General features: G+C 40.6%; 1 protein-coding gene and 1 pseudogene across 1 annotated transcript; one reads left to right on the forward strand and one right to left on the reverse strand.

Annotated features, from left to right (window-relative positions):
- Positions 1 to 1,424: 1,424 nt before the first annotated feature.
- Positions 1,425 to 45,564, reverse strand: LOC124594390 (protein takeout-like). Its single transcript, XM_047132759.1, has 5 exons — positions 45,389 to 45,564; positions 31,014 to 31,147; positions 28,907 to 29,068; positions 4,488 to 4,665; positions 1,425 to 4,165 (listed from the first exon to the last, which is right to left on the reverse strand). Exons 1-4 carry the CDS (start codon positions 45,562 to 45,564, stop codon positions 4,508 to 4,510), a joined length of 630 nt encoding a protein of 209 aa, XP_046988715.1. The 3' UTR covers positions 1,425 to 4,165; positions 4,488 to 4,507.
- Positions 45,565 to 52,377: 6,813 nt separating this feature from the next.
- Positions 52,378 to 52,495, forward strand: LOC124597565 (annotated as a pseudogene).
- Positions 52,496 to 72,089: the final 19,594 nt, after the last annotated feature.

The following is a 72,089-nucleotide window of genomic DNA, read 5'->3' on the forward strand; positions in this document are numbered from 1 at the left end:
CATGTGGTTCATGCACGATGGAGCTCCCTGCACATTTCAGTCGAAGTGTTCGTACGCTTCTCAACAACAGATTCGGTGACCGATGGATTGGTAGAGGCGGACCAATTATATGGTCTCCACGCTCTCCTGACCTCAACCCTCTTGACTTTCATTTATGGGGACATTTGAAAGCTCTTGTCTACTCAACCCCGGTACCAAATGTAGAGACTCTTCATGCTCGTATTGTGGACGGCTGTGATACAATACGCCATTCTCCAGGGCTGCATCAGCACATCAGGGATTCCATGCGACTGAGTGTGGATGCATGTATCCTTGCTAACGGAGGACATTTTGAACATTTCCTGTAACAAAGTGTTTGAAGTCATGCTGGTACGTTCTGTTGCTGTGTGTTTCCATTCCATGATTAATGTGATTTGAAGATAAGTAATAAAATGAGCTCTAACGTGGAAAGTAATCGTTTCCGGACACATGTCCACATAACATATTTTCTTTCTTTGTGTGTGAGGAATGTTTCCTGAAAGTTTGGCTGTTCCTTTTTGTAACACCCTGTATATTTATTAATAATGTATATCATCTGGGTAAAGCATAATTCACGTAATGTGACATACTGTGAAATCAGCTTCCAGTTTATATTAATGTTCAAAAATGTTATTTAGTGTCACTGAAATATTTGGGTGTCATTTAAAAAAAGAAAAAAGAAACTCTTTGGACAGAGCTTCTGCACTCTAAGTAAATCCAGTAAACATGTAGCTAACTATTAAGCCAAAAATTATCCAAGCACCTGATGCTTCATTCTGTAATTGTCTGATGTGGATAGTCAGAGAGCACAGCACTACTGATACATTTTCAAAAAAATTTTGAGCTTCTCCTGCAAGAATAAATATTTATGTAGGAAAACTTAGAAGTTCTCATATGCATACTAGTGTTCTAGTAAATGAGCTCTACTACTATCTGCTGGTAAATTGCATGCCCCCTTTTGTCTAGTTAGAGCATCTTGCTGTAGACTTGTCCAGTCAGCAAGAAAAACAGCCATAATTTTTAGAGTGGTTTTGGCCATGACAGCTGATGTTGTTATTAGGAGAAATTAAGTGGCACTTCTTATCAGCCTGGAGTTTCTTATTTATTTCTTCAGCAGTATCAATAATTCTATAATATGATATATGAATCAAGACTGGTTTTTTTTGTACTTTTCTTAAGATGCAGATACAATACAGTGTTGAACAAGCATTGCAAAGGTAAAAATGTCAATGTATTTGTGAGATTAACAGTTCCCTTCTACAATGGGAATCAGGACACAGGTACTGTGTTTTACACTATTGTTTACATAATCTATGATTTATTAGACTTTAGCCAATGTTTCACAGGTTTGTTTACACTTTCTTGAAGGAAATTAAAGGGTACTGGTAAAGAAATTGTTTGAATAGTTTACTGATGACTGAATACTGTATTTATACTTTATTTTACCCTGTCATTTACATCAGTGTAACACTGCAGTTTTTATGAACTTTTCACATTTATCACATACTTCACATTATAAAAATAATACTCTCCATTCTTCTTCAGACTTATGGAGTATTCTACAGCAAAAATTTATTTATTCACACTTTTCTTGGCAACCAGTGTTCATTAAGTGTAAAAATGTGTTAATTTTTTTTTTATTATGGAAGTATATTGTAGTTTACACTAATTATACAGGGCGAATCACATAAGATCTAACAACCCTTTCATTTTGTGAATAATTCCAGATATCAACACAAGTATTCAGCAAATGATAGTGCACTAAGGTCATGTACTTTTGTTAAGTGATAAGAAGTTTTAACTCTTGTAGCAATCAATATATTGAAGCTAGTATGATTTTTTAAATAGAATGATATACTACTTTTTATTGCTATCTGAAAGTGCTTTTAAGGACACATACAGTGATATAATGATAGTTAATTTTGAGGTTGAAATGCTTTGCAAAAGAATCTGAGAAATATTTTAAAATTGAGAAGAAAGTTGGCTGGAATCAATTATTGAATTGTAAACACACTCATGTCAGGCTATGTTATTGGAGTAAGCCTTTTACTGTACGCTTGTTTGCATTGTACAACTAGCAGCAACCATTTCATCTACTGGCTGGTCATTTCTGCTTCAAAATTCCTTACATGCAGATATACACCAATAAGGAGAAGTTATACATATTACTTTTATACAGCATATGTTACTGAAATGCTGTTGAAATGGTACAGTGTTATAGGCACGTCTACACTGATCGTTTCTGTCTGTCACACCAGACAATTGCATGAATTTTTAGGTCATTAGTGCAAACAGGCAGCTTCAATGTTAATACAGTTAACAGAGTTAACACTGATAAGAGTGGTCAAGGACAAAGACTACAAATGACAGAAAACATGAAGAAGTTAGTCTGGCTGTGATGTTCATCAATGCACATAGTCCATGAGATGTGTTGCCAAAAAATTTGAGAAATGTGGGATCAGCCAGATGAGTGTCACTTGCATCTTCCATTGTCATAAAGTCCAGACCTACCATCTGTCATTACATCAGGCACTTGGAGGACACACAGAATTTTGCTGACTTACTCCACATCACATGGGAGGCAACACTAGGTTTTCCAACATATTCTCATTACAAACTTAGCAACATTTATGAACCACAGTAACATAAATTTATTTAAAATACACTACTAGGCAGCAGAAACTCCACTCTGGCCTCATTAGGTACAACACTAACAACCTTAGAGCATAAGCATAGGGTGCAGCATCTTGGGACCTTACTCAAGGATGTTAAACAGAAGTATGTATACACACTATCTTATGAACATTCTACCTGTTTTTCTAGAAGAGGTACAATTGGTGAAGCGACAGTGTCTGCAGTTTCAATGACACCTAACAGCTCACTCTTCCTGTGTTGCAATGCAAACACTGAATGGAATGTTTCCTGGCCATTGGACAGGATGGAACGCTGCAGTACAATCAGCAGCCAAGGCTCCTGGTTTTACTCCACTTGATTTCATTCTATGGGGAGCTTTGAAAGATGGAATTTACTAAGAAGCCCCAAATACACAAGATTATATGCAGTGTATATTCATCACAGCATGCAATGTTATATCATCAAATATACTTTCATATCTTCACCTATCTCTTGAACAGTGATTGCAGACGTGCCTTGCAGTTAATGGTAAACAATTTGAGGGCATGTTTAAGTAAAGTGTTCAACTATATTTCATTAATAAAAGTATTTATTTGTGGGTGACATGTTGTCAGTCATTCTACATAAAATGTTTAGTTTCTTTAAAGTGAGTTCCATCTAATTACATTTTTGAGTAGTACTTATAGAGACATTTGTCCAACAACAGGTGTGTTATCTTTGCATTCAGGTGTCTCCAGGCACTGTATCTACATGAGGTTTTATCTTGGTAACATAGGCCTGTCCTGCTGCTTATAATGATGGAGCCTGGCATGAGAGCTCTGCTCAGTGTTGTTTACACCACAATAGCTGGCTCTGACCACAATTCTCTCCCATTGTAGTACCTGTCATGGATTCTTTTGTGAATGGCTCAACATCTATATTAAGAAGCACTATATCAATGTAACTGTCTTTCCAAGAGCTACTCAATGCAGCTATAAATAGTATATATTTCCATCAAAAAACCATGCTTGTTTCAACACTTCAGTTGAGAGCAGAATTCAGAGAATTATCCATACAAAACATTATGTACCCCTCAGCATACTGTAAACAGCAGAAAACCTTGCTTCAATATCTGGAACCATTCATGAAATAAAAAAGTGTTACATCCTACATGACTCAATCTGTGTAACAGGTCAAGAGGACTGCCCTCCCCAAAAATGACAATTATTTACACACAAAGAAAGCCTGATTGTACCTTTTGCTCAGTACCCATTTACAAGTTAATTCACATCTTTTTTAATAAGCAAGTACATAAATTTTTGGGTAGGTTACCAAGTATCTTGTACATGCTCAGTCCTGGCATGAATTAAATTGCACAAGTAAAGAGCAAACTTGTAGCACCCTTGTTATTCTTAGGTTTGGTCAGCAAGACAATAGCCTGCTGATATTCAGTACATTGATTAATCTTGTCCAATAGGTGTGTGGATGCAGCAGACTGGAGTTCTGTTGCTTCACTGCATAGGTATACAACATCCTGTTGAAACAAAAACAAACTTGAACACCATGTTACTTTATGCTCCTAACAGACAGCAATGATATTGATGATAAGACACAAACATGAAGTATCCACATAACCATAAACTACTGATACTTTAAAAAATCTATGGCTACTGACATATTTGACCCAGTGAAACTTTAGTATATTAGCAGAAAGCAGCAGTTTTAAGTTCACACATTTCCATTTTTAAGCATTATCATCTCCTCATAGAAACGCGCATTGTTAGAGCTCTCAAATGAAATTAGATTTTTCTTTATTCTTTTATTTTTCAGTAGCGAAGTAATTAATCTATACTCACTCCATCACTGTGTGTTGTTGTTACACTTTATCAGGGAAAGCATCTTCATAGGATACAACATCAAAAATATTTTGTAGAATTTGTCGCATGACTTCTCCAATGGCCTCTGCTATCGTAGGTCCTACTTCCTTAGCGAGGTCTTGCCAGTTTTCATTCAGTACTCTATTTGTTGTTTCCCCTGCAAAAAACTGTGTATAAGCATTTACACCTTAGTGACAAATGAAACACAATAATAGGACTGTAATGCCATTGCATGTTTCCCTCACAGTAAACAACACAATATTTAGTTGAATCAAAACCTATTCAAGTGCACAGTGACTTACAGTTTTTTTTTTTTTATTTCTTTTATTTCATTTTAACAATTTCCATTCAAAATATGATGTGGTAAAAGTGCCCTTTTTAGAATATTTAACATGAGAACTTTATACATCATATATATGTATGCATGTACACCAGTTATATTTTATGTACAGAAGACAGCATAAAAGTGGCAGAAGGAAACGTTCTTTCCTTATCATCCCATCTGGTAAGTGTCCCCTGCCTGGGGTTTCGGTGACTTTTCTGAACTCTACCCCTTTTCCTTAACATTTCCAGTCCTTTTCCTTCACTCCTCTTCCTTCCCCTTCAACCGTTCTGCCAGAAGAAGGAGCTTGCATAGGTAAAACCTTTTTTATATGTGTGTTCTCTTGCTGCTGCTTGGTGAGTAGGTTTTTTATCCATCTAATTACAGAACTTAGCACAGTATAGTAGCACAGCACTTTGTAGTTCAGTGATCAGTGGTGTAGCTAATACTGATAAGCACCTGCATGACTGCAGCATTCTGATGGAATCCTACTTTTGACAATTATTTTTTTAATAGTGAATTAATTTCTTTTATCTATATAAAACATGAAATTTACAAAATGATCAATTCACAGTTCGTAACAAGATTTTTTTGGTCCTCAAAAGGTCACAGATTGTAATTTCTTGACCAAAGATATTCCTCTTCAATGATCATTATCATCCTGTAGAAAGTGAGTCTATAAGGTGAGTAATAAGTCTCTCATTTCTGTCATCTCCTACTGGATGATGTTTCAAAAGTTATCATGGGTTCTTAGCATGAGGTCAAGCCATTTTTCTCACAAGGTCCATTTTTTAATCGCCTATACTTGGTGCTGAAGGAGGTCAGTAGAGTAGAGATACTCAGTTTTGCAAACCACTCCTGTACAATAGCTGCCACGTGTATCAAAGACTGATCCTGCTGAAAATGAATGAATCACTCAAGGTTGTCACGCTGAAGATCATAACATTACCTATTATACAAGCATCCTGGACAGCATTAAGTCACACACACATCCTGCCACAGACACATGACCACTGTGAAATGACTCATATTTAGGGTCACAACAGACACTATGCAGCCTATATACTTATAGTGGACCATCATTTGTTGTGGAAAGTTTTGGTGTATCAGAAGATATTATCTTCCATCAACAATGATGGATATTTTTTCAATAAATGCTATTTGGTAGAGTCAACAATCACCTTGGAGCTACCCCGTGATGGTCGCATATTTGTTTTGCAGTCAAGCCTCCCAAAGCCAGTGGCAAGCTATTCTAACCAACTCAGGGAACACAATACTATGTTTCAACTGCATCAGGTTTAAAAACAGATTTTACCATGATTAGTTTACTAATTCACTATCCTGATTTTGGGTCATTATACACCAACGTAAGTTCACACATGCCTACTGGATTATGCAACATCACAATATAACTATATCCATCATTGCTCAGGTATGCCATACATGCCACAGGCTTTGATGCCACCTAATTCCTTTCCCCACCTATCCAATGACTTGGTCACAAATAGCCTGTTTACAAGGAGGTATAGCTCATAAATACAATGGCTGCACACAAAACAAGTTGGTTCAGACATCTGACCTTGAATCCTGTACTGTCATTGGCTATTATAGAACATACAAATTACAAAGACACATATAAGTCTAAATAATAAACATTTATTTCAGATACCTGTTGATGATAAGTAAGACAATGAGACTTGTAAACTGCGAGAAAATAATGCTACACAAGCTATGTCTCTATAAATAAAGAAATTCTCACTTTCTACTCTCCATGGAGCATCACTAAACAAAACAACTGCTGATCCCACATCAAGAGCGCCCCTGGTGGCTGGCCTTCAAACTCACTGACAGCTATGAAACGCAGCATGTAACTGTCTCTTTTGACATGTCAACCCTCTATGAGTAAGTGGAGTGTCATCCAAATAACTTGATGGAAAACAAACTCAATGTCTTCAGTCAGGCTATGAGTCTGTTTTGGATGGTAGCACTTTTGTTTGAGGCTGAGGCTGACTTTGAGGTATAACTGTAGGTGGCATTTCTGGAAATAAGTATGCCAGTTTTATCCTGTTGATTGAGATAGTAGTAGTTTTACCATTTAATACAGTAGGCAATATTTATTCTTCTCTTTTGCTCACTCAGTCTGTTCCTGTGTACAGAGTTTGTGGAGATGGTTTGACAGCATTTCTATGCAACATAACATGCAGTCATGTTTGCAAATCATGACGCATGAATGTAGGTGCTGTTTCATGTCAGGAGGCTTGATGTGGGTGAATGTGTGCAGTGTGGTTTCTCAAGTGACAACAAATGAAATCTGATGGGTTATGGTCTGGTAGCTGTGCAGATCTTGGATCAGTGAATTCGGCAGGTAGTCAGAGTGTTTCGCCACATACAAGCTCGACTGACAATGAGTCTACATCCATTTTTTATGTATTGCAAAGGCCATACAACACCATAGGTAATTCAGTTGGCAAGCTGGTAGTGTCAAACATTAATGTAGCCTTTAAACAATGGTACCAACATGCCAGTACTCACTGGGTGGTAACAGGCTGTCAGTGGTGGAGAGCACTGCAGAATTTGCTCAGATCATTGTCTTTGGTCCTGGGTAAAGTTCAGCAGACAACAAAAGTGAGCAAGGAAGACATAGGCTAGTTATTGTCTCCGCCGATATGTTATCAACTCATATAGCTTCTGACCAATGGTTAAAACAATCAGTGGCAGTCAACAGATAATGTTGAGCATTAGAAGGAGGAAGTGGACCTACAACATCAATGTGCACATGCATGAAGCACATTATCATATCTGGAAATTCTCCAATGAGTACATGGACATGACAGGCTATTTTACTGTGCTGACATTGAAGGCATGCACAAGGCCACTCACGAAAATCCTTCTGTGAGTCAGTCCAGACAAAATGAATTGACACCATGCAGTTTGATGTTCTAATGCTAGGGTAGCATCTGCAAAAAGTGGATGGCCGAAACAGGCAAGACCTTCCATTGGAAATGTCACTATACAGTTTTATGTCAGAACCAGGAACATCAAGAAGTTGTAATTGGAGGCTGGATGATATGTTATGGAGCAGCTTCTGAGTTCCTCATCAGATTTCTGTGCCTTTGTGAGCTCAATAAAATAAAAAATCTTGTCACACTGTTAACCCTTGACAGACAGTTGGCAACCGCATTGTTTATACCAGAAATACGACAGATATCAGTGCTGAATTGAGCAATAAATTCTGGATAGTTTTACTGCCATTGTGAATATTTGTTGTTGTTCTGTCTGAAGACATTAATAAGCAGCTTGTGATCAGTAATGGTCATAAATCCTCTGGCTTCTAACTGTAGCCATACAAACAGAAGCTTATGACCATAAGGACTCCATTTCCATTATGATGAGGAGAGATTACACGAGATGAAGGCATGTGATTGCCAAGTACTATCAATTTACTACTGCGGCACTGCACCAGTAGTTGCCTGATTAGCATCAACTACTAATTTGAGTGGTGCATCCAATGCAAGTCTGCCAGGAGTGCTGCATTTGCTAGGCTTTGCTTCACTGCATTATAAGCAGATCTCATCTCATCTGTCCAGTGGATGAGTGAATCCCCTTCAGCCTTGGGTCCAGTAAGTGTTGCAGTTAGTGATTCTTGCATTTTGGCTCAGTGGGGCAGATGTTACCAGTAAAAATTCAACGTTTTTAAGAAACAGTATAGCTTATTGATTATTTCTGGCTGTGGAATCTTTATGATAGCTTCCCTTTTCTCTAGTGGTGGCAGTGATCCTGCAGGCAAAATTACATGGCCCAAAGAGCTGATCTGAGGTTTACCAAAATCACGCTTAGCATTGTTTAACACCACACCATGCTGTTATAGGCAGGTGTTACTGATGCTGTTCCACTGTGGCTGAAAAGATGAGGATACTATCCAAGAATGCAAAGCAGAATAACAGGCTCAGGAGCACAGAGACAATGAACCCCTGCTGTGATAAGAGTGTCATTCTGCAAACCAAATATCATATAAAGACTTTTGAATAAGCTGAATAGACTAATTATTGCAATCATTGAAACGTCTTCAATCACCACAGGAATATGCATAAAAGCTCTTGGACACTGAAGTACGCTAAATAAAGTTGTACCACTCAGAGCATAATTATAATCCCTTAATAGAGGCATTGGATATTAGTCCAGAATTATCCTTGCATTCAACAAATGGTAAATCACCACACAGGCAACCCTTCTTGGTTACCAGATGGTAGGGAGAAGACCAAGTACTACAAAAAGGGCAAACAACACCTTCCCTGAGCATTGACCTAAACTCTGCCTTTGCAATTGTGAGATTGTTGGAGCTAAACATGTAGAATGAGATGAAACTGTGGAGGGCCATCAGAAGTTTTGATAAAATGCACAGAGTTGTAATATACCTCCCTCAGCATGCTAGGTGGTCAGGTTATGGCTGGAAACTGGTCAAGCAAATTGATGTATCAGCTTTCTGCTGCCTGCACTAGCTTGGCACCATGAATCCAACACCAGAAAGTCTGGTGATGTTGTCAAATAGCGATTCATTTGCTACATCAGGTAACAGATCATTAAACACCAGGAAGTTGGCCTCAATCGTAGGCTCCATGACATCCACAACAGTAAAATTCCAAACGAAGGCATCATGCAGCCTCAAGTTCATCTCAATATATTCTATACCATAAGTGGCTATTGACAATGTGTCAGTGGCAGAAAGGCAGAACAAAATTGGTAGCTGCAATTATACAAAAAAATCCATGGGAAAAAGCACAAATACAAGTCCATGTCCAAAAGGAATTTCCATCATATCATCCACTCACTAATATATAGATGTTTAAAGATGGTCTGACAGTCAGATGTTCCTGTGTCTGACTGTTGCTTTTATTGGGGTAGGTGCAAGATGAGGTGCACTTGCATGTCTGATCAAATTTCTGATGAAATCAACATACAGGTAACTGCTCTGTGCCACATAGTATTAACAAGTTTGTTCTAAAATTACTGCAGGATTTTCTGTGGTAAGGACCTCTATCCTTGTGGCAACTGCACTGAGCCAACATTTCATTTGTTACACTAGCCAAATCACTCACTTTGTCTGAGAGGGAATTGTAATCCAACTGCATCACTGTTGGCAATGAGACACTGTTGCATGGTGCCTTCAAAATGTTATTTGATGGGACATTCTTGCACCTTGAATCCTGTCAGCCAGATATGCAGCAGTGTCCAAGGGCATTTCTGTCTGAAATTCCATTATGGTTTTAACCTGAGCTTTAAGATGGCTACTTCAGGGTGTATAAAGTAATACGTTCAGTACAGTTTCAGAGTAAATTTTACTACACATGTGCCTCGAATATTGTGACAGCTTCCTATCGCTGATGACTTCTTGCAATAACATCTGATGCATATGCAGCTCGTGATGCAGACACCCAGTGAATCACCCCTGTCTTCACTTTACTTTATGAATACTGTGCAGCAGGTGCTGTGACAATGTCTTCAACTTGGCCACATTGTGGTGGTTGAGTTGACTGAGCACTAGAGCAAACATCATAGAATCTGTGGTTATTCCTGCAAAATGAAAACTAACAACCACCTATGCCAACCAGAGTGGCAGGTTATGAGGTCAAAATGGGGACAATCACACAGCAAGTTGTGACATTCTCAGAGTGTTAGTGCCCACAGAGTATTGCATTTTACTAATTTGAAAATCCTGTTATCAACTACCTTCTTCTGGTATCCTTCAGCTTATCATGTTAGGGTCATCAATGTTAGAATGGCTGTGGCAATATTCATCTGAACTACTTACATGTGTGTCTTCAGGTAATTCAGCCATAATAGCACGCATACTTTTGGAACCTGTATAACTCTTAATACAAAATATTTATTTACAGATACATGGTGATGATAAGCAATACTTGAGACTTATAAATTGCAATAAAATAATGCTACTCAAAAGGTGCCTCTATTGAGCGAAGAAGTTCTCACCATCTACTCCCATGGAGCATCGATACAAAGAACAATTGCTGAAGCCAATCAAAAGCATCTCTGGCAGATGGCCTGGAAACTCATTGACTAGTATGAAACATGGTATATGACTGTCTTTTGCTACACTTCTTTTGTATTTTTCAAGTGAGGTATTAAAAGTATTTAATATGAAGAGACTACGTTGGCTCTAATGGTAACAAATAGTCTTTACCCTTTTAGGGACTTCCATCGTGAAACTAGTATCACTAACAATAAGGCAGTTATAGCAGTAATTATTGATAAACTATAAAGGGAACTAAAACAAATAGAAGCGTTTATTTGTTCAGGAAACTATGTACAGAGGTATCAGCATTATACCTCAGCAAACAATATGAAACATTTAGCTCTGGACAATTCCATGTAGAAGAAATATGGCTCAAATTGAAAACAGTAGTTAATCATCCCATGTACCTACTACAACAGTTCATTGTGGGATGACCCCTCCATAGTATACAGTCACTGAAAAGAAACTTCTAAAGAAATAGACAATACAGCATATTAAGTGTGAAACAAAACACAGGAAAACAAACAGCTTCTGAATCAAATGCATATGGCTATGCAGAGAGGGATAGGCTTCAGTGACAGTTGTAGCAGAGTTTTAACAGAAGATGTCCCACAAAACCCAGATAAATTCTGGTCATATGTAAAGGCTGCTAGTGGCACCAAACCTAGTGTCCAGGAACTCAAGGATGACACACACTGAAGCTGAGAGTAGCAAAGCAAAAACAGGCATTTTGCACACCATTTTCAAACCTTTCTTTAAAAGGAAAGTAAAGGAGTACTAAAACTAAATTAAACTCCTCCTGCACAGGCCATGAAGGCCCAAAGGTACTGACCAGCTGCCGTGTCATCCTCAGCCCACAGGCATCGGTGGATGCGGATATGGAGGGGCATGTGGTCAGCACACTGCTCTCCTGGCCATATGTCAGTTTCTGAGACTGGAGCTGCTACTTTTCAATCAAGTAGCTCCTCAGTTTGCCTCAGAAGGGCTGAGTGCACCCTGCTTACCAACAGTGCTCGGCAGACCAGTTGGTCACCCATCTAAGTGCTAGCTCAGCCCAACAGCGTTTAACTTCGGCGATCTGACAGGAACTGGTGTTACCACTGCAGCAAGGCCATTGGCAAAGGAGTACTGCCCCAATGTAATTCTTACACTGCTGCAAAGATGTGTGACATAGATATTTGTTTTGGCAGTATCAAGGAACAGGTGAAATTACTAAGTTGGAACGAAGTTACAGGGCCCAGTGGAAACTCCCCCAGTTTCTATGAAGCATTTGCAGTTGAGTTAAGCCCTGCTTTAATTATAGTATACTGTAGATCTTTCAAACAAAAATCTATGTCCAATAGATGAAAGAAAGATCAGGTTACACCTGTCTACAACAAGGGTAGTATAAGTGGTCCACAATGGTCATTGACAGATGTAGAAGTAACTTCAGGTGTGCTCTAGGGAAATGTGTTGAGACCTGTGCTGTTCATGGTTTTTATTAATGACCTTGCAGACAATATTAATAGTAACCTCAGAATTTACAGAGATGATGCAGATATCTATGATGTACTTCTGCAAAAAGGTGGAAAAATATTAAGGCCGATCTTGATATGATATCAAAGTGGTAATAAGATTGGCAGTTTGCTTTAAATTTTCAGAAATGTAAGACTTTGCACTTTGCAAAGCAAAAAAAAAGGTTGTATCCTGTGATCACAATATCAGTGAGTATTTTAATTAGTCAACTCATACAAATGCTGGATGTTAAAATTTGTAGTAAATGAAATGGAATGATCGCATATGCTCTGTTCATGGGTGTTTGCAGAAATTTCTGCTGAGAAAGGCGTAAGGAGAAGGGAGCTGGGGAATGGGTGGAGGGGGGCAACTGCTGTTTAACTTACATTTGTTTAGCAACTTAGGAAGAGATAGATTATTACTTGCCTTAAATAAGACAGATTAAGTTACAGACAGGTGCAATTAAAAGACGCTTACATGAAGTTTTTGGCCACATCCTTCATCATCAATAGAGAAACACACACCGTTCATACACACAAGCAACCACACCTCATGCACACATGACTGCCAACTCTGCCAGCTCAGACCAGAATGCAATTCTGGAGGGCTCAAGGAAGGGATAGTAGTGTAGGGGATGGAGGAGAGATAAACACTGTCTGGTGGAGTGCACAGGAATGCCAACAGGCACAGTGTCAGGAAGTTGTGGGCAGGGAGGTGGGGAAGAAATGGGAGAAAAGGAAAGGAGGGGGGGGGGCAAAGTTGGGCTGGTGCATTAGCAGAGGGTGGCAAACGAAGAGGGTGGGATATGAGAAAGGAGAGGAGATGGAGGAGATGATAAGACAGAGGGGATGGAAACTGTTGAATGGAGGGTGGGGGGACAGTGTGTTACCAGAGGCTGAGGCCAGGATAATTAAGGAAGTGGAGAATGTGTTGTAAGGATAGCTCTCATTTGCATGATTCAGAAAATCTGGTGATGGATGGAAAGATCCAGATGGCTCGGGTAGTGAAGCAGCCATTAAAATCAAGCATGTTATGTTCAGGTGCATGTTGTGCCACAGGGTGGTCTAATTTGCTCCTGGCCACAGCTTGGTGGTGGCCATTCATCCTGGTAAACAGCTGGTTGGTAGTCATACCAATATAAAAAGATGAGTAAAGATCGCATCAGAGCTGGTAAATGACATTGAGGCCTCGCCCCTAATGGGGTAGAATAAACCTGTGACAGGACTAGATAGGAAGTCTTGGGTGGGTGGATTGGGCAGGTCTCACACCTGGGTCTTCCACAGTGATATGATCCTTGTGACAAAGGGTTGAAATTGGGTGTGATATGGAAATGGACAATAAAACACCACTTTAGGAGAGGTAGGAAAGATCTTGGGTAGCATGTTCCTCATTTCATGACATGACAAGTAATCAAAGACCCAGCAAAGGATGGAGTGTAGCTCAGTTGTTCCAGTCTGGGGTGGTACTGGCTGATGAAGGGGTCACTCCTGGTGGCTGGTTCTTAGGGGTAGTGAAATGATTGGGGGTGTGAGGACCTTACAGGATAGCTCCTTGTGTACTAGGTCTGGGGGAAAGTATCTGTCTGAGAAGGCCTTGGTGGGACTCTCAGCATACTGAGCAAGGTAGTTCTTGTCATTACAGGTACACCATCCCCAGGTGGCCTGGCTGTATGGGAGAGATGTTGGGAAAGGGACAACAGATGTTGAAATGCCGATACTGTTGGTCGCTTTAATATGGACAGAGGTGTAGATGGAGCCATCAGAGAGGAAGAGGTAAATGTCTAGGTAGGTGGCACACTGCATTCAGGAGGACCACATGAAGCAGATGGGAGAGAAGGTGTTAAGGTTGTGAAGGAACTAAGATAGGATGCCTTGGTCCTGAGTCCAGATCATGAAGATACCATCAATGAACCTGAATCAGACAATGGTTTCAGTATTTTGGGAGGCTAGGAATGTTTGCCATGGGAGGGTGCCATGTGGTTGCCCATGCTGTGCCATAGATTTGTTCATATACCTTCCCCTCAAAGGAGGGGTAGTTGTGAGTTAGAATAAAGTTAATAAGGTGTATGAGGAATGAGACAGTGGATCAGGAGTCTTAAAGACGTTGGTAAAAGTAGTGTTCAATAGGAGTGACACCATGGACAAGAGGGATGTTGGTGTACAGGGAGATGGTGTCAACAGTGATGAGTAAGGATACAGGAGATAAAGAGCTGGGGATGATGGGGAGTCAATTGAGGAAGTGGTTGTGTCTTTGATATTAGAGACTAGGTTATGAACAATTAGTTGGAGTTGTTGGTGAAGGAGGGCCGAACTTTTTTCAGTGGGGGCACTATAACCAGACACAATGGGATGTTGAGGATTGTTGTGTTTGTGGATTTTGGGTAGCATGTAGAAGGTGTGTGTGTGGGGTGTCAGAGGGACGAGGAGGGGAAAATATTCAGGGGAGAGTTTATGGGAAGGGTCTAAGGCTTTATGCAAGAACCAGATGTTGTGTTGAACTTCTGGGATGGGGTCACTCTAACAGAGTTTATTGAGGGAGGAGCCAAACAATTGGTGGAGGCCTTCTGCCAGGTAGTCACTGCAATTGATAACAACAGTGATGAAGCCTTTGATTGCAGGTAGGATGATTAGGTCAGAATTTCTTTTGAGGTTGTGTACAGCTATTCTTTCTGCTACTGAAAGGTTAGTGTTCTGAAGAAGGGACTTGGGGAAGGACAGTGAGCCTAAGTCAGAGGTAAGGAATTCCTGGAAGGTGACCAGCAGGTGGTAAGGTGGGAGGGGAGGAAGACCACAGTTGGATGGTGGTATGAACTGGAAAAGTGTGGTTCAATGTTGGAATGAGGTTGCTTTTGGTTGGAGGAACTGGCAACAAAGAAGTAGTTCCATTGTAGGAATCAGGAGTGAACCAAGCTGGAGAAGCTGGCAGTATGTGTGCATGAGGTGTGCTTGCTTGTGAAATTGAATGGTGTGTGTTTCTCTTTTGCTGATGAAGGCAGTAGCTGAAAGCTTTATGCATGTGTCTTTTAATTGTGCCTGAATGCAAGTTAATGTGTCTTCTTTACAGTAAGTAGCACCCTATCTTTTCCTGTATTGTAAATAAGAGGTGTAGTGGAATAAAACAAAATCACTTCTAGAAGTGTATGAGAATCACATAAGAAATAAAAGCTCTGTACTCCAGATTGCAGCGTGGGGAAAGTGGGCCCTCTTGCCCTCCTTTGGAGGTGCCTATGGCTCAGTTATAGGTAAAGTAAATAACAGACATCAGTTCATTGGTAGCAAACTGGAAAAACACACTCAGTTTACAAAGAAGATTGTTTACTAAACACCCTTACTACCCATGATAAAATATTACTTGTGTGTGGAGGATGTACCAAATAAGAGTAATGGTGGATACCAAATGTATATTTTTAAAAAGGGCAGAAAGGGCAGTATGTATGCTCATAGGTTTGTTTGACTCACAGGAGTGTGTTACAAAAATAATGAAAAGAAAAGGCAGACACTTGAAGAAAGATGTCAAAAAGCTGTGGAAGCTTACTTTCAAAGTTTCAAGAAACCATTGGGGAATTTAAGAATATACTACAGCCCCCTGTGCACAGTGGGGGCACAGAATAAATATTGGCAGAATGTATATCCAAAATTTTAAGATTGGAAGTGTTTCAGTAAAACCTCCAGCAAAGTCTGTAATGCAAAACTTAGTGGCAAAATGGCACAAAACAGGCACTTTCTGAAAGGAGTTCAAATACCAGAAAACTTTTGTCAAATGAAGGATAGTCTAGAACAAAGTCCCCTTCACTACTTTGAAGAGCCGTCACATACTCTCAAGACTGATGTTTGGTGCACAATATCTGGTGTACAGATCATAACATGATTATTTCATCAAAGTGTTAAGGGGATACAGAATCGGATTTTGGGTTAAAAAATCGAATTTTTTTTTATTGGCGTATTATATTCTGCCATGTTTCCTCTTTAAAATGACGTATCATACATAGCTCTACTACAATTATAACTATTTTATTTTTATATATTTGTGAGATCGGGTATTGCGCTTTAGTTATACACGTCTCTCGTGGCTGACCATGAACTTTTTGGCAGTACCTTTAAAGTGACATGAATTCAAATATCCCGGTTTCCAGCGACTATTTATACACTAGTTGCCCGAAAATGTTTCTCTCTGGTTTCCTCAAGTTACTCTTTGACTTTGTGGCGGGACTGTTTTGTAAACAGTGTGATATAAGAAAGTAGTTGTTGTTGAGTTATTTCGTATTTAGTGCTTCATTTTTCGCAGTGAAAATGCCTAGAGCTAAAGCAAAAGTATTTAAAAAGCGTGTGAACTGGCAAAAGAAAAGAAATAATGATTCATTAGCAAAGCAAAGCAGTTCATCATCATCACTGTTGGAAAATGTGAATCCACTTATTACTGATTTGCCGAACGAACTTACACCAAATGAAAACAGTGCTTCTCATAAAAAACTAAGAGATTTGGAAGAGAAATATAATTTACTTGATAGAGGGAATGAAGTTTTTGAACTCATTGATACGAATATATTGTGTGAAGCTCTTGAAAACAGTTTGTGCTGCAAAAAATGTCATGGAATCGTTTCTCTGAAAGTAGAATCCCATGTTGGCCTGGCTGCCCAGTTTAATTTAATATGCAGTGTTTGTAAATACAGCTGTAAGTTTCCAAGTTCGGTTTCAGTAACTGTAAATAATGGATACAAGAAAACTGAACTTTATAGTGTAAATATTAGGTTAGTTTATGGATTGCGAGCAATTGGTAAGGGCAAAGCAGCTGGTGATATGCTATGTGGTGTTCTAAATCTTCCAAGTGCACCTTCAAAGTTTGAAGCTTACAATTATGTACTAGGATCTGCAGTTGAAGATGTAGCACAGAAGTCAATGCAGGTTGCTGTGGAAGAAGCAGTGGAAGAAAATGACGGCAGTTGTGACCTCACAGTGGCGTTTGATGGCACGTGGCAGAAAAGGGGCCACACCTCCAACAATGGTGTTGTAACAGCAACTAGTGTTGATACTGGCAAGGTTATTGATGTTGCAATAATGTCTAAATACTGTAGGTGCACAGGCAGGCTGAAAAATGAACACAGTGATGACTGTATTGCTAATTATTATGGTAGTAGTGGTGGCATGGAGGTTGCTGGGGTGAAGAAAATTTTTCATCGCTCTTCACAGTGGTATAATGTTCGCTATGTCAAATATCTGGGAGATGGTGACTCTAAAGCATTCAAAGAAGTTTTGGAAAGCAAACCATATGGGAACAGTGTAAATATAAGCAAACTTGAATGTATAGGACATGTGCAGAAGAGAATGGGTGCCAGGCTGAGAAGGTTAAAATCAGTTATGAAAGGGAAAAAACTAGATGATGGGAAAACCTTGGATGGCAGAGGAAGATTGACTGATTCCATAATAGACCACATTCAGAACTGCTATGGCCTTGCAATCAGGCAAAATACAGGCAATCTTGAAGAAATGAGGAGAGCTATATGGGCTTTATATTTCCACACCGCATCCACGGATGAGCATCCACAACATGGTTTGTGCCCCAAAGGTGAAAACAGCTGGTGTAAATACAATAGGGGACTAACAACAGGAGAGAAATACATTCACCACCACAGTCTACCATCAGCCATCATGGCAGAAATAAAGCCCATTTTCAGAGATCTGGCTGACAGAAGTCTTCTGATGAAATGTCTTCACGGAAAAACGCAGAACCCCAACGAGTGCTTGAATAGTGTGATATGGCATCGTCTCCCAAAAACAGTGTTTGTCGGAATTAATACACTACATTTTGGTGTGTATGATGCTGTGGCAACCTTCAATCTTGGAAATATAACTAAATGCCAGGTCCTTCAAAAGTTGGGTATGTGTGTTGGTTCCCGTACGGTACGTGCTATGTTCTTTTTAGATCAGCACAGACTAAGGCATGCTGATAATATAATCAAGACATTAGTGAAAAAAGCAAGACAGGTGCAGAGGGGTGCCAAAAGAAGACTTGAAGATGATTATGAAGACTGTGAAGGGGGTATTAGCTACGGATCAGGAATGTTTTAATCTTCTTTCTCCGTTTCCCGTAAGTTTACTTTTTACTTCATCTAGGAACATTATCTCAGGTACTGGTCAACCTAGAAGTCTGAAATTTTTATGACGTAGTGACATAGGCCCCTATTACATACTGAAACAACGATTTTTTAATTACTTGATTTACAAAAGACTTAGGGGTGATAGTCTAGTAAAAAGCGATGGAAAAAATTTACTTAAAAATAAATGTACAATATCTCTGTAAGAAAATACTTTGACAATAAACTGTTGTTTCAGTATTGTTGTAACATATGAATGCACATACAGTAAAATTTTTACCTCTCTGTCTCCAGTAGTTTGTGAGAAAATGTTCCCTATAGTAGGCATATATTAACATTGCGGGGATAGGTGATTCCGTATCCCGCTAATAGTTATGACCAGATTCTGTTTAATTCAGGTGTGAATCAACTCATCTAAGATGAATGACTCTATGGATACTTTCAGCAAGACAGAGCTACAGCACACACCACCTCAGCAACCACGTCACAAGTGCATGAGGTTTTTCTTGAGGAGAGGACAATCATCAGATCTCTCTCCCTGAGACTTTTACTTGGAGAAAAAAAATTGAATGGTCAGGTGTATTCAAATAATCCTCACGTACTGGAAGAGCTGCATCAGAAGACTGAAAATTTTATTGTTGTTATCCTTCAGGCAGAGCTCCTATGCATATTTCACAGTTCAATAAATCGAGCACAGCATTGGCTCATCATGGATGGTGGCCACTTCTAGCATCTTCTCTGGTTTTCTTCAGCAAGTGTCAGTCTTGTGTCAGACTAATTATAAATATTTTCTGGGTCAGTTTTATTTTGTCCACTATATACTTCTCCCATAGGGACCACGAAGACAGGATTAGATTAATTACATTGTGCTTCAAGGCAATTTAGTAGCTACTCTTCCCATGCTCTGTACACAAATGCAGGGCAAATAAACTGTAAATATAGTCATATGACGTGGTTGTATGGTATGGATGTATGTGTAGATATCAATTAGAGCACTAAAAGCTCAAAAAACAGATAAATAGATAATTTATAAAATGAATGCACAATGAATTTTACTTTTTTACTTGATGGATTACCACTTCTTATTTTAATTATGTGGTCATTTTGGATTCTGGAAACTTTCCTGCTATAAAGAGTATTCTGGAAAGTTTTGGGATTGCAGCCACATAATATTGACTTCACCATGATATTTTGGCTGACAACCATTCATCCATCTTCAGCTGCATGTTTTGCACTGGAGATTGATAGTTCACACTGCTACCTTTATATAAAAAATTAGCATGAAAATGTATGCGCAAAGGCAGCCACTACATGAGTTAAAGTTCAGATGTCAAAAAGTAATAAAATTAGATGTCACATGATGAGTCATTGGTAACAAAATGTTTTGTTTGTGAAGAAAGTATAGAAATCACCAGGTCCTACTCCTGGAAAGCTACCATTGAGACTAATAAGGTCTTGCATTAAATGTATTTTCACTGTTAATAATTTAATCTGAGAAGGATCTCATCGAGACCAATATTTCCATGGCAGAATAATCCTTGGAGCCTCCTGTGGAGGTACAATGCTCAATTATTGCTGACTTACCGTGCAGCAAAAGGTGAGTGTGGCAATCATATTCAACACATCTTTCAAACACAGTGCGTGTTGTCTGATCGATGTAGGCTTTACCACTCTGGCCAGGTATTCTGTAGATTCCAGCCTTCTGCAGTCCCAGATCATCCTTTGCCAAACTGAGAAGAGCACAAGTCTTTGTAGATGGGAGGAAGATTACTTTGGCATGGTGTTTCCTTAACATTCTGCCAAATTTTGACAAAATATTGCTGACATATGGGAAGAAGGTCCTGAACTTGAACTGTTCCTTCTGCTCTTGATCTTGTGGATGGTCACATTTCTTCTTCTTTAAAGCTGTGCTGATCTGATATAGAGAATATCTATTATCTTTTAGCACTGATGGTAGATTTCCAACTCCTTTGTAAAACTGTCTTCATCAACATCAGACACAACATCTGCCCAATACACTAATGTTCAAAGGATTCCCATAGTTCATGTTGGTTGGTGGCAGCTAGATGCCTACAAATACAGACCTTAAGGTGCTGGCTTACAGTAAATGGAATGTTCTAATGATCCTCCACTTTCTGACTGGCCAAGACATCCAGAAATGGCAGACAGCTGTCCATCCCCACTTCCATCATAAATTTGATATTCTCATGGATGGAATTCAGATGCTGCAGAAAATGTGACAGTTCTTCTTCACATACAAAAATATCATCCACATATCACCAGAAGACTTCTGGTTTCAGTTCTGCTAAATCAAGTGCTCTCTCTCCTCAGAGTCTTCCATAGAAAGTTTGCTATGAGAGGGAAGAGAGGGCTACCCATAGGAACACCATCAATTTGCTCAAAATATTCCTGTTGAATAAAAAGAATGTTGAGGAAAGGGAATGATGAAATAGGATTGTTATATCAGTTTTGAATTTACTGCTGATGAATGACAATGAATTCATGAGAGGGAAACTAGTGAAGAGTGAGATGACATCAAAGTTTACTAATAAGTCTAACTCATTGAGTCAGACTGACTCCAGTCACACCTGAATATGGCTGAATGGTTGTCACCTGAAATATTATGGCAAAAAGATGACAGGCTGCAACCCTTAAATTTTGTGGTCATCTTGTTTAGAACATTTTTGCCTGACTTGTCTAGGCTTTAGACAAGTTATTGCTGTTTTAACACATTGTTGCCCAAGGGTACCCATAGTGTTTTTGATATTTGGGAAGATGAATGTCAATTTTTAAGCAGCCAAAAAAAAGTTGGACTTCCGACCCTGTTAAAAACCTGCATAATACTGACTTTTAAATCATTTTCTTGAAAGAAAAGCAGCTGACTAACATTGTAGTAGTAGTAGTAGTAGTAGTAGTTTATTCATCCAGAGACAATTTACATTGCATGGATTTCGTCAAAAAATACATAGTATATATACACACACATATAGGGTGAACAATACTATACAAAATACAGATGTGCATAGTGGGCTACATAACATCAGACCACATTGAAATAGCATGTACAACTTTGATTATTTACATTGATGTATGAGAAAGACTTTTTACATGGAATACACAGTTGACATTTAGATATAACACATACAATTCTAGCACTTTTGTACATATTATTTATTTAGATCATAGCAACAGTCAGATAAAAATTACTATTGGCACAGAGTACATCACTATAATTGTTTAGTATGAAGCTATTCCAGGTATTCTTTTACACTATAATAGCAGTTGGTCATTAAAAATATGAATATTGCTTCTTTAAATGAAGACAATTTTTTTATTTCTTTTATCTTTACCGGTAGTTTGTTATACAGTCGGCTTCCTTGTATGTTTGTTTGTTTCTGGGCCAAAGCCTTGTTAACTCTTTTTATATGAATGTCATTGCACTTTCTTGTGTTGTAAGTATGTAGATCCGAGTTGGATTGGAAATTGTTAATATTTCGTTTTACATTAATTACGCTTTTCTGTATATAGAGGCATGGTAGGGGTAGAATATTCAGCTGTTTAAATAATTGCTTTGAAGGAGTTAGCCTTGAACTGTTGGTAATTATTCTAACAGCTCGTTTTTGTAGACTGAAGATGGTTTTGAGATTTTTCTTACTATGACCCCAGCAGATGAGGCCATAGGTAATAGCAGAATGTATATAAGCAAAGTAAACAGCTCTGCTACATTCCCTACTACATACAAAGCTAATAACGCGCAAAGCAAAGCAAGCAGAGCTTAACTTATGCGAGAGATACAGGATATGGGATTTCCAGTCTAAATTTTCATCTATATGTAAACCTAAGAATTTTGTGGTAGCAACTCTCACAATTTCCTTATTTTGTATTCTAAGATCTAGATCAGAGTGTGACTTTGCTTTCCTGTAATGGATATAATTAGTTTTAGAGATATTTATGGTTAATTTGTTCACTTCAAACCAATTTTGCAAATATTCTATAACTCTGGTTGCAGATGTTGGCAATACCCAGTTTATGTCAGTTACTACAATGTTTGTGTCATCCGCAAACAGGGTTATATGAGTACCATTTACTGGAATCTTGATATCATTTATGTAAAGAAGAAATAGGAGAGGTCCTAGAACACTCCCCTGTATTACCCCTATTGGCACAGTCTGAATATCCGATCTGTAAACAATACTTTGGTTTTTACTGTTTGTTGTTGCAATTTCTACTACCTGTTTCCTATTATGGAGATATGACCACTTTTTAGCTACTCCTCGTATACCGACATATTCTAATTTGTCTAGCAGGATATGATGTTGGACAGTATCGAATGCCTTTGAGAGGTCCAAATTTATTCCTATTGTACTGTTGCTCTTATCTACCCCTGTTACAATATTTTCAATGAATTGGGTGATGGCTGACTCTGTACTCATTCCTCTGCGAAAGCCGTGTTGGTTTACAGACAATAGATTGAATTTCTCGAAGTAATTTGTAATTCTGTTTTTCATGACTGTCTCTATTACTTTTGAAAATACCGATAATAAAGCTATTGGTCTATAGTTTCCCACTTCATGTATATTGCCCTTTTTATACAATGGTTTTACTTTTGCAATTTTTAATCGTTGTGGAAAGACACCTTCTGAAAATGATATGTTTATGATGTGTGAGAGTGGGTCTGATATGACACTAGCACATCTCATCATGACTGAGCAAGGTATCTCGTCAATCCCTGAGGACATTTTATTCTTCATTGTTTTTATTATTCGATTAACTTCCAATTTGTATTTTTTTCTTACGTTCAGGGCATTGGGGGGGGGGGGCTTCTTGTTGTTGGCAACTTTTACAACTTCTATGGTTAGCTATAAATTGTCATCATCGAACATCTCCCTTCCCTGCCAGAGATAGCAGTTATATGAGCATGAAGTGGCTTGGTTGTGTGAATACATATGTGTTTTCGTTTTTGAAGAACACTGTGGTTGAAAGCTAATTGAGTAACCATCTTTTCATTGTACTTGACTGCAGCTCAATGTGTCATCTTTATAGTGAGCAGCAATCCATACTTTGTATAATATTATTATTACTTTTCACTTAGTTCATTTTACACACTGCTCCCAAGAATGTCCAAAACGATTCCTTTGGATAGGCAATGAAACATTTATTTCTTCATCCATATCCAACACAGCAAGTGCTTTGTCTCTAATGACTAGGGTGTTTAGCAGTGGCCTTTATTTTGGACTCTAAGATCACCCTACTTAAATCTTGTACATTTTTCCATATAGGGTCATCTCAAAACTGAAGTCTACGCCACTCATGTTGGTAAGGTTGAAGAACTGCAGTGGCAAACTGAGCAGTCATATCAAGATTTATTGGATGATTTATGGGTGTTAGAAGACAAACTCACTGTAGATATGAGTGCAGGTTTGCATGTACGTGTGATGATAACACATGGAACAGCTCATTGAAAATGTATGTGTGCAAAGGGTAATGTGTTGAAGCAGTATTGAATTTCTGTTAAGATAGATCTTTGGTGAAATTTGAGGTCAGTTATATAAGAACTTGATGAAAGTTTTACATTTCAAATACATTCATACTAACTAGGACAATAATTCATACTGAAGTCAGTGACAGTTCATAGTTATACATTCGCAATTACCTCACAAATTGCTCATTTGTGCATGCATGTGTAATGGAATGATTTTGTTTCAGTTATTATATTTTCACTTGTCTCAGTTTTCACTATTAATTGTGATACATCCTATACAGTGTACTTGATTGTACTTTTCCATTTCACTTATAATCAACAGTACAAAATCTTACTGGAAGACTTCAGTGCAAAACTTGGAAAAGGCCAGTCAGCAATGGGAAAAGAAAATATGCAAACACACAACAGAAAAGCTAGGATACATCCCATGAACAAAATTCACATGCTCAAAAGACTGTCTGCCTCCATTGTGGAAGAGGTTTGTATATCTGACCATTTGGAGTGTTTTCATGATGGAGAATAGGGATGTGCAAAGTTAGTTAGTTACATGTTCCATAAATCATTTGAATAATTCTTTTATTGAGATGGATTATTTATGACAAGTTTCACTACTAAATATTTGTATTGTAATGCCACAGTTAAAACTTGTAGCTCCTTGAAGACTTACCTACATGATGTCCATGGATGAACACCATATACTATTCTACTGTTCACTTCTGTGCAGTCAAAACTTGCTTTGTAAGTGATGAGTTACCCCAGAAAATTATTCTGTATGGCATTATTGAATGTAAATATACATAACATGTCAGGAGGATGAAACATTTGTTTCCAAGATTAACAATCATAGAAAGACCAAAAGTAGCTGCACTTAATTGTCTGAGAAGCTCAATAATAAGCTTCTTCCAGTTCAAGTTTTCATCACTATGCACACTCAAAAATTTGGAGCATTCCACCCTATTTACAGTCTCCTGCTCGTGCACCATGTCAGTTGTTGGTATGACTATTTGTTTTGTACAGAGCTGAATGTAGTGTGATTTCTTCAAACTTCCGGGAGAGTCCATTTTCAGAGACTCACTGCTGGATGTTAGGTGATTCACACACACACACACTCACACACACACACACACACACACACACACACACACACACACACACATAGGATGAAGAAAAATTCGCAGTGCGATTCCTTGCATTCTGGCATGACAAATATATCTGCCATAAAATTTCGTCCTGCATATATTTAGGTCAATACATGGATGTTTAAGACTGGCAATCTGGCAACACTGTACAGTAAGTACTTCTGTCATCAAATAGTAGTACGGCTGTGCAGTTTGTGCAGTGGATAGCATTTTGGGTTAGAGTACAGGAGGTCAAGGGTGTGATTGTGGTTTGAGATTTATTTGTTTTTATTTACTGAAAGCAGTCTGCTTCGTATGGTACTTAGCATCGTAACATCATACAGTGATTACAGTGGGTCTTCTATGAAATGTTTGGAGTTATGCATTACAAACGCAGAAATGGAAGTACAATCATTTTCATTTCTTAGCTTTTAAAGAAGCCTTTTGCACACCATAGAGACGAATTTTTTTGTGCCACTGCATCTACTAGAGTCCAAACCTGTTTTAAGTGTATGCTCCCCCAGCGGTCCATCGAAAATACAGATTTGCAAAGTACATTGCTAGCCCTACTCACGACATAAGACCCTAAAAAATTTAATAGATCTGAACATGGCAAGGTTAATAATTGTTACTTGTGGCATCTCTGATGCAAAGTGACACTTCTTTGATTACCCTCTTTGGCTTTGCATTCTGGCTTTGTTCACTCATGCCATGTTCAACATCCATTTCTGTATTCACTCTGTTCAGTGGCAAAATAAATGCTAATTCTTACTCTAAAAGTGTGTTATTACGGTTTTACATCACACCACACTGGTGACCCTGACTTCAACATTGCGTGTTTGGGTATTCTTTTGTGCTTATTTTCATCGTTAACAGTCTTCATGTGCCAGTCCACATTGTCTCTGTAACAATTGATCTACCAGTGCCATTTTGTGCTAGTTCCACGCACCCTTTTAACTGTGTTTGCATATATACAAGTTTTCCTAATGTACAGTTGGTTAAAAGTGAATAATTTACTGGCCCCTGCCACACCAGTGGCAACTTAACCATTGCCGGCCCAACATGGCCACCACCAAATGCTACTACGCAGAAAGGCCCACCACCCAGACTGTGCATGCTGCTCACCTACATTGTGAATAATAATCATGTGAAGGATGTTGTGTTTCACCCTCCAGTTAAGCAGTCACCCTCCAGTTGATTTGATGTGCAGTTCGAGAACTATACTTCAAACGATCACTCGCACGGGGTTGCAAGTTCTTATATGCCTGACATCAGTGCACCTCCCTCCCGCACGCTGTCATGGCGACACTGGTCATCTCAGCTGCACCAGTCTCTGTGACCCACACTCTGTGGTCACACTACAATCACCTTCAACCCACTGTCATAACAGCACTGGCCATTTCTTCCATGCCGGCTTCCGCATCAGCCCCCCCTTGGCTGCCTCACGATTGCCTTCCGCCCGCTGTTGCAACAGCACTGGCCGCTACACCCACACCATGCCCACCTCCAGGTCCGCAGTTGGAATCCATTGTGACATTGGTTACACCAGCTCACTCCACATCATGTGCTGCTTGTGGCTGCCCCCCATGCAGACCTTGGGCGACACACTGTTCACCGCTACTGCGCTCCCAGTGTCTGGGGCTCCCTCCACCGCCGACTCAGATCTTCGCCTACCAGTGCTAGGTCAACATGTGTTACCCGGCAGATTTCCTAAGCTGCCTGTTTTTGCAAAAGGACAACCCTAGGACTTAGTTCACACTGGTGGACCATCTGCTGGATATCCACAGAATTTCAGATGATGACGCACATTTCGTTTGCCTGGTGAGCCACCTCCATGCCCATCCAGACCTCATCAGTGATCTGATACTCTTGCCGCCCACCTCGCCCAAGTACTTAAAGGCAAAAACATTACTTATAGAACGCCTTTCTCACTCTCAAGTAGAGGCAATCCACAACATTATCCATGATGAGCACCTCGACGACCTCACACCTTTGCAGCTTTGGCGGTGCATTCGTTCATTAATTGAAGATCAAACACAACCAGACATGGTGCTTTGGACTTAGTGGTTGGTCAAACAGTTTTTGGATCTGCCACTTCACCTGTTATCTCACTTCACAGACCCTCTCGAGGTTTGCCTATGCATGGCTGATCGGGCATACGCAATCATTCGCCACCGACACCAACTGTCACAGACAACATCCCCGTCACCACCAGTTGGCATGCCTGTGCCTTCAGTTCTGTACTCTGCCAACAGAGACCAGCGCACTCGCCTCAGCACCTTAGCTGCCTGTCAGGAATTGCCTCCTAGCGGTCTACAGGAGTTACTGCCTGCGGCCCCCCAACAGTCGCTGACCTCACCCGAGCAACAATCTGAACAACTTCCTGCCCCAACACAGTCAGCTGCACTGTGCTGGTTCCATGCTACTTACAGAGATCCCACCCACAACTATCGCATGCTTTGCACCTTTCCCAACCAAGACTGGCAGGCACGCTTAGGCACCACGTCCCACCATGATTCTTCATGGCGTCTACCGTCTGATGCCACACCACCTTCTCCAGCGATGTGACGCCTCTACATCACTGACTTGTCATCAGGGACTCACTGTCTCATCAACACCAGTGTCGATGTCAGTGTTATCCTGGCCAAGCACGTGGGCAACATGCTTTCTCCTGCTAATCTCGATTTGATCGCTGCAAATCACTCTCCTATCACGGTCCTCGGCTCCATCAAGATATTGCTTCATTTGTCACCTAGCACAACGTTTCTTTGGACATTCCTCATCATCGATGTGGACGAACCTGTGCTTGGGTTAGATTTTCTGCGCCATTACAAACTTTTGCCAGACCTGCAGGTGGCTACGCTCCTCCACGTGTCTGGTTCTATCGTTCCATGCTTGAACGAACTCGACACATCTCTGCTCTCTGCCTTCTTGGCTACACTTTCCTGTGCATCTCTGCTCAAAGTTATAATGGCTCAGAAAAACCTGTGGCAAAGAGAATCAGTTTACTAAAGCTTTTTGTGGTTAATTCTAGCTGTTAATAAACTCAGAAATAGTTAATTTATGATAAATGTAGATAATATACAGGGCTACTCCTTTTTAAGGGTAAACTATGCTTAAAACAAATTGTTAATAAGATTTTCTGCTACAGTAACTAAATCAGAAATACCGATTTGCTACAAATTAGATTACGCACAGAACAATGGCAGCTTCTGAAACTTCTCAAAAATGCATGTTTATATGCATTGATATACAAAAAGTTCATGGGTGATCTAGTCTCAGTCAGTAACTGCATAGGAACTGTGAATCACAAATGCTAATTTGCTATGAAATAAGTTACATATTCAAAACATTCATACTGCCAACTTATAAAACTATAGGTTTGTAAGTGTCTGAAAATTCTCATATACAATGGAGTCCTAAAAATCAGAGACCTGTCTCCACTAGTTGTACCTATAACTTTTCATATGACATTCATTTGCTTTGAATGACCTCAGCACTAAACTTGTAGGCTCCTAAGTATGTTTGACCAAGGCAGAATTAAGCAAGTCCTGTGCTTACAATGGCGAACTTCTTGCACAACTACTTCGTAATGGAAAATGCAGGTTTCCAGGTAGAAGTCACATTCCAGAAAGCACACTGACAAATGTTTAACACAGTTTTCATTTGTAATGAATGTCCTAAGACCCCTCAGTAATTTCGGAAAACCATGGTTTGAACTTCTCATAGAATGCCCATTTGTTTAAATTTCACATAAATCTTCCGTAACCAGTATTAACATATGATACAGAATAAAGCTACATGTTGCATATGAGAGATTTAATACCTTACTAATTATTATTAAGGGAATTTTCACATACCTAATAATTTGTCACCATTGAAGAGATTATCGAGGTGGATGTAGGCACGTGTGACATTGTATTCCAATTTGCTGTTCTTGGGAATGGCAAATGATTTAGTCTCACCATCACGTGTTCGGGACTCAAACCCAAAATCATATATGTAGCGTATCTTCACACCAACTGCAAATGGAAGCAGGAATGTGTCAAATAGAATAACATCTGTCATGACATAAAGAACTGAGTATTCTTATAAGTGAAGCTATTAGATTTTGTTGTAGAGTGTTGCCAAATATTCATTTATCCATAATAATATCCTAAATTTATCACTATCACCAAACATTATGTACATTAGATTACAGTGTGCTACCGTGAACAAATAGGTATTTCCATATTCACTTATTCGCACAATGTTTCAATGGAACCCAACATCGCTGAAAAGCTTCATGGATGTGAAAAAAGGACTGCATTTCAAGATAAAAGTAAATATTATAAATGACTTTTGTCTGCTACAACAACTATTACCAGCAATCATGATAGTCTAACTGATGATTTTAATCAGTATAGTAAGCTTTATTTTATTTATACAAAAATGAGGCTAAAATGAACAATTTACGTGCCCCCCAAAGAGCTGACTACTTTCAGTAATACTGGATTTACATCCAGGAGGATGACAGTTCAAATCTGCATCCAGCCATCAAGATAGATTTTCTCTGATTTCCCTAAATCAGTCCAGCCAAATGCTGGGATGGTTCCTCTGAAGGGGCAAGCCTGATTTCCTTCCCCACCCTTGACACAATCTGAGCTTGTGCTCCATCTCTAACAACTTCGATGTCAACAGGATGCTAAACCCAAACTTCCTTCTTTCCTTTCAGTAATCATTGTTTGTTTCCATTTGCTTTCTTCTAGCTTATGCTCATTTGCAACTATGTATTTGTATCTAAGTTCATGGGTACCCTGTACATAAGATGGGCATCTTGATTTAGCATGGTCATTATTTTCCAGAGTTCAAACTTGCTAACTTTAATTTTTTTTTAATTTTTCATTAATTCAGGGATAGTATTTGTTAATCTGTTTTTATATATATACTGTAAGAAAAAAATCACATGAAATCAAATCATGTGCAGTAACTAAAGTCATCACACAAATCTGGACAGATGATCAAGGAATATGTATCCTTCAGCTAAGGATGAAAAGTGAGACATTTCAGCTAATAGCAGTTCTGTTGATACTGCTTGTCTTCTTCAAGTTCATCTATATGTTGCAAATGAATCTGTATAAAATTTAGCATTACAGCTGTCGGGGTACTGTTCTTGTCAAACATTGTCTCTAGAAAAAATGCAGAGACACTGTACATTTAACTACAGCACTTCAGGTCATTAGACACAATAAATGTTCAAGAAGTTCATAACTGTTACCTATTGAACAGAAGTGAAAATTTGTTCAGTTTATGATATCTTACATTGATCAAAATTTTCTGCCTCACTTAGGTATAAACAGCTGCAGGTGAAACTTTAAATGTATTTCTGAAATTCATGACAAAAGACTTACCAGGTTTCTCTTGTCTTTTGCTTTGTTTTTAGACAATGTTATCATATACTGCACAACCAAAATTCTACTCACACTTTGAACAGAAACCCAAAGGACAATGACATTCTTCACTACAGAAAACCATAGAGACTGCTTGACTGATGTTCATTCTCACAGAGCATTTTCAGTTGTTCTGCTGAAAGCCACATCTAACATCTGTTTTAATCCAGTAGCTTTCTTTTTTTGACACCCACATCATGGCATCAATTAAGTGTGGATCACCCATAGGATGCTCACTGTAGCCTATCATTTTATCAGGTGTAATGTTTTTGATAAACATCTTGACATATAATCATAGTGCTTATCAGGTCATGTAATGTTATCTTTTGAAAATAATAAGCAATAAACAGAAACTACCTCTTCTATCAATGCACTCTCTTTGTAGATTTAGCAGATGTTCCTCCAATTAGTATGTATTTTGAATAATTCTCTTGGGACATTCCACAGGAAATGATCTTACTCCAACAACTAACTGTATAACCAAATACTCTTGTTCATGTACATAAATAGTAACAGGGAAGTCATTGACTTTACTTACTCAGTGTTATATTGCCTGGCCCATTCCCAACAATGGGCAATAGAAGCACCTTCCCACTTACATTGTAGATACAGAGGAGCTCAAGGCGTGGCATTGTTAAATCATACTCCACATGCTGGTTTTTGAGATCAATCCTGAAATTACATATTTCATTACAAAATGGTGAAAGGCTCATCTCAATTAATAAGAAAATATTTTACAAAGTATTATCACATAAGTTTTTGAAGTACAATATGTGAAGGTTAATATGGACTAAGCTAATGTGTAGTGGAAAATATTCTTGGTATTTTGTAAAGTTTCGTATAGTTTAAGTTTTAAACCACTAACATAGGTCACAACTGTTTCCTTACTTTAATGATATTACTTGCTCTGTGCTGGGGACAGAAATCAGTAGATGTAATGTTTGTATATAGAGAAAGAAATGATTACAATTTCATAAAAATTTAATGATTTATTCAAGAGAAAGAGCTTCACAAATTGAGTACGTGAGTAGCTCATTGGTTCACCTCTAGCCCTTTTGAAAGCAATTATTTAGCTTGGTGTTGATTGATAAAGTTGTCGTATGTCCTCCAGAGGGATACTGTGCCAAATTCTAACTCATGCATTAAGGGAGCTGCCCACAATGCTCCAAATGTTCTCAAGTGGGGAGAGATTTGGCGAGCTTGCTAGCCAAGGCTGAATTTGGTAAGCACAGAAATAAGCAGTAGGAACTTTTACCATGTGCAGGAGGACATTATCATGCTGAAGTGTAAGCCCAGGATGGCTTGCCACGAAGGACAACAAAATGGAGCATAGAATATTGTTGATGTACTGCTACGCTGTAAGGGAGCCATGGATGACAACCAAAGGTGTCCTGCTTAGAAAAGAAATGACACCTCAGGCTATCACTCCTGGCTGTCAGGCCATATGGCAGGTGACAGTCAGGTTGGTATACCACCACTCTTCAGGGCATCTCTGCATATATCTTTGCTCATAATTGGGACTCATTTCAAAGTGGGACTCATCATTGAGGACAATTCTACTTCATTCAATGAGATTCCAGGCCATTTCTTTTCATAGCAGGACCCCTTTGGTTATCATCCATGTCACCCTTACAAAACAGTGGTACATCAACAATATTCTATGCCCTGTTTTGTTGTCCATCTGGTAAGCCATCCTGGGCATACAAGCGAGCAAGATAATGCTCACCCACACTCAAAAAGAGTTTCTACTGGTTGTCTTCATGCATATTGAACCACACCTTGACGAACAAGGTCCCTGGATCTTTTCCCAATTGCGAACATTTGGAGCTTTATGGGCAGGGCCCTCCAACCAGTTCAGGATTTTGATGATTAGAATTTCAATGGTGTTTGTTATAGTGTGAGTCATTTATGAGATCCCATATTTTGATAAGTTCACCACCACATATGTTTGTGCCATTCAGCCTGCATGGTTGCTAGATACAATGCTGGTATGTGCGGTTACAGTGAGTTTGTGTGTTCCTTGAGGGCATTACAACTTGTCAGTCAGTGACAGCACAAGCAGTGAGTGGACAATGGTATGTAGCAATGCATAAGAAGCCAATATGCTCATGGTGTTTGGAGAGTATAGGAAGACTGCAATTTGTTCTTAAATAGTGTACGCAGCAAGATATCTGGATAGAAGTCAATCTTCTCAGCAGTTATTTATCAACCTCTTGAATCAGTTATATGAAAGTGGTAAGGTAACACATAGACAACATAATCATCTTGTGGTGCAGTTCTTCTTCTTGTCTCCGTGCTTGCTAAGAAAATGGGATGAGGAGTTCCGCCTTATGCAAGACACCTTTTTTCTTTTGTTTCACCCATACATGTTTCAGCACTTTTGTCCTATCATCAGTGTGTTCTATTTTTATTTTTAACTTACATTATATTATTGTCCTCTTGTTTTGGTAGCTGTTACGCTACACAATATACAACATGTCATAGTTTTGAAGTTGTGGTACGTTTTCATGTTTTGTTAGCGAAGTAAATGGGCTTACTTCTTTGCCTTTGTTCGTGTGGTAATGCAGTTTTTCGATTACTCAAAACGTAGGTGGAGTTATCGCTGCCATTACGTGCTCGATCCTGTAGTAGAGGAATATGGAATACTGGCATTGTTTATTGTTGCTCCGTCTGTAACGGTGCCGTACTGTCGTACTGTCGAAGGCTACGGGACGTCAAACAGCTAAGTTCTCACGTCTCCTTGACAAACCATCTCTGCAGGTTCCGTGCAAGACTGTCATCAATTTGAGTGGCATGGTGTTGAGTGATGATGCGGTCTCGGTTTTGCAGAAAGGTCTCAACTTCGATCCCACCCCCAAGTTCACTCCGGTCGCAGAAATCGTTAGTGCTGTTGAACAGGTTGCAGCTCGACTTCCGCCAGAATCAGCCGAGGAAATACGTCGTGAAACTTGTCGTGCGTTGACGAAATCCAAGCCGATGAAGTCAAATATCAGCAGTAAAGAGAGGGCGGCCATTCGTGATCTGAGGGAGCGCTCTGAAATTGTTGTCTTACCGGCTGACAAAGGCAATGCTACAGTTGTTGTCTCCCATAAGGACTACACTGATAAGATGCAGAGCCTGCTAAATGACGATTCCTACCGGAAGATCAGCGTTGACCCTACAAAGAAGGTGGAGAACAAGACGAGGGCGCTTCTCAAGGACGCAGATTTACCCGAGGGTGACACTAAGAAATTGTTACCCCAAGGTCCGGTACCGCCTAGACTATATGGACTCCCGAAGGTTCACAAAGAGGGGGTACCATTACGCCCCATTGTCAGCAACATCAGGGCACCTACATATTTGTTGGCCAAATACCTGACGGGAATTTTAAGTCCTTATGTGGGTAAATGCCCTCATCACATCCGTAATTCCGTGGATTTTGTTAAACGCCTTGATAGCTTCAGGTTGGATGAGTCAGATATCATCGTGAGTTTTGACGTCGTTTCCTTGTTTACGAGGGTACCCCTGCGAGAGTCACTAGAATTGATTAGTCAGAAGTTTGACGAGAAGACCACTGAACTTTTTAGGCATGTCTTGACTTCCACGTATTTTCTTTTTAATGGAGAATACTACGAACAAACGGAGGGAGTCGCCATGGGTAGCCCACTCTCACCGGTGGTAGCCAATTTGTACATGGAGAACTTCGAGGAGGAAGTCCTGTCGTCATCCGTATGGAAACCTACTTGCTTTTTCCGTTACGTGGACGACACGTTCGTCATCTGGCCACATGGTATGGATAAACTCCTTGACTTCCTTACACATCTAAACTCCATACACCCCAACATCAAATTCACTATGGAGACTGAAATGGAGGGTAAATTACCTTTCCTCGACGTCTTGGTCAAGAGAAGGGCTGACGGCACCCTAGGTCATGGGGTGTATCGGAAGACAACGCACACTGATCTGTATTTGCACGCAGACAGCTGCCACCACCTTTCACAGAGGAATGGGGTACTTAAAACTCTAGTACATAGGGCGCGCACTATCTCTGACGCAGAGAGTCTACCCCAGGAATTGGAACATCTGAAAACTGTATTTCGATAAAATGGGTACTCAGAGTGGCAGATTCAACGTGCTCTCCGCCCAACCACTGCAGCACAACCTGTTGAGATGGATGAAGTCACGAGGGAGGAGGTAGGCACTGCATTTATTCCATACACAGGCGCACTCTCGGGGAAAATCGCCCGCATTCTGAAGAAACACCGGGTCGGAACTGTGTTTTGTCCTCCAAACAAAACTCGTGCACTGGTGGGGAACGCCAAAGATGACCTCGGTTTGAGGAAGGCCGGCGTGTACCAGATTCCTTGTCAATGTGGCAAGTCGTATATTGGCCAGACGATGCGTACCGTCGAGGATCGATGCCGTGAACACCAGAGGCACACTCGACTGATGTATCCGAGCAAGTCGGCGGTCGCTGAACATTGTCTGTCGGAAAATCACGCCATGGAGTATGACCGCACGAGGATTCTGGTACAGACGTCGAGATACTGGGACAGCGTTGTTAGAGAGGCCATCGAAATTCGCGCCAATGACGACCTCATAAACCGTGACTGTGGTTATAATCTTAGCAAGGCTTGGGAACCAGCGATTGGGTTAATCAAGAGTAAATCGAGCAAACGTATAGTTGTGACGACCACGGCGGACAGAGCCATCACACCGACGTCATCCCAGACGCCGTCGCAATCTGTTCCACCGCGCGACCGTGGCACGGGGCGCGGACGGCGGAGGGAGCGCGCCGCGGGCGGAGGGTATTTAAATCCACCGCCGCCGCGACCGAACCCAGTTCCCTCTGAGCAGCCATAGCGTACGGATCTCCGTGCCGGCACGTTCACAGGAGCTCAGTCCGTCAGTTCACCTGATGATGGCGACATGTATGATCGCCGAAATATTGTGCCCGTTGGACACTATAGACCGGCAGCACACCCGTGGATATTTTGACTAAAGTATATTATAGTTTTAGGTGATTTCAATATAAAATTTATGACAGAAAACAAAAATAAAATTTACTTTGAGATTGTGATGACCTTATATAATCTGATATGAGTAATAAACTTCCCAACAACATTTACATCAAGTCCCAAAATATGATAGACAACATTTTTTTAGATGTAAGTAGACATCAGAATTATACTACCAGGCAGGTTATAAGTGGGCTTTCAGATAATGATGCAAAAATTCTCACTCTTTATGATGTTAATCTGTTCAAACAACAATTTCCTCAATGGAAATTCATAAGAGTCATGAAAGAAGAGGCAAAATAAATTTCAACCGTAAGTTGCAGCAAATTGATTGGTCTTTAGTATGTAGCCTTGATAATGTTGATAGTAAATTTAACTATTTTATAAATGAATTCTGTGCTCTTTTTGAAAAAATGTTTCCAAAGAAATGGGTCAGAAACAGTGCTTCCAATTCTGTAAGTAAGCCTTGGATTACAAAAGGTATAAAACAGTCATGTAAAAACAAAAGGGAAACTTACACTGCAATAGATTATCTAAAGATGAAGAAAAATGGGAATACTATGGATTATACTGTAAAATTTTAAAGAAACTAGTACAGAAATCAAAACCCCTTTATTATGAGAAGAAAATAGATAATTCTAATAATAAAATAAAGACAATTTGGGGCATTGTAAAAAAAGTAACAGGAAGAGATACAACATGCAAAGAAGATATAAATAGAATCAGATATGGAGGTAACCTAGCAGATAACCCCAAAAGTGTGGCTGAGATTTTTAATAAACATTTCCTCAGTAACTCAACAGATTGGTTGCAAGCCCAATGATGATGAAGCTGTAACTCTTTGTCAAGCTGTATATTCAAACACAATTTCAGAAATGTACCTCAACCCTATCACTGTAGATGAAATTCAAAAAATCATCATGTCTCTAAAAAGGAAGAACTCTGCAGAGGTTGATAATATTTCTAGTAATTTATTGAAATAGTCTTGTGTATGGATAAGGGACAACCTCTGTCATATTTTCAATGCTTCCCTTCAGAAAGGTGTTTTTCCCAGTAGACTTAAGTATGCCATTGTGAAAACCCTGTACAAAAAGGGTGATAAAATTGAACAAAATAACTTTCGAAAACTCAAAATATACACAACTAACAACTACATGTCAATATATTTTTCTCTTGTGTGTTTTGTCTGTAAAAATAAAGAGATATTTCAACCAAACAGTAATTATCATGAGCATAACACGTCGAGGAAGAATGATATACACAGTGAGCATAGAAAGGTGGCAGGGGTAAAATACAGGGAGCGAAAGGCTATTTACAATTTGTACAGAAACCAGATGGCAGTTATAAGAGTCGAGGGACATGAAAGGGAAGCAGTGGTTGGGAAGGGAGTAAGACAGGGTTGTAGCCTCTCCCCGATGTTGTTCAATCTGTATATTGAGCAAGCAGTAAAGGAAACAAAAGAAAAATTCGGAGTAGGTATAAAAATTCATGGAGAAGAAATAAAAACTTTGAGGTTCGCCGATGACATTGTAATTCTGTCAGAGACAGCAAAGGACTTGGAAGAGCAGTTGAATGGAATGGACAGTGTCTTGAAAGGAGGATATAAGATGAACATCAACAAAAGCAAAACAAGGATAATGGAATGTAGTCTAATTAAGTAGGGTGATGCTGAGGGAATTAGATTAGGAAATGAGGCACTTAAAGTAGTAAAGGAGTTTTGCTATTTGGGGAGCAAAATAACTGATGATGGTCGAAGTAGAGAGGATATAAAATGTAGGCTGGCAATGGCAAGGAAAGCGTTTCTGAAGAAGAGAAATTTGTTAACATCCAGTATTGATTTAAGTGTCAGGAAGTCATTTCTGAAAGTATTCGTATGGAGTGTAGCCATGTATGGAAGTGAAACATGGACGATAAATAGTTTGGACAAGAAGAGAATAGAAGCTTTCGAAATGTGGTACTACAGAAGAATGCTGAAGATTAGATGGGTAGATCACGTAACTAATGAGGAAGTATTGAATAGGATTGGAGAGAAGAGAAGTTTGTGGCACAACTTGACCAGAAGAAGGGATCGGTTGGTAGGACATGTTCTGAGGCATCAAGGGATCACCAATTTAGTATTGGAGGGCAGCGTGGAGGGTAAATATTGTAGAGGGAGACCAAGAGATGGATAGACTAAGCAGATTCAGAAGGATGTAGGCTGCAGTAGGTACTGGGCGATGAAAAAGCTTGCACAGGATAGAGTAGCATGGAGAGCTGCATCAAACCAGTCTCAGGACTGAAGACCACAACAACAACATTCATAACAAGAATAAGTTTAACAATGCACTAAAAATAATTTCTGCTAGAGAAAGCTTTTTACAGTCTAGATTAATTTTTATATAAATAAACTGTAAAATTTTAATGTTATATAACACAAGTTGACATAACGCCACTAAGAATGTTATTTAACTTGAACTCTGTATCTGCTTGTACTCTTTGTCTGTTTTTCCGTAGTGCTTTAATGATTCTAAGGAAATATATATCGTCTTTTTTCTTTATTGCTGCCCAAAGACTTTATTGTATAAATTTTTATATAATTATGTACTCAAATGTCTGCATATGCTGTTAGATTATCATACTGTATTTGTAAAGAATTGACTCATTCCACGTCCTTGTGAACCCAACACAGTTGGACCTATGGAACACGAAATAAAATCTATCAAAATCAAATCAATCAATCAATACCTCATTACGTTTGAGCTTATAATGTATTCTAAGATTCTACAAAAGATTGATGTCAAGGATACTGGATAGTAGTTTTGTGCATCACGTCTACTACACTTCATGCTGAAGGGTGTGACATAGGCTTCCTTCCAATTACTTGGCATGGTTTTTGTTTGAGGGCTCTACAATAGATTGTAGTTACAAGACAGACTAAATCGCAAATTCAGTATAGAATATGACAGGGAACCTATGTGGCCTTTGAAGTCTGTTCAATTTTATCGATTTCTGCTGCTTCTATATACCACTTATACTAATACTTACTCATTCATATTTTTAGCATTACGAGTAGTGAATTAGGTCAAGTCTGAGTTTTCTTTTCTAAAGGAACATTTGAAAACGGAGTTAAACGTTTCTGATATGGTTTCACTACTGTCAGTTTCTATTTTGTGTCATCTGTAAGTGACTGGAAACCAACTTTGTGCCACTAAAATTGTTTACATACTATGAGAATGTCATTGGGTTTTGTGAAATATCATTCGACAGCGTTTTGCTATGGTGGTCTTTGAAGGCTTCATGCATTCCTGTCTTGACATCCAAATGCAGCATCTGTCATGGAGGGCCCCTACCATTATCAACTATTAACCTACTTATACACGGTCCAGTCAATTTAATGCGATCACCGCCTATGTTCGTCGTCAACGTGTAATAACTACTCACAAACGGCAGGTGACAGCACTATCAGAGGAGGACACGCAAACCGTGTTGGGGGGACACGGAAAACAGTGCACTCATTGTCGCAATGTGGAAATGGAGCGATTTACCTGATGTCGAGATGGCCACGATCATTGGTTTTCGTGCCACCGATAGAAGCGTTACCGAGATGGCAAAGTTCGTAAACTGATCGTGTGCCACCTTGGTTAAAGTATGCCATGCATGGCAAAATGGCGCTATCCAAAACCAGCGTCAAGGCAGCGTGGACCATAGATGACAGGGTTCGCAGATCGTGGTCTCGCGGTCGTGTTCTTGTTTCCCAAGCACAGGTTCCCGGGTTTGATACCTGGTGGGGTCAGGGGTTTTCATCTGCCTCGAGATGACTGGGTGTTTGTGTTGTTCTCCTCATTTCATCATCATTCGTGAATGTGGCGAGTTTGGACTGAGCAAAGGTTGGGAATTTGTATGGGTGCTGATAACCGTGCAATTGAACGCCCCAACAAAACAAACATCATCATCATCATCGTAGATGACAGGGGTGAACGACGGATACGAAAATGTGTACGAGTGAATAGAAGTATAACTGTTGGACAACTGACAACCCAGATGGACCAAGGGGTCAGCGTGCAGCGAACATACTTGCATGCTGGCCTCTGCAGCAGGCGCCTGGTTCGCACACCTATACTGGCTGCTGTTCATCAGCGGCTAAGGCTGGAATCTGCACGTCAATACCGCGACTGGATATCCAATGAATGGCGACAGGTGGTCTTTTCAGATGAATAAAATTTTATGCTGCGTTGGACAGATGGCCTTTTGTGTGCATGGCTTGAAACATCCTGCGGAATGTTTTCGTGGCATTTCCTGGATGATCTCGCCTTTCTGGAAGGCACAATGAATCAAGGCAAGTATGCATTTATCCTTGGACCCTTGTTCATCCCTAATTGTAGTTTGTTTTTCCTCGGCACAATGGCATCTACGTGGAGGACAATGAAACATGTCACACAGCTCGAAGTGTATGTGTGCGGTTTGAAGAGCACCAGGATGAGTTCGCTGTACTCCCCTGTCACCAAATTCCCAAAGTAAAACCCAATTGAGAATGTGTCGGACCATCTCAACTGGTCTGTTGGCGCTTTGGATTCTGAGCTGCGAAACCTAGTGCAGTTGGCCACAGCACTGGAGTTCGCATGGTTCCACATACCTGTTGACAGCTTCCAGAACCTCATTGACTCTCTTTCTGCGCGTCTCGTAGCGGTCCACACTGCAGAAGGTAATTTATTCAAGCTTTTGACAGGTGGTCACACTAATATGACTGGACAGTGTATAGGAGAAACCTTCAGGAAATAAACTACTATGGGAAACTATAAATAGATCTTGATAGAATATATTGTTCACAACTGGCTTTAAAAATCTATAATACTGATATTGATCTGTTGTTAGTCAATATATGAAATATGGTAGCTTAGCTTGAAAGAAGTGACAGAAAACACATGGAAAATAATTTGCCGGATATAGACTGGGAGACTCAAACGTTCATAACGGGTGGCAGGGACAAAGAATCCAGTGAAATTTTTTTAAGTGCTTTATCTGAAAACTACCTTGAGCAGTTAAACAGAGAACCGACTCGTGGTGATAACATATTAGACCTTCTGGTGACAAACACACCCGAACTATTTGAAACAGTTAACGCAGAACAGGGAATCAGCGATCATAAAGCGGTTACTGCATCGATGATTTCAGCCGTAAATAGAAATATTAAAAAAGGTAGGAAGATTTTTCTGTTTAGCAAAAGTGACAAAAAGCAGATTACAGAGTACCTGACGGCTCAACACAAAAGTTTTGTCTCAAGTACAGATAGTGTTGAGGATCAGTGGACAAAGTTCAAAACCATCGTACAATATGCGTTAGATGAGTATGTGCCAAGCAAGATCGTAAGTGATGGAAAAGAGCCACCGTGGTACAACAACCGAATTAGAAAACTGCTGCGGAAGCAAAGGGAACTTCACAGCAAACATAAACATAGCCAAAGCCTTGCAGACAAACAAAAATTACGTGAAGCGAAATGTAGTGCGAGGAGGGCTATACGAGAGGCGTTCAATGAATTCGAATGTAAAGTTCTATGTACTGACTTGGCAGAAAATCCTAAGAAATTTTGGCCTTATGTCAAAGCAGTAGGTGGATCAAAACAAAATGTCCAGGCACTCTGTGACCAAAATGGTACTGAAACAGAGGATGACAGACTAAAGGCCGAAATACTAAATGTCTTTTTCCAAAGCTATTTCACAGAGGAAGACTGCACTGTAGTTCCTTCTCTAGATTGTCGCACAGATGACAAAATGGTAGATATCGAAATAGACGACAGAGGGATAGAGAAACAATTAAAATCACTCAAAAGAGGAAAGCCGCTGGACCTGATGGGATACCAGTTCGATTATACACAGAGTACGCGAAGGAACTTGCCCCCCTTCTTGCAGCGGTGTACCGTAGGTCTCCAGAAGAGCGTAGCGTTCCAAAGGATTGGAAAAGGGCACAGGTCATCCCCGTTTTCAAGAAGGGATGTCGAGCAGATGTGCAGAACTATAGACCTATATCTCTAACGTCGATCAGTTGTAGAATTTTGGAACACGTATTTTGTTCGAGTATAATGACTTTTCTGGAGACTAGAAATCTACTCTGTAGGAATCAGCATGGGTTTCGAAAAAGACGGTCATGTGAAACCCAGCTCGCGCTATTCGTCCACGAGACTCAGAGGGCCATAGACACGGGTTCTCAGGTAGATGCCGTGTTTCTTGACTTCCGCATGGCGTTCGATACAGTTCCCCACAGTCGTTTAATGAACAAAGTAAGAGCATATGGACTATCAGACCAATTGTGTGATTGGATTGAAGAGTTCATAGATAACAGAATGAAGCATGTCATTCTCAATGGAGAGAAGTCTTCCGAAATAAGAGTGATTTCAGGTGTGCCGCAGGGGAGTGTCGTAGGACCGTTGCTATTCACAATATGCATAATTGACCTTGTGGATGACATCAGAAGTTCACTGAGGCTTTTTGCAGATGATGCTGTGGTGTGTCGAGACGTTGTAACAACGGAAAATTGTACTGAAATGCAGGAGGATCTGCAGCGAATTGACGCATGGTGCAGGGAATGGCAATTGAATCTCAATGTAGACAAGTGTAATGTGCTGCGAATACATAGAAAGATAGATCCTTTATCATTTAGCTACAAAATAGCAGGTCAGCAACTGGAAGCAGTTAATTCCATAAATTATCTGGGAGTACGCATTAGGAGTGATTTAAAATGGAATGATCATATAAAGTTGATCGTCGGTAAAGCAGATGCCAGACTGAGATTCATTGGAAGAATCCTAAGGAAATGCAATCCGAAAACAAAGGAAGTAGGTTACAGTACGCTTGTTCGCCCACTGCGTGAATACTGCTCAGCAGTGTGGGATCTGTACCAGATAGGGTTGATAGAAGAGATAGAGAATATCCAACGGAGAGCAGCGCGCTTCGTTACAGGATCATTTAGTATTCGCGAAAGCGTTACGGAGATGATAGATAAACTCCAGTGGAACACTCTGCAGGAGAGACGCTCAGTGGCTCGGTACGGGCTTTTGTTAAAGTTTCGAGAACATACCTTCACCGAAGAGTCAAGCAGTATATTGCTCCCTCCTACGTATATCTCGCGAAGAGACCATGAGGATAAAATCAGAGAGATTAGAGCCCACAAGAAGCATACCGACAATCCTTTTTTCCACAAACAATACGAGACTGGAATAGAAGGGAGAACCGATAGAGGTACTCAAGGTACTCTCCGCCACACACCGTCAGGTGGCTTGCGGAGTATGGATGTAGATGTAGACAGAAGCAGATGGGAAGATTGTAAGAACACGAAATTGTAATCTGAAACTAAACAAAAGAGAAAATACAAAAAGAAGGTAGGGAAATATTAACAGAGAGAAAGCAACAGCTAGATAATGTGGAATCTCAAGCAGAAAGGATAGAGAGAAAAGCTATGACAGGAAATACAGAAGCCGAAGGAAAACAAAATAATTTAAGTGAAATGAAATGAATGAAGAGTAGTAGGTTCGTGTTTCAAATCCAGCTGTAACTGACATTCATTAGCAATAGTGCTGTGAAGAGATACTCAAATTTTTCATATGGTGAAAGAAATACCGACATCCATGCTGAAATATATCATTCTGTGGTGAACAACTGGATATTAGGCTGTGACTGTACAGACACTTTGTCAAAGGCTGCTGACAAATTTGTGTATGAAGCAGTTCTGCCCAGTTCACGCATACATCAGTAGCCAACTGGAATGTTTTTTTTAATTAAGCACATAGTTCTAATTGCGTAAATATTATATAATGAGATTAATTGTAAAATACTCGGTAGTACTGATTCAACAAGAGAAACTTCAAGGTAACTTATGTCAACTGTTTTCTTGAAAATGAAGTTAAAAAATTCGTCACAAAAAGTGTGATAAACTATGATATGCCACAATGTTTAAAAGCTAATAGTTTCTCCCACCTTCTTAAACTGTTATAACAGTTTTTTCCATCAAAATAGATATAACAGACGAACTACGAATGAACTGTAGCTCTACCCAGAAGCTGTGATGTATGCTACAGTATTTGTTGTTAAATGATGAAATCCGTACTTACTTTGTTCCATGTTCAATTAAGCATGCATTTTAGTATTTGCACTTGAAGCTAAACTAGAGAAACTCTTACAAATCTGATCAAATGATGGTTGGAAACCTGCTACAATTTATGCCCATATTGACGTGCAAAACCGTCTTGTCATAACTGAATTCATTATGTGTTTGTGGTACATCTCTTTTTCTGAATAAAATGTTTAATTTGTTATCGTCTTCTAGCATGTTAAAGATTATGGTACAATTTTGATTTCCAGTTTGAATCAAATGCTATTGAAAGAACCGCTGACTCCAGAATTTTCAAATGAAAGAAAAAGTCTCAACAACTGTCATCCTAACGAATGTCCCCAAGCATTACACAGAAAAATGTCAAGTACCTCATCCATAAGATTTTTGTTATTCCTTACTACTACAAGGGTGAGTCAAATGAATACCTTAAATATTTTTTAATATTATTTATTGTGCAGAAGTGGTACAAAGCTGTATCACTTTTCAACATAATCTCCCTCACGCTCAATGCAAGTCTTCCAGCTCTTACAAAGTGCATAAATTCCTTTAGAAAAAAATTCTTTTGGTAGTCTGAGCAACGACTCATGCACCGTGTGGCGTACCTCTTCATCAGAAAGGAACTTCTTTCCTCCCATTGCGTCTTTGAGTGGTCCAAACATATGGAAATCACTTGGGGCAACTTCTGGTGAGTATGGTGGATGAGGAAGACACTCAAATTGCAGGTCTGTGATTATTGCAACTATCGTACTATAAGTGTGGGTATATTGTCACGTTGCAAAAGGACATCTTGTGATAGCAATCCATGTCGCTTTGATTTGATTGCAGGCTGCAGATGATTTTTTAGGAGAACTGTATATGATGAACTGGTGACAGTGGCCCCTCTAGGCATGTAATGCCCCAAAATGACGCCTTTTTCGTCCCAAAAGAGAGTCAGCATAACCTTCCCTGCAGATGGCTCTGTTGGAAACTTCTTTGGTTTTGGTGATGAGAAATGGCACCATTCCTTGCTCGCTCTCTTCGTTTCCAGTTGGTGGAAGTGAATCCAGGTTTCGTCCCCAGTAATTATTCTTGCAAGGAAGCCATCACCTTCTCGCTGAATAAGTTCTTCACAAGCATCAACACGTCGTTCTCTCATTTCTGGAGTAAGCTGCCGTCGCACCCATCTTGCAGACACTTTGTGAAACTGGAGCACATCATGCATAATGTGGTGTGCTGACCCATGACTAATCTGTAAACATCCTGCAATGTCATTCAGTGTCACTTGGCGGTTTTCCTTCACTATGGCTTCAACTGCTGCAATGTTCTGTGGAGTCACAACTCGTTGCGCCTGACCTGGACGAGGAGAATATTCCACTGAAGTCATGTCATTTGCGAACTTCCTACTCCATTCGTAGACTTGCTGCTGTGACAAACATGCCTCACCGCACTGAACCTTCATTCGTCGATGAACTTCAAGAGGTTTCACACCTTCACTACGCAAAAACCGAATAACAGAACGCTGTTCTTCTCTGGTGCAAGTCGCAAGTGGGGCGGGCATCTTTATACTGATACTGCGACGGTTTGTGTGCATCTGCACTACGCTGCCATCTACAGGCCATTCTGCACGCTTTTTGAAGCACGGTTACCAACTTACAGGATAACGGTGCGAAATTTCGATTCGTTATTACAAATTTAAGGTTTTCATTTGACTCACCCTCGTACAAGCACTAAGTAATACAGTATGTTTTAGTTGCATTTTTTAGTTAAAATTTATTCTAAGAAACTCTTTAGAGTTAGAAACGTTAGACATTTTCGTAAATGTAGAAGATTCTGTGTCTCAAGCTCAGCAGCATACCTAACGTCATCGATACTTGTGTCAGCAAGCCCATAGACAGTTGCGTTGTTGGCGGTGAAGGCCAGCCCCAGTGGCCCCGAGCCTTCGTCCACAGCCAGCGTATCGATGCGCAACGGGTTCAGCGATGGGATGCGGTACTGACGGTCCCCTGCAACAATACCAAGGCACGTCACCATAGCGTGGATAAACTGTATTGCCGGAGAGTGTAGTACACAGAAAGGAAAGCAAATTGTGGAAATTTATAAATATATGTCCCTTCTCCAATAGGTAGACACAAAATTTTAATTTTCGTCTTGAAAAATAAAATTGCGTAATTTTGTTTTTGTTTGTTTGTAGGTTTATAGCGGTAGTCATGGTATACAGTGATGTGTCTGTCACAGGTATTATAAAGGGGAATCAAAAAAATTTCGTTCGAAGGCCGTACAACCAGAATTAGTTTGTCAATCAGGTAAAATCGGCTTGAGCGTTGAAGTAATCATTCCGCTGACGCATCAGATTAGAAATAACTTTTGGGAAAACACCGTGTCCTGCTGCTTGAAGAAATCCATAACTGATAGTTGAATGAAACCCTCAGCTGCCGACAGGTGATGTTGATATACCTCGATGGGGACAACTGAAAGTGTGTGCCTCGACCGGGACTCGAACCCGGGATCTTACATGGCAGACGCTCTATCCATCAGAGCCACCGAGGACACAGATCAATAACGCGACTGCAGGGACTTGTCCCTTGCACGCTCCCCGTGAGACCCATATTCCCAATTGTCCACAATCTACTTACCTAATGTTAATAATAGTTGCACTATTCATTTGAGTCCCCGGTGGCTCAAAAGGATAGATCGCCTACCATATAAGCAGGAGATCCCGGGTTCGAGTCCCGGTCGGGGCACTTATTTTCAGCTGTCCCCATCGAGGTATATCAACAACCCCTGTCTGCAGCTGAGGGTTTCAATTAATTATCGTTTATTCTAGAGAAGCTGCATGGTCATTAATTGTATCTGTTCTTTCGGGAACAGTTTCTTTAAGGGACCGATGCGTGAGAATCGCACGGCGATAGATCAGCGTGGGTGCTCGAGTTTCTCCCATTTGAGTTGGCGTAACTTATGCTTTACAACATTTGCGATATGTGGACGTGCGTTATCATGAAGCAGCAACATCCATTGTCACACACCATTCCACAACAGAGATTTCCGACAGACGTGCTGCCCCATGCACATTCTTCGTTCTCGATTGGATGGCTACCGATGTTCTTCTTTCCACAGCCAAGAAAAGAATAAAAGCCGGTTGGTCCTGTTCGGACGCATTTGATAATAACGTCGCACGTTTCCTCATTTACCTCACTCACATCGGAAAGACATGATGCCTCATTAATCCCTTGCGTATACGTCGGTGCTCATGTATAATAGCGCATCAGAGTCGCTCTACATTGCATATACGCTGTAGTGAGGCCCCAAACGGAAAGTTTTTGGTCATCCTCTTACAAAGCCAAATGGCGCAGCCTTTTAATAGGGAGCAGACAGGCTGCACCAGTTTGCTGGTCCGATCCACAAGCAATGGCATTCCGTGCAAGTGGTGACAAGGACGAGGACTGTATTGTTGCCGGTTCCAAGCCACAGTTTCGCTAAGCGCAATTTCTGATGAAAGCATGTGTCCCGCAAATTCTGTCTCTCGTTTGCTTGTTTTCAATGTGTCGCTCAGGGTCACCGTGAGCCATGACAACTAGCGACAAATGGAATAAAAATTCACTAAATAACTCTATACGACCGCGTACAGTGCTCACATTGCGTACAACATTCACAACAGAGCGCTCAGAACAGTACTGAACGCGTGACGCAGGTGTGCAGAACAAGCCTAAATTCGATCGCCATCGTTCGTGACTCCAACGCAACGGTGTACTAGGAGTGCAGAATGTTCCAGCGAAATAAATAACATTCAAATAAGCAGTTTTATTTTTTCGGAGTAGTAATTTCATCTAATTAAATAAATATGAGACGCCTCATAGAGAAGAACAGTAATAAAAAGTTCTTAAGCCCGTAGATGATTTGGTTGTGCGGTAAGGACGCCTAAAGCGGCCAGGGCAGGTAAAGAGCAAGTGATCACTTCGTTTTATTCTATCGGAGACGGCGAACGTGTAAAATTATTGGAAGGGACTTCAACAAGTTTATTGGCGATAGCTGCACGTGTTCCTCTGCCATGAAATATTTTGTGTTTTCTGATGTAAGGCAAATGACAAATTAATTTTCATTTATGACAAACATATATACAGGGTGAAGAAATATTCGCGCACTAGGACTTCCGAACGCGATTTCTCACGTACTAGCAATATAAAAACGTCTCTCACAAGATTTGGTCCTCCGCAATTTCGGCCAGTAAACGGACGTTAGAGATAGACAATCTGGCAGCACTGTTACCACATGCACAGTGGTGACCTCAGTCAGAAGCGTGCAATTGTGCTGGGCAGTTGGTGCATTGTATAACGTTTTGGGCCAACATGCAGGATGTCGAGAGTTCGATCCAGGGTTGAGGTCTATTTGTTTTTATTTGCTAGAAGTAATCTGATTGGTACGGTATTTGGCGTCTTAATCGTCATACAGCAATTACAGTGGGTCTTCTACATGACATTTGCAGCTACGTACTACAAACACGCAAATGGAAATACAGTCGTTTTCGTTGATCAGCTTTTAAAGAAACCTTGTGTATGATGTGGAAGCAAATTGTTTCGCGCCACTGAATCTACTGGATTCCAAACTTGTTTTGTACGTACCTTTCCCCAATGTTCCCATCGATTAATACCAACTGTTATCCTTACCACATTCAGGTCCATCACATTTCATTAAGCTCTTACGTCACCAGTAGGGCTTGCAACGTGCTTTGCAAATGATTTCGACGGGACCATTGGGGGAGCATACACACAAACCAGGTTTGGAATCTGGTAGATGCAGTGGCGCGAAAGAATTGGATTCCACGATCTGCTAAAGGCTTCTTTAAAAGCTAACCAATGAAAACTATTGCACTTCAATTTCTGTGTTTGTAGTTCGTAGCTGCAACTGTTTTGTAGAACACCTACTGTAATCTCTGTATGACGATTAAGACGGCAGGTACCGTACCACGCAGACTACTTTTTTCAAATAAAAACCAATAAGTCTCAACCCAGAATCGAACCATCGCCCTCCTCCATGTTAACCCAAAATTCTATCCACTGCACCGACTGCCCAGCATTGATGTATTTGCTGACAGAGGCAGTTACCGTACACGTGATTACAGTGTTGCCAGATTGCCAATCTTTACCGTCTATTTACTGCCCGAAACATGCGCAGGACGAAATTTTGTGACGGATATTTTTGTATTGTCAGTATGTGAAGACTCACACTGTGCAAAGTCCGAGTGCGCGAATTTGTATTCACCCTGTATATTGTGACAGTTAATTGTTAAAATGCTGGTAAAGCGATATATTTTAACCTTCGAAGCCACGTGTTTACGAATTGTCTGTGTTATGTCATTTCCATAGCTGGACGACGTTAACCAAAACGTTGGCTTTGCTAATCGTCAATGTTTTACCAAAAAACTTAACCACGTTGAATGTTAAAGCGTTGCTTTACAGGAGATTTATCGGAAGTTAAAGTTAATCGTTAACTCGTAACTGCTGATACCAACGATTACGTAATAATTGTAATATCTCTACTGTTAAAATGAGTGTCTGTGCATTAGGCTTTAAAGGTCTGCACAAGAAGACTACAAAACCATTCATGAAAATAAAAAATAAGATTATCTTTCTTGTCAAAATGAAATTTCTCGAAGTAATGGTTCGTACCCGTAGGTAGGATAGTTTGAATTTCAATGAAAAACTATCTACTTATTTAATAAAATGTTGCTTTAATAGAATACGTCCATCAACGATGCGTCGGCCCAATGTTCTCTCCGAAACTGAACTTTTACTGGTGTTTAAAGATTTTATTTGCAGCTCAAAGGACTTCAATTTGACGTCGTGTAAAGGAATCACGTAGGTGACAAAAAATTTACTATGCATTGGTCCACACTAGCTTGGGACACGCTGCTGCCAGTTGCTGCAATGCCAGAAGACTGTCTAAAGCTCCTCTGTTATCAGAGTACTACCACTGGTTCCGCTGTCTATAGAGTCTATCTGAATGCCCAAGTTTTATTTTTCAGTTTGGTTTACCTCGAGCTGATCCTGCTTTCACTGTTTCGCTGTGCATACTGCGATTCATCTGCTCTCCTTGTGGGTTGTTTCAAATAGTTAACCCTTAAGTTGTTCCATGACTCGTAAGGTGGGGTCACCGGGACCCCAATATTTGTAAATTCAAAATGTTCCCTGTTAACGTTCACTTAAAATCGAAACCATTTCTTTACAACCACACATCATATGTAAAGGTATCTAAATCGGATTGAACACAATAAATGTAAATTTTTGCTTTATAGAAAAGTATATTTAACAAAACGCAAAACTGTAAAAATGAAAATTACAAAATATTAAACATTAAAATTAAAACATGTGTACATGAAAATCATAAAAAATAGTGACTGATTTCTATTATTTACTATATAAGGAACATTAAAAAATTCGACGAAAGAGAATTTGAAAAACTATTATACAAATCACAAACACTTACAGGCAGTCTTCAAAGACACAATCTGTGCATATTGGTGTATTGCAACAAGCACAGTAAACGTTACCGTTTTTATCCCTGCTCCTTGGGCAATTCCCACACCTTGTTCTTTTACCAGGTGCAGCTGAGAGCTTTGGGATTTGGTAATTTACCAAACTAGCAATCGATTGTCTAAGATCACTCGGAAACGGCATACTGGTGACCCTCTTCTGAAGTTGCGGTTCAACCAGTTGCCTAGCCAAATTTTTAACAAAGTCAAACCTTGATAATGGTCTATTTTCCGGCAATGATGACGAAATCACATATGAATTTACAGAAGAAGTATACAACATTGCGTAAAAAAACAATAAGGGGCCACCTCCAGTTTCTTCTGTTTCTGGAGTATACTGTGCACTGCTCGTTAAGAGCATCGATTCCTCCTTTCGTGGCATTATAATGATGTATTATTTCAGGCTTTCCAGTTTCGTCAGTAACAGTGTGATGTACCAAGGAAACTAAAACCACTGCCTTTCTTGATTTGGGGACATAGCCAAAAACTGATATTCCTGATTTCCTTGCTTTTGAGGGAACATATTCCTTTGGGATTTTTTTTTTTGATTTTTCTTCAAAGTCCCAACATAAGTAACGCCCCTTTTCCTCAACCCCCTCACAACTTCAATGGATGAGAACCAATTGTCAGCCGTGATATTGCGGTTGGTTCCTTCGACTGATTTTGTCAATCCAAGGACAGCCTGCCTTAGTTTTGAGAATTATTCTCTGCTTCTGACAAAATGTTACTATCATTTCCCTTGGTAGCATAAATGTATCCATCCTAAAAATAATGCGTTCTTGCATCATTGATTGCAAGAATTTTTATACCGTATTTTCTTGGCTTATTTGGAATATACATTCTAAATTTACACCTGACCCGAAAGACAATAAGCATTTCATCGATGCATGCTTGGTCACTAATAGAATAATTTTATTTACTACTTCTTTTAGAAATAGACTAAATATATGAGAAATTGCTGCGCTTGGGTCTGTTTTTGTACGCTCTAGTCTAGTAATTGAGTCGTCAAAACGGAGGGCAGCTAAAATTATTGCAAATCTTTTCTCTGGCATAGTGCATCTGAAAATTTCTCTGCCAGTCCCGTCAGTTGCATATACTGAATTCAAATCCTCTATATTTGATTTGAAAATAGCCATGAAAAAGAGAAAGCCAAGGAATGCTTCAACTCCACAATATCAATATCTGCTACCAAACATTTTTATCTGTAAAGTTATTTCTTATGGCCTCCATTTTTTTATTCGAGCATAATAATAATTCTTCTAAAATATCATTTGTAAAAATTCAAGACCCAGCAGCTAGCTCAGAGCAACTTTTTCCGAGTAGTTTAGCAGGACCTATAACTCCTGGTAAATGGACAATCATTTTGTGGGAACAGGTTCGTACATTTATGGCAATTGGAGTGGAACACCACTTGAACCTATTTTTTCCAAAATAATTCTGAGCTGTCATGCCCTGAGATGCAACATTCTCCGGCACACCGCATCCTTGTTCTAAATTTTCCAAGGAAATACCTGATTCTGCTTCTTATTCCTAATTGTCATCGGTCCCATAATTCGAATCATGGTCACTTCCCAAATCTGGATCAAAGCCCAGGTCACTTCCACAATCGCTCATAGCACCTTCCAACCATTCCAGAAAATTGGGATCATTAACATTCATCGACTATCGCTGTGAATATTCCATTTTTGACAAAATAATAATACCAATTATTATTAATAAAAATGTATCACTAATGTATGGAGGGTCACACGGACCCCACGCTCCACTAACAATTGAATAAAACTCATAAATCACTTACTGCAGAACAACCACTTCTTTCAACAGCTCAGAAGCTACTGCCTGAGAGATACTATGAACCACAGCTGCTAATAGCGGCCCCTATGGGTATAACAGAATAAATAAAACTGGTTGGGGCTCCCGGGATCCCACCGTACTGGTTACGGGTTAAGGCTTGAAGTTTGAGTCCTAATTATTAATTTTTTAGACAAGCACAGTTTACAATCTAAAAGTATTTCTTCTTCCGATCTGGATAAAAATTGAGCGTAATCACTTAAATGTAACCATGAATTCTCACCAGTTGTAGATTGTTTCCACAGTCAGACCACTAACAAAAAGTGGTATTTAACGCGAACTCAGTAAACGAACAACAATTAACAACCAACACTTCGTTAATCTCGCTCGCACTCGATTGTTTACATCTCTCGCGAACACCCCGACGTAGTCATACACCTACATCAACCTAACTTGTCAGAACACGATTTCCGCCTGCGCCGCGACGTCATTTTTGTCGTAAATAGCTGCTACCTAATTAACGATTGGGCAACGGCCTTACCGCAGTGGATACACCGGTTCCCGTCAGATCACCGAAGTTAAGCGCTGTCGGGCGTGGTCGGCACTTGGATGCGTGACCATCCGGACCGCCATGCGCTGTTGCCATTTTTCGGGGTGCACTCAGCCTCGTGATGCCAATTGAGGAGCTACTCGACCGAACAGTAGCGGCTCCGGTCAAAGAAAACCATCATAATGACCGGGAGAGCGGTGAGCTGACCACATGCCCCTCCTATCCGCATCCTCAGCTGAGGATGACAGGGCGGTCGGATGATCCCAATGGGCCACATGTAGCCTGAAGACGGAGTGCAAAAAAATTAACGATTAACGAACTCAAAGAATGTTAAGGGAAATTAAAGATTTCGTTAAAGTTTTTCTAAAAGTTTATCCGTTACCCGAAAAGTTACTTGGTTACTTAACTATTAACAGATTAACGGTCTTAAAAAAGGAGGATGGGCCTTAACGTCCCGCCGACACCCAGGTCATTGGAGACGGAACACAGTGTCGAATTGTGAGAAGGATGGGGAAGGAAACCGGCCGTGCCTTTCAAAGGGACCATCCCAGCATCTGACTGGAGTGATTTAGTGAAATCACGGAAAATAAAAATCTGAATGGTCGGACGCGGGCTTGAACCGTCGTCCTCCCGACTCTGTGTCCAGTGTACTCATAACTGCATCACCCCACCTGGTGTTAACGGTCTTACGCCCAGCTATGGTCATTTCATGTTCGAACAACATTCAGCGTAATGTTGTCCTATCTGGCGTAACAGGCAGTTGCCTGACAGGGCCAAATGTTCGCTTTGCGGGAATGTGTATTTTGTTATATATTTACCTTGCTTCAAAACAACATAATTACTACTTAGACACGAGTAGACCTGCCTTGTTGAATTATCGGTTTTCTGCCGGTTCTTCGCGCCTTTCTTGCACGATATTTCAGCTGCGTGACTCGCAGTCTGCCTCAGGTGCTGTCTGATACTGATTCCAGTGTCGAGCGGCTGTTGCGTTACCTTCAGGTCGTTGGAGTTCAGAATACCGCCCAAAACTCGGTAGGACTTCCTCCGGTGTTGGGTATATCGTCTGAGGTAGTGCTACCTTTCAAATGTGTCCTTTTTAAATGTACTGGGCTATTTCCTCTAACTCCATCTTTATACTCATGTCCCCTCGAGTCTTGATGTTGCCTCCGTTGCGTCTTCAGAAAATCGAGTGCCGGGTTCCAGAAAGAGCTCAGCTGGAAACGGGTGTCACGTTTAATGAGATTCTCCGTGAACTTAATCTCAATAGATTCTTTGGTGACACTGTCCCAGTATCTCAACGTTTGTGTTAGAATCTTGGCATCATAGAGTGACCTAATTCTACACAATGCTCATCAATCGCTGACTTGGTTGCTTGTCAGTCTGGTGTGCCTTTGCACCTAATCGTCTGGCCGATGTATGCCATACGGCATTCAGATGGTATGTGGTCAACGCCCGGTTTCTGTAGACCTGGGTCATCCTTCACACTCCCTAGCAGAGTGTTAACCTTGGCGGGTGGATGGAACACGCTCTTGATGTTATGTTTGAGGAGACTTTTGCTGATTTTGGCAGATATCGGTCCGACATATGGCAAATATGCAACCTACTTCGTTTCTTCCTGTACCTCTTCAGGAACTTCTGGCAGAGAAACAGGGCGCAGTGCTTTTTGAACCTCTCGAGAAGAGTATGTAGGAGATCTGTTTACTTCGCCAAATTATCAGGTTATGAAAGAGTTCGTAACCGGTTAACCAGGGTTCTGAGTACACCATTTTTCTGTACCGGATGGTGTCAATTGCAGGTACAAGTCGGTGTGAGTGGGTTTGTGGTACACACTGTAACTGAAGGTATCATCTGCCTTCCTCTTGACTAGTACATCTAGGAATGGGAGTAGTCCATCCTTCTCCTATTCCATGGTGAATTTCATGTTAGGGTTGCGTGAGTTTAGGTGGTCCAACAAAACATCGAGCTTTTCCCTCCCGTGCGGCCATATAACAAAGGTGTCATCCACGTAACTATAAAAGCATTTCGATTGATCTGGGGCCAATGTAAGTGCCTCCTCTTCAAATCTCTCCCACAAAGAGTTCGGCCACCACCAGTGAGAGAGAGCTGCCCATTGCCACCCCTTCCGTTTGCTCGCAGAATTGACCCCCATGAGGTCAATACGTGCCTGAATAAATCGAGGAGAGCACCGTCGAACTTCTATCCAATCAGCTCAAGTGAATCATTCAGTGTTAAGTGTGTGAACAGGAAGACCACGTTGAAACTAACCATGATTTCAGAGTCCGTGATGTGTTGCTACCACGGGCGTTGTAGGAAATCCTCTGAGTTGCGATTGTGATGGGCACACTTCCCCACGTTGAGTGGTGAGGTAGGTGGCTGCGCCAATGTTGCTGATTATTGGAAGCAGAAGAACCCCTACATCTTAGGCAGGCAATAAGGAGTGGGTGATACTGGTGCTTTTGCCTTAAGCTACTTAACGATCTTTCGTGGAAAGCCGGTTTCCTTTAGAAGAGCCCTGGTCTTCTTATCCACCTTGTCTGTAGGGTCCTTTCTACTGGTCTGTATGCTGGGTCATCCAGAAGTTTTCGCACCTTACTGTCATAAACTGCCTTCTGTAGGACGACGGTAGTATTCCCCTTATCTGCTGGTAACGTCACAATGCTGTCATCTTCCTGGAGTTGTTTCAGGTCAGCCTTTTATCACCAGAGGTATTTGAGCGCCCTACATGCCTTCCGTCTGATTTCATCTGCCCCACTAGCAGGAAGTTTCAGTGCCACCAGTCCACTGCAGTGACGAAGGCCGCAACAGTAACATTTCTGGAGGTAACTGCGAAATTAAGACCCTTGCTCAGTACTTTCAAGGTGGTGTCGTTGAATTCCTTCTCTCAGGGTGACGACCGTGCGAGTGTTCTAATTCTGCTGCGCCTTGTTGTTAAGACGTTCAAATTTGACTGATTGACAGGACGCTGATTTCTTCCTCGACCACACCGCTTGAGACCAGAAGATGCCATCAACTGAGTCCCAGTCTTGTCTGGTTAGAGAGTTGCTATAAAGAGGTGTAAGAGACAGCTGTTCTCTGGATGTCACATCGTGTCGGTGGTGCATGTCACATGCTCTCTCCCTGACCAGTACTAAGCTCATTCGATGTTTAATTCTGTTGGTCGCTCTGGAATTGCCGTGATGTTTAATTCTAGCAAACACTGGAACAACGTCCTGTTCTCGGCATCTCAGCAGCAAACAGAGAGAACTGAGCATTCTTCCCTTCCTTTGTCCAAGCTTATCCAGCTTTCTAATATTGAGGAACATTTCCTCCCCATACAGTCTTCTACCACAAAGTACGCGCACAGCGTTCGTAACAGCCACGGCTAGAACAAAACACTACAGTCGCTGGTATTGGTCGGTTCATACCACGGACAGAGCGCGTGACGCGGCACCGACCGCAGACGGAGCGCCTAGCACAACGAAGGCAGAAATACCGGAGTCGTTCCACACTGGAATCAATATCAGACAGCACCTGAAGAAAGCTCTGAGTCAAGCAGATAAAATATCGTGTAACAAAGACGCGAATAACCGGCAGAAACCCGATTATTCAACATGACAACGCCTCGCCGGGAAAGGCTGAAGAATTACAAGAGTAGACTTATTTCATACAATAAACATACTCAGACTGCAGTGTATTCACAGACTGGTGAAAAGCTATGTTGTTACTTTATAGGTTTATGTTAAGATACCATCAAATTAATCGAGAAAATCATTACAGAGATCATGGGATTCCCAAGCTATGCAACAGACGCTGGATGCTGCAAGAAAAGGAAAGATGCCATTTGCTACAGCAGAGAAATTATTCACTGTCTCAGGAAAAGCATTTAAGAATTCATTAAAAAAGACCTTGATGTTACTGATGGCTGGAAAATCCTTGGGAACTTGAGATGTGCATTCAATCAAGAGCAAAAGAAAGAATTCTTAACGGTGTTTCTGACATGGGAAGAGGATATTAAGGCATATCTGTAATTTATTTTCCCCAACCGTCATTTCAGCTTGCTGGCAGGAATAAACGACCACGTTCATTCAACAAAGAGAAAAAGGATTGGGTGCGACAGTTTAGGAAAAAACATCCCAACATAAGCCTTAGAAAACCAGATTACATTTCATCTGAGTCTTGTGTTTCCTTTTCTCTATCTCGTGCCACTTTGCCCTACCTATAAGGCCAGTACAATTTTTTTTGTAACATAGTATATACAGTTTATGCAGGTATGTTTCACTGCTTGTCTATGAAGTGATGTTAGAACAAAAAAACTTCCATAGAGTGGCCACTCTACCCAGCACTTCCCTATAAAGACCGCAAAATTCAGTACATACGCGGAACTGCCACCACTGGCTATTTTAATGGCTCCAACTTTCCTGGGCATTGAGTAAAACTGAACTTGGATGACAGATCTGGGTACACCGTGCCACGCAGTTTCATCTCTACGCCAAAGTTCATGAGCTGGTAACCTACAGGCAATAGTCGAACATTCTCTGAATCGAGGCAGATCAGGACAGTGTGGGCAACATATTGTCTGCTGTTATCTTGTTGAATGACAATGCCATGGAGATCTCGAAGATAGGCCACAGCCACCAGCCTAAACCCTACTACCAGGAGTTTTTGTCTCACTGTAATGTCCCCACAGCAAATACCCTCTACCACACACCAATTAATCATTTTCAATCAAACCATCCACATTCATTCACTTTGGAAAAGTTATCTGATCTGATTTTCTCGTAATATATGCGGCGACAGATCGTCGACGCCAAAGTATTTTCTAGTGCGTTTATTCTTTGAAATAACAGAGATGTATATATGCATTCTCCATGGTTGTTAAGAGTGGTAACTAGGACAGCTTCGGGAGTATCTGTGGAGAGACTGACATGTTTCTGAGAGATACATATTCTGCTTTTCTTCTCGCTAAAGCGAGCCAATTAACATTTGTGCCGCTAGCGGTTTGTTTTGAAGAGAAAGAGATTGTGAAAGGAAAATAATTAAGGCGTGGAATCATCGGAGATCTGGACATGTAATGGAGATGGATTTAATGCACGATTTCCTCCATAAATAAGGTTTGTGACTTTTTTGTTCTGGAGTGAATGAACGAATGAGTTTTTTTTGAATCATTTGTTGATCACGTTGGCCCTGTAATTAGTGGGGAAGTTTCAGCTGTGTCGAAGAGAGCCTGCAATTACTGAGTCTGCTGTTATCTTGTTGAATGACAATGTCATGGAGATGTCGAAGATAGGCCACAGCCACCAGCCTAAACCCTTCTACGAGGAGAAAAGGCTTCGTACACATCTGGAATTCGCAATCTTTCGTAAAAGGAACAAATTGTCCAAACGATTGATTCTCCCGACCGACTGCAGTGTTTAACAGTAATAATAAATGTAAAGATCTCTTACAGCAAGCCAGCCGCTGATTACCAAGACGAAGGACTCCACCAAAGATTCTTTTTGGCTGATTCTTTTTATCACTATATCACGTAATGAAATCTTATATTAAAAACCATAAATAGATAAAGGAGAGAAAGAGAGAGAGCGAATGAAAATAGAGATAATACTAATAATCCTCCATTAGTCTAATTTTTCGCCTGTCTTATCACGGATCAGCCAAGAACTGGGAGGGCCTTACTTTACTGTATAGACTTATGTGCGAAGGTGAAGGTATCTTAAAGACAACAGATACACGTCTATACAGACAAAACATTACACAGAGATAGCGGCTAGCTGCATTGATCATCTATTCTTAGATTAAGGAGACGGCAACTTATTATCCGAGCATTAAAATGTTAAATCACCAATACCATATAGACAACAAGTAATTTACACTGGATTTATTGGCATTACTTTAAAGAACTAACATAAAAACATACATTACAGTTGTTCAATCTAACAGTGATGATTCTATTTTTATACATATTGCGTTCAAGAAACAAAAACAGAAATCTGGACTGGGGTCATATTGACTCCAGTGGTACGCAGTACAACAAAACATGAATAAATTTTAATGTGATGTAAGTATAAAACAGAACAAAACATTATTGGATACAGCTGACTCAGAGAGAAATAGTCATGTGTCTTGAAAAAAAGATAGCTTTGACAACAAAGGAAATATTGTTTTTCAATGTGCTTATGAGATCACATTGACTGCAGTAGTACTAGGAAGGATACAACAGCAGTTGATGCAAGAAACCCTAACCGTGGGTACAAAACTAAGCGAAAAATTATATTTTCATTGTTGCAGATGTTTCGTAAAACAGCTGTAGTATATAAAATCCATAATTTTATTTTTATAAATGTTACATTCAAGAAAAAAAACAATTTAAGTACCCCTGTGGTACTGAGTGCAAAAAAAATGTGAATAAATTTTAATTTATCGTAAATATGAAAATGAACAAAACATCAGTAGATACAATGGACTCAGAGAGAGAAAGTTATATATTTTGAAAATAATAATTTTGAAAACAAGGGAGATATATATTTTCAATGTTTTTATAATATCATAGTGTTACTAGGAGTTAATTACTAGCTATGTGAACCAAAAGGGTGCTGTGTGCAAAATGGCAGGCCGTCCCATTACCACAGACGCTGGGCCAGTACGAAGATGACAAATGCCGTCTGCTAACACTCATTCGCGTGAGACGTGGATACGTCCATTGTGATGCTGCAAGCGGAATTGGGACTCACGTGGAAAGTCAAAACAGTGTCAGTCTTACGTCCGCTGCTGTCGTTGGGCGTATCGCTGACAGTTCGATTCTCTCTGCTGCCACGTCACGAGAAACTGCAACAATGGTCCCCATGCTAACAGCGCGTGACGCTCCAGACATCATCGCACTGGCCCTCCGTATACTTGTTTTGTTTTATCCAAGAGGTCATGTGGAACGTAAATACGATGATAGCTGCAGACCATAGCGCACAGAAATGTCTAGAGGCGGATTTTATCCAGCAGTGGGTGTCAAATGACAGATGATGATGATGACGATGATAATGATTGTGATCATCACTCCTATAATCCGTCGCTTTTCATTGTTAAGTAACTTTGATGGTAGTTGGAGAGGTATTTTCTTGCTCACTGCGTTTAATCTGAACGAAATCTGAGCTGGTGAGGGAAGAGTTGTGAAATAGGTCTCAAAGTGCCTCAGTTGCTCAATGATGGCCTTAATGCAACTCGCCTCTCACAATTCTCTTTCTGCATCCTCTAGAACGAAAGTTACTGCTAGGCGCGCGCAAAACTTGCGCAAGGATTTAATCATAGCAAAGAAGGAAAACAGGCTATTAGTTGCATAAACCTAAGTAAAGATAAAAGCGTTGATTTCACTCATACTGCAGAGTCAGTGCGTCATAGAACGCCAATCCTGACTCATAAAGACATCGAGAGCTAGGTCTGATTTTATTGCAGTCTAACAGCACAGAAATTCCTCTGGTAGACAAGACACTACATGCAGCTCCATACTGCATATAAAATATGACTTTTACTCTCTTGCATTCGAAACCGGGCTACACAAATGAGGTCGTTGTATATATTATGAGTTGCTGCAACCAAATTCACCAGGGTAGATGAATTTTGCAAAAATGTTGCTAATCCTTTGCGAGCCCAGCTTGCATCGCACCCAGTAAGCCGAGCAAACAATTTCTATTGATGACCAAAAGGCGGGCAGTGCTCGCAGATGCCATGCACTACCGTCATAAGCGAGTTAAGTCTGTCTGGAGACTGGAAATTTGAGGAATGGTGGAAATGGCTCTGAGCGCTATGGGACTTAACTACTGAGGTCATCAGTCCCCTAGAACTTAGAACTATTTAAACGTAACTAACCTAAGGACATCACACACATCCATGTCCGAGGCAGAATTCGAACCTGCGACCGTAGCGGTCGCGCGGTTCCAGACTGTAGCGTCTAGAACCGCTCGGCCACTCCGACCAGCAAATTAGATGAATATCTGAACTAAAATAAACGAGGTAAGTTGGTGTTTAACGTCTCATCGTCATCGATGTTGTTTGAGAGGGAGCTCAAACTTGGACTGGATGTGGTGAAGGAACAAAATCGCCGTTGCCTTGTTTAGGGAAGTGTCTCGGCTTTCGCCTGAAGAGATTTAGGGAACCCAAGAAACACCCCAGTTAGGACGGCCTAACGCGGACGTATCACCTCATCCCTCCCCTATCCACTGTAGCAGCAGCGGAAGTGCCACGCTTAACATCAGCGGCGACCTGACCAGCAACGGAGGAAAATTTCATTACACTGGCTCACGTCAAAGGAAGGAGCGTCGGGCATTGTGGGTTATCACATCAGTTTCATGCGTAGGGAGTTCCACTGGCTGAGACATGTTAACACACAGCACGAAGTCAGAAAGAGTGTTCATCTTCAGATCCATGACGTAATTTTTCAGCTAATTGAGACAGTAAATAATAGTTATCTCATCAACTCTTGGCTAAAATGTTCGTAAACTCAACGGGCAAAGCAAATTATCGGCTCTCTGTTAGCACAATATGGTAGAAATCTTTCGAACTGTTCTAGCTATTTTTTTATACTTATTTTCTTTAGACAATTTGAGACAACCCTATTCGGCCAGGGAATGATGGATACGTATCACAGAACGCAGATAAGGTATAAAATACAAAAAAACAATATATTTGTGACGGCATGTAGTATCACGCTCAAAAGTATCCGAAAGAGTTGAACTGCGTTCCGCCTGATTTCCAAGCAGCCCACATAATGCAAATTTCGTGCAAGTTCTCTGATATAGGGGTTCCAAACGTTTCCTCTGAAGGATCACTTTGAGAACCCTGATACTTTGATGGTACGCACCATTAATTCTGAATGTTAATAAAATTTTTAAAAATAAGGAAACTTGTGTCATATAGTGATCACTTAAATTTTAAATCATAAATTAAAAAAATATTAAGTATCGTAAATGTGCTGAAAAAATCGCAGTGTTAGCAATAGATTTTCGCCGAGCACTTATTCACGTACTGCAACATCAGTGTTCCGGGGAACACAGATTAGGAAACACTGCTTCCTTTCGGTACAACATGGTACCACAACTGACCACCAGAGAACACTGTTCTGCATAGCAGTAACCCTGGATATAATTAAAAAAAAATGGTTCAAATGGCTCTGAGCACTATGGGACTTAACTTCTGAGGTCATCAGTCTCCTAGAATTACTTAAACCTAACTAACCTAAAGACATCACACACATCCATGCCCGAGGCAGGATTCGAACCTGCGACCGTAGCGGTCGCGCGGTTCCAGACTGTAGCGCCTAGAACCGCTCACCCACACTGGCCGGCCGAATCAAATACCATGGTACATACAGACGTCAAGAAACATATCATTAGAGATGTGACAGTACTAAAACCCTTGTAAACTCAAATTTATTTCAATATTTCTAAATTGTTATCACTTTCATTAATCATTAGTTCCTGAGACAAATAATGCCCTTAAGTCTACCACACCAATAATTCCGCAATCCTGACTCAAAACTTGTTTTTTTGCGAATAAGTAATTTGTCAGGTTAATCTGGACGCCCGAAATTCTGTGATACTTCGAAGTATTCTTGTTCTTTAAAACGTTTTCCAACCACCTATTAACTGTCGTTCGTTTCACGAGTGGTTTTGCACAAACTGGTAATGAACTAAATGAACTAAACAGTACGAAAAACCATGATAAACACCGTCATTCGCCCTATGGAAACCTTGCCATTAACAGCGTACCACTGCTAATTTCACTGTATCCGTTATAGCACGTGGATCTACAGTATGAGCAGTTCGAAAGTAACCTAACGCTTTTATTATCTAACATAAAAGAGGCATTAAAAATTTTAGATAAGCATGAGCAGCCAATTGTGATATGTTTGAACTTTAAATGATGTCATGACCTGCTTTTGCTACTGGTCAACCATAAGGTATAAGGTTGTGGTCCACGAAACTCTCCCGTTCCTATCGTTAAGTCCAGAACTGCGCTGGACATCTTCAGAGGCGTTGCTCCTACGGCGAGTCTAGACGACTGACGAGTGGGACGTCTGAAAGCGACATATACACTGTAGACAAAAGGGCATGGCCGGAGTTACACGTGATAAATAGGGATGATTCTTGTCAAAGATAAAGCTTAACTATCGACTGTCGCCTTGTCAAAGATAAAAAACTGTTTAGCGATTCTGCAGAGGTACTGTCCGAATATGGATAAGTTTCATGGTCTCTTGTTTCCTATTGAAATTGTCCCTATGTTTACGTATTTAAATGGCTTCCCTGCAGCCGCAGATAATAGTTCGTCGTCGTAGATAAAATTTTTGGTTCAGAACACTTCTCTTCTTGAGTTCCTGGTTGAAGAGCATGCTCTGCTACAGTCGATTCGTCTATTTTCCCTAGTCGGCAAAGATTTTAGTATTCCTTTAGCCATGTATTCACGCTTCTCTTGGGTGTTCTAATATAAACCTTATCCCACGTACACAGAATTTTGTATAAGCCACATGCTGACAGAGGAGGGAGTTTATCCTTTGCAGATCGGAATGCTTGACCTGTTTTCTTTGTTGATCTGAAACCCTGTTTAATGTCCTGCTTCTGTAAAACCTTTCTGAGCTGATCCGAAATTTTCTTAAATAAAAGCAAGAGGAACTGTATTCTTCCATCGTTGTTTTTTTATGCATGTCCTTCGGCCTGCCGTTATTTGGTCGTAGAATTCTGTTTACTTCTTTCCCCGAGTAGCCAGTTTCCTCGAAAGCCTGCTTTACATGTTTTGATTTGGCGTGTAGGGATTCCGGAGTGCAAATCCTTTTGGCTCTATTGGCAAGACTTTTAACGACACCTCTCTTTTGTTGTGGATGGTGATTAGATTTCTTATGTTAATATCTACCCATGTGCGTTACTTTCCGAAAAACCTTATGTTCCAAACTTCCATCGGCCTGTCTCATAACTAAACCATCCGAGAAAGGTATTTTATTGTCATTTTCTGTTTCCGTGATGAACTGGATTTTTGGATTTATATTTTTCAGAAAACCAAAGAATTCGTCCAAAGCTTTTTTACCATGTGGTCAGACCACAAACGTGTCATCCACAAACCGATACCAGCGAGATGGTATCTTATTTGCTTGTCCTAAAACTGACTGTTCGAATTTCTCCATACAGAAATTAGCTTTAGCAGGACTAATGGGTTACCCATCAAGTTGTTTATAAAATTCATCATCCCACTGAAACTAACTGGATGTAAGGCAAAGCCTGAAAAGAGCACACAGATCTCCTGCAAAAATATCCATTACAAAAATCGAACACTATTTGATCAAAAGTATCCGGACACCCCAAGGAACATGCGTTTCTCATATTAGGTGCATTGTGCTGCCAGCTGTTGCCAGGTACTCCATATCAGCGACCTCAGTAGTCATTAGACATCGTGAGAGAGCAGAATGGGGCGCTCTGTGGAACACACGGACTTCGAACATGGTCAGGTAATTGGGTGTCGCTTGCGTCATACGTCTGTACGCGAGATTTCCACGCTCCTGAACATCCCTAGGTCCGCTGTTTCCGATATGATAGTGATTTGCAAACGTGAAGGTACACGTACAGCACAAAAGCGTTCAGGCCAACCTTATCTGTTGACTGACAGAGACCGCCGACAGTGAAGAGGGTCGTAATGCGTAACAGGCAGACATCTATCCAGACCATCACACAGGAATTCCAAACTGTATCAGGATCCACTGCAAGTACTTTGATGGTTAGGTGGGAGGTGAGAAAACTTGGATTTCATGGTCGAGCCGCTGCTCATAAGCCACACATCACGCTGGTAAATGCCAAACGACGCCTCGCTTGGTGTAAGGAGAGTAAACATTGGTCGATTGAACAGTGAAAAAACGTTATGTGAAGTGACGAATTAGGGTACACAATGTGGTGATCCGATGGCAGGGTTTGGGTATGGCGAATGCCCGGTGAACATCTACCAGTGTCTGTAATGCCAACAGTAAAATTCGGAGGTGGAAGTGTTCTGGTGTGGTCGTGTTTTTCATGGAGGAGGCTTGTAAGGGAACTCGGGGCAGAACGGGATAGCGGGGCACAATGGGAAATTGCTCTTTTCTAGACTACACAGTGCTGCAACCTGTTGTATGGGCATGTAACTGTTTCTCCGAATGGAAGGGAAGTTAGGGCAGCCATTTTTATTTAGTTTGAAGGGCGAGATCTAAGTGAATTGTTGTCCGTCACGTTACCGCTTGCATTGTTCTAAGGTTTGGTGAATTTCAACGCCAGGTAAGCTGTTAATTGTTAATTGCATACCCTAAAATGACACATTCTCTTAAAGTGCGTGGCATTTGTTATACTTTAGTTATTTAATGCGTTTAAATACGTCAGTTATTACACTCCATAATAGTTGTTAACCTCAAAAGTGCACATGGGACGGAACGGGACGGGGCAGAATGGGATAGTGTCCCATTCTGCCCTGTCATATTTTGATACAAGTAGAGAGCAAACTGTATTCTTTTTTCCTTCCCCCTTGCTGTTTCATATGGTGCTGACGTACATGAAAAAGACTGATAGACAGCAATGCGACGTAAAAGCGATTGAAATGGCAGTTTCAGCCGTTTCATCTTCCCAAATGGGATTTTTAAAGCATCTAAGCAGTTCAACGTACCGAAATCAATATTTGAAAGATATGTGCCTAAAGCTACGAATAATCATGATTACATAATTGACAAATCAGATGGGAAATTTAAAAAGGTGTTCACTGCAGAACAAGAACATGAGCTGGTAACATGGAAATACGGAAGCGTCCGATCCCCCCCCGTCTGCTTTGACCCATGACGTCACAAATATGGCGGAAACAAAAACAAACACACACACCTTCCACAAGAAGCCTAATGACACTAACGGGACAAGCGCGGGAAATGGGGTGTTTTGGGTGGGGGGGCAAACGAAATATAAACAAATTTAGACGCCTTGCGTAGCTACAACGTGTAAGTGAAGACAGCCATGCATGAATACCCACCCACCTCCCCAGGGGTCGTAACCCCTGCAACCCATAGAAGATAAAGATGCTTCAGTAGCTGATTAGTGTTTTTTGTCTTTAAAAAAAATCTCACGGGATAGAACGAACAGATCAGAAAGATAAATTTAATAAACTAAAACAGAAATTGGAGGAAACAGATAATTAAAATAAGTAATAAGTGTTTTTAAATTTAAAAAAAATCTCACGGGATAGAACGAACAGATCAGAAAAGTAAATAAAATAAAACAGAACTGGAGACAGCCACACTCAAACCAAACTCCGCGCCATCATGACGTCACACACGACAGCACCCTTACGTCACGGGTCAAAGCAGACGCGTGGGATCGGACGCTTCTGTCGACCCGGTAACATATCTCAAGTCAACGGAAAGCAAACTTTTTGGTCTAACAATCAAAGATCTCAGATCACTAGCCTATCAACTAGCCGAAAGAAATGGTTTACCACACAGATTTGACAAACAAACTTATCCAGCTGGACAAGACTGGGTTAAAGGATTTATTACGAGGCATCCTACACTGTCTATTCACAAGTCAGAAAATACCTTGGTGCTCGAGCAATGGGGGTCAACAAAGTAGCAGTTTCACAGCTTAACTCTCCCAACCAGCTATGTTCGCCGAACAACTCAGCTTTCCAGATATCGCTCGAGGCTGTCATTCCAATCCCACTAATCTGTCAAAATACTCGGCGGACTACAAGACGAAAAGGAAAAACCGTCGTATTAACAGATTCTCCTTATAAGAAGGAACTGCAGAACGCTGTTGCACGTAAAGTAGGCCTAAAGACAGGAGGAGGGTGCACAAACATGAACAATGTCAGGACAGAGACGTCAAGTGCAATGAAACTTAAGGCAAAAGTATCAAACTGTACACAAAAAAAAAAAAAAAAAAAAAAACAGGCGACATCAAAGACCCTAAGAAAAATGAAAGGAAGAAGATGCTGGATAAGAGGGAATCAGAGAGAGAGAGGTTGTTGAGTGTCTCTACTGCGGGGACTTCTACTCCATGAGGCCCTAACAGGAGACTTCAGTTGAATACAACAAATTTTGTCGAAAAATACTGGTTGTCTGTATTATAGGACGACGTTACGCTCATATTATTATTGGCATTAATCAGAATAAAAACTTCATGAAAATTAAACATTTTTAATCAATTTGCATGTTAAATAGATCTTTTCTCTCGGAGAAACGTGTCATCATAAGATGTGAATTATTATTCCTGTCATACAACTCAAAATAAAAGTCCTTATACATTATTCAGCGATTAGCGTATTAAATTATAGAATTACCGTTTGTTACTTCCCACACGACTTCAATCAAAAAGTAATTCATTCCTTCATTTGGAGTTAATAAAGCAGGTTGCTCATTTGTTGTTTGAAATTGCCGTTTCATCGTAAATAATGATAATCGTGTTGCGAACCCGATTTCGTAATCGAGATCGCTAATGTACTCTTTTGCAGCGGAACCCGACTTAGGAGGTAGCCGACTCCAGAGACCAGGTAGCAGGAAAAAAATTAATACCACTATTAGCCTGAAGGAGTTGGAGAGATGAAGGTCCTGGTCGCCTTATCGTGCGCCAATGTTCCAGAACAGATAAGAAATCTCTTAAGTGTGTCTCGACGCTTCCCTTGTTATCGCTGTTTCTGTAAATTTGGTTTTGATTTATCGATACCAGATTATTTTCCGGAGAATAGTTATTAAAAATTCTTCCCTTCAAAATCAGTGTACTCTGTTTGTAATTTCATACGCTCCATCATGTCTCTTCCAGTGTGCATGTTTGCACACACATCCTTACTTGGATAAGAATTCCTGTTCTACTATGTTCATATTGTGTACGCCCTTCCGCCAAAATTTTACCTTCTATCTCCCGGTATCTTAGCTGTTGCATTCAATGACTTCACGACCGTTACTTTTGCAGGAAGAGCTTTCGGTAGTAGCTGGCTGCAGGCAGCTGACTTTCGACAAACTAGATAATTACAGGTGATTAAGTTCTTCGTGTTACGGGAAGATAAAATGAAAGCTACGGTTGCGCGATCTCCATAGCCAGTGTATAATATCGTGACCTGTTGGCGGTTGACCAGTGGAACGTTGACTCGCCTCTCGTTCCGCTATTCGCATTAAGCAGATCCGCGGAGCAGCCTTGAGAGTGCGTTCAACCGAAGAACACGTGTGGCGGGACCGGTTGTCTGCGGGGCATCCCCTGCCAGCGCGCCATGCCCCCAGCGAACGGCACAAAAATCCCAGAAACAAGGGAGGATTCAATTCCAACTTCTAATTTATGAAACAACCTATCACAAATGACAATAAGACAATGCGGAGGAGATGTGTAGCTCGATACATTTCCGGTTGATTATGTAAAGGGGTGGGCGAGAAGGCAGCGTACCCTTGTAACCCCTGTTTAGTATCAAATGTTATTACGCAGGTTGGTAGCTATGTCATTTTTTATCATTTGCTGGAATCAATTGTTGGAATTCATGTTTATCCACGGTAGAAGTGAGCGGAGATAGTTACACTTTTGAAGAGCGCTTAGTGACAAGGGTGTCGGTGCACGAACGACAAAATACAGGGCAGACAATGAGACAGATTATGAGAGCATTCTAGAGAAGATTTAATAAGGATCCACCGCGAAAGGTTACCCTTCTGGATCGGGAAAGACGTGCTTTTGCTTCTGGCAGTGTTACAGACACGCCGCGGAGTGGAAGGGAGAACACACGAGAAGAGACATGTGCTGGAGTCGTTGCTTCAATTGAACAATCTCCTATGAAGATGGGACATAAAAGTGCTTCGAACTCGGTACACAGAGGACAACAATGAGAGATAGCATGAAAAAAGACCTTAAGGTTAGAGGTTTCCGACCGACGAGTTATCGGATACTGGCCGCAACGAGCGCGTTTTAGCATGCCGTGCTTTGTTAACTCAATTTCCAAATGCAGTAAACCTTGCCAAGATTATGATTTCAGATGAATTTGCCATTTATCGCAAATCTCGTGCTAGAATTTTTGTCGTTTGGGCCAAAAAGAATCGTCATTTACACAGTCGAGTTAGAAAGGAACCCGCCTCACGTAAAGACATGGGCAGTGATGACATCACAACAGCTGCTTGGACCGTAGTTTTTTTGAAAGGACTGAAAATGACGCAGATTATTTACAGATGTTACAAACTTAGTTAATACCTCAGAAGAAAGAGGCTCCACTGAACGCATACGGCTGCAGCAAGACGGAGCACCCCTTCACAACACTCTTGCAGTGCGCGTAATCGTAAATGAACACTTTCCAGGACGGTGGATAGGTCGTGATTCACAAGCAACGCCAACTCGCTTGAAGCGGCTGTCAAAAAGTCGTGACCTCACCACACCTGACAACTTTTTATGAGGAATCATAAAGTCGAATGTATCTGCTCGTGGTCATGCTACAAACGACGAATTGCACAATGCTGTTGAGGATGCATTTCGCACTATAAATCCGAACACGAACAAAAATATGTCAATAACAACAAGGATGAGTATGGAAATGGGTGTACAGCATGATGGGGAGCGCATCGATGCTTTGGACAGTTAATACGTAAGTAAGTATCTGTGCAAAAAAGAACCACATCAATTAGCAGTTGATGCTAGGCGATACAGGGACTTTTCGCCCGCCCTGTAGGTGGGACTGCAGAGGCTCGTTATTTGAAACTATAAATGTGGTAGTCGTTTCCAAATGCTACTATTCGGGCGATGAAACAGTGAAACTGTCACGGGAGCGGAATCCTATTGTTCTTGTGGCCAGTGCACAGCTATCCAGTTACTCATAAGATAAGCCACGATTTAAAATGACAATGTGTCGGTATTGTTAATATATTTTCCCAATTAATTCAGAAGTTCTCATGCATGTCTCACTTGACTTTCCTCTTCGGTAAGAAGTGTACAGCGAAGAATAGCCCACAAATTTAATTTTTGCGAACTTTCTACAAAGCAATCTCCTCTAAATGACGAACGATTAAATACAGAGAGAATAATCGAAGATAGAGCATCTACGTGCAAATGTAGACTATTTCATCGAACTTGCCTTAAATATATTTCTCTAGCTATAAAGGATTCTGATATTTCGCCAGAAGATGATGAGTACCAAACTAGTTGTTGCGTTGCATCAAGACGACACTCCTACTAGGTCGAGATATTTCTCCAGAATTAGTAAGTCGTTGATAAATATGTATGATTATATCGAGAAAAAGGCCAGTTTGAAAGAAATCACAACAGACTGAAAAAAATTGAAGACTTAGTCTTAAACATGGCTGCGAAACAGCCACTGTGTAAATCTGAAGAGGTTGAAAAATCAGCCAATCATTTGCAAACAAAGGATTATTAGCCCTTGACCTAGGTTTCGATATTTCTCAAAATACATAATGTAACAAGCTCCACTCCTCCTGAAGAAGATATTTTTGGAAATATCGAAACCTAGGTCAAGGACTAATAAACCTTTGTTTGCAGCTGGTTGGCTGATTTTTCAGCCTCCTCAAACTGACTGCTTATTAATAATTTGGCTATCGAAACAGGAACGCATCGTAAAAAAAAGATGCATCTCGAAGCAGTTATGCAAATTGGTCACACATTTATATTCATACAGGTATCGATGGAAAATGCACACTTGTAAACTTTGGCGGCCGATGGATGAAAGTGTGACTCTGCAGCGTAATGGCGTAATTTCACAAGAATAGTGAACATGTGACATGTCGATACCAGGTCATAATCTTTTCGAATTTCATTTCATGTACTCGGACAGTAATTAAGCCTCACAGATAGGCGCATGAATAATATATGCAGATTTCAATATTTGAGAGCGGAGGTGTAGTTGGGCTCCAGGAAGCCGGTCGGAGTAATTGGCGAATCGCTCGACATTTTAATAGGAGCGTTGCCACTATTCGATGATGTTGGCAGCAATGGGTGAACCATGTTGAAACACAGTGTTAAGAAGGTTCTAGGCCCTTCAGTCTGGTGCCGCGCGACCTCTGCGGTCGCAGGTTCAAATCCTGCCTCCGGCATGGATGTGTGTGATGTCCTTAGGTTAGTTAGGTTTAAGTAGTTCTAAGTTCTAGGGACTGATGACCTCCGATGTTAAGTCCCATAGTGCCCAGAGCCATTTGAACTATTTTATTTGAAGGAAGCGGTCGCTAGAGAGGTGACAGAACATGAGAACCGAGCAATCGTAAGAGAGGCATTCAGAGTCCCGAATTGATCATTATCATCGATACGACGTACGACTGTTTCTACAGAGACCATCAGGACCATTAATAAGAGGCTCGAGAAAGGGGGCTGGGCTAACGACTCCCCTTGGGCCGACTACCATTGACCTCTGTTTACCAACGAACCTGTTTGCAGCGATATCGGGAACATTCGGCCTATAATCTCATTGAATGGACTCGAATAATCTTCATTGATGAGTCCCGCTTTGAATGCAGCCCCGATCAACGGCGAAGAAGTGTCTACAGACGCCCAAGACAGCGATGGGATATGACTGTCACCCGCCATACGGCCCGACAACCAGGAGAGGTGGTCTGGGGTGTTATTTCATTTCACACTAGTACCTCTAGTATGTCATCTGCAGCACCCTTAAAGTACAGCGGCACGTCGACGATATTCTACTGCCCGTTTTGTTGCCCATCCTGGGCTTACATTTCAGCAAAGTAATGCACACAGTCAGAGGCCGAGAGATTTTACTACTTCTCTTCGTGCTTGCCAAACCCTAATCTGACTACCAAGGTCGCCAAATATTTCCCCAACTGAGAACGTTTGATGTATTTTGGGCAGTGTCCTCCAAGCAGCTCGGGGTTTTGACGTTCTAACTACCCAATTGGACAGAATTTGACACGATATCTCTCAGGACAGCATCCAAGAACTCTGTCAGTCAATGCCAAGCCGAATAACTGCTTGCATAAGAGCCAGAGATGGACCAGCCTGTTACTAACTTGCTCAATTTGTGATGCTGTTTCTCTAGAATAAATAGTCCTATTTTTCTGAAATTGTAATCATTTGTTTGTCTGCACATGTTCATCATAGCTACCGATTTCCATCCCATTTGGGTAATTTTTTTGCGATGGGCTTTTTTCCTGTTTTTATTTTACCACTACTCTTATACTGCTGAAGCTATAAAAACTCTCAAAAATTAGGCTCAGCAGAGCAATGTAGTTGAATTTCGGCCGATCTGCGTTAGAGGACCAGCCTGCCTTCGTGACGACAGAGACAAAAGGCCCAGGGATTACATGCAATAGTGTGTTGCGGTATCGGACAGTCTTAGTAACCTAGCGGCTACTCTAGCATATTTGATTTATGATCTTTCAGTGTAGCGTCACAATGTCAATGATGTGCCTGTCACTCAGATGTTAGTTAAGTACTGGCCTGTTAAATGCCAATAAATTTGTCTCCTGGAAAGTCCAATCAAATATCAGGACATAGCAAATTATGAAACTCATACACTTACACTACGACGCAGGTAGACTGACAAAACTTAACTAATTTTAAAATCATTTCTGCTACGTTGAAAATTTGACTGTCATATTTCAGTTGTACTCTTGTAGGTTAGTATTTAGATTTTCGAAAATGAAATGTCTGTAGACAACGGCAGTACACTGTGTATTCTGACGAATGCTAACTCAACAAGAATTTCCTCTGTATTACACTATTAGGATAGCACACCGGACTCGCATTCGGG

The sequence above is a fragment of the Schistocerca americana genome, chromosome 2 (genome assembly GCF_021461395.2).
Source record: "Schistocerca americana isolate TAMUIC-IGC-003095 chromosome 2, iqSchAmer2.1, whole genome shotgun sequence".
Lineage (NCBI taxonomy): Eukaryota > Metazoa > Arthropoda > Insecta > Orthoptera > Acrididae > Schistocerca > Schistocerca americana.

Bases quoted from the DNA above. Each gene is read 5' to 3' on its own strand.
- LOC124594390 (XM_047132759.1), bottom strand. From the start codon at position 45,564: ATGGTGACGTGCCTTGGTATTGTTGCAGGGGACCGTCAGTACCGCATC. The intron at 31,148-45,388 runs GTATGCTGCTGA...ATGTAATTTCAG, and splicing joins ACAAGTATCGATGACGTTAG to GATTGATCTCAAAAACCAGC. The intron at 29,069-31,013 runs GTAAGTAAAGTC...TTCCATTTGCAG, and splicing joins GCCAGGCAATATAACACTGA to TTGGTGTGAAGATACGCTAC.